We start from the raw sequence: 72,089 nt of genomic DNA, 5'->3' as shown, positions 1-72,089 counted from the left end.
TTTGAGTTCTATCTAAAGTTTTAAGGTCAACCTAACACCAAAATTTCAAGCTGTTTTCTCAAGTTTTAGATAAAACGGCCATACTTCTTACTTAGAATGAGTTTTCTTAGAGTTTTTAAGTCCTAGAGTATAAGGATAACTATAACACATATGTTTATATTTCCTTGGAGCTAGATAATCATATTCATTATGATCTATGGCCTTAAATGTAATTTTAGTGAATGCTGATGGCAAGGGAAAAATCGATCTTTTATAAATTCTTTGACATGTCTAACAAGTTCCAAACTCAACCATACTTAGTACATGTCTTCAATACGATATTATGTGGTAGTGTGAGGTTTTTAGGGGACCTAATGTCATGTAGAACACCAAATTCAAATCGCATATTAATTATTCCTTGTGCTGTAATTCACGCTAAATTTAAGATAGACGGGTTAAAGGATATCATAAGAACCTTAATATGCTTAAAATTATACTTATAGAGTGCCTCTAATCATGAATGAGCGATACCAATTAAAAAAATTTATATGCAGAACACTTATATACATGATAATTCAAAACTATAAAAGTGAGATTGCGAAACCTGTTTTGGTAGTTGATATTAGGAGCACTTAATTTCTTTTAGTTTTAGCCTTTATTATGATTTGGTAACTTTACCTTATAATATAATATTGTTATAGCTAAGATATAACGCTTTGTGGCTATTATGTAGAGTATAAAAATATGTTTATTTATGAAATGCGACTTATAATGCAAGTTGCTAGACTAACCACTCTTGTTAATTGATAAATTAATCTTGACAAAATGATTTTTAAGCAAAGTTTTGGTCACTCTTTGATGTTTGATATACTTATAAACACTTTGTGAAAAATGCTATCTCCTTGAAATCAATTTTATTTTTAGGCATACTAGATAAAGTTTCAAATCTAAGTATTGTTTGAGTGAACGACCGTGTTACTGTACATTTGTGAGCCTTTTGTAATCACATGTAATAGTTTTTTGTGCTCTTTATATTTTTATATAATAGTGCTATGAGTCTACCTTGAGCTCAAGAGAGGAAATCACCAAAAAACACATCTACAACAAGTTGTGATTTTTTTGCCAAAACCTCAAAAGGACACTTTTATGTCCTGTTATGCTACCAAACTAGTGTTAAGTCCAGGCCGGCCTAGTAAACTATCCCAAAGCTCAATCACAAACAACCACTAGGCTAGTTTAGGCAACCACTGACCTGCGTTCTATCAAGAAATGACACAAGTAAACTATCCCAAAGCTCAATACAAGCAACCATCGGGATGGTTTAGGCAACCACTGACCTGCATTGTATCAAGCATGTGTATGATGTGCTCATCAAACATCTTGCATCCCATCTGCTTTCTACAGATGTCCTTGTTATTTGGAGAAACTCTCAAGAGATGCACAAAGAGTGGAAGCAATGCCTGATCATCCTGATCCGAGTAGTCTATGGGCTTCAACAGAACGCAAGAAAAGGAGAGACAGCCTAAGTGCAGAAGTCGGTGCAATAGTGGTGATGTTTTGGCATGAAAATACAAGGTGTTGGTAGGGTTTTCACTCTATGAACTTTAGAGTGCAGGCTAAAGCTTGTGAAGATTCGAGAATGGTTGCTACCACCAATCGTGACATCACAGCTCGTTTTCCTCGCTCTGATGGCAATGATCGAATGTGTGCATGTGCAACAACTGCTTCCTAATGTTGCTACTCTGCAAGGAGTCTTCTGTTCCTTGTACCTTGACCAAGCTTTACAGTTTTTCTATCTCGCAACCTTTGTTTGCTTCTCTTGTAAGCCATGGCAAACTGCATGTTGCTATGGTGACGATCAATGAAAGACGATAATGCCAAACCAAAACAGAGAGAAGCTAGCTTGTGAGGCAAGCAAAGAATAGAAGACAACTTACCCGAAAGAAGACAATGGCAAACCAAATTTTGCGCAAGGTCACATTGAGGTGCATGCGGGTTGCAGGACGTTTACAAGGCGGGGACAGGTTGCAGTACTTAATCTTCCAAGATTTGATGGGTAGGAGGTGTGAAAATTTGAAATTTGTGGGAGTAGCAAAATTTCAACCACCATTTTTCCCCCCTCTTGCGATACATGTTAGCAGAATTGGATATCCCAAACAAGTGCAATGTGGCCTAAAATGCTTCAAAACACAAATAGGCCAAAGGGCATGCTATCGGATTTGATGCTATGTATTATTAAATGCAATGACCTTTGGCATGCTTATGAGCCATATAGAAAGCAAGTACATGAAAAAGAAACAATTCAAAATTGTAAATAGTGTTGGATTTTTTAAAATATCTTTTCACATGCACAAATTGGACTTTTCCAACTTCTTCCATTTTAGGGTGAATCTAGATACCAATACCAACAACTATCAACGTTTTAAGACCACCATGCACTAGTCCCAATAGTTTGGATTCCAAAATTTCAATCCGTTTTGGTTTTCAACAAATAAAAAAAAAGTTATGGAGCGTGCCCTCAAATGGGTATGCATCACTTTAGCACAACATTGGAGGCTCGTTAACCCATGCATAATTATCTCATCTAGGTGTGCCCTTGGGTTGAGGAGAAACTAATGTAGTGTACTTTTCCTAGACATAGCCCAGAGAGTCCAAAGAGCGAGGAGACCACGTCCCCCACCGTAGTGCAAGATAGCTCGACAGATGCAGATACAAGACATCTTCGCAGCCCACTAGAGAGCCATCACTGTACCAGGCTTCAGTTTCGCCCCAAGGCCTAGATAGATTGATTGATATGGCCCACTCTACAGTTCTTTCGCCATTTTTTTGGGCATTCGATGAAGCCTTTGAAGGGGCAAAAAATTTCCCAAATAGCACTCCCAGGAGGCCATGACATCGCGGCCTCCCTCAAGCCCCCTTTTGCCATTTTTTTGGGCATTTAGCAAAGCCTTTGAAGGGGCAAAACAAACGCCCAAACAGCACTCCTAGGAGGCCATGACATCACGGCCTTCTTCAAGCCCCCTTTCACCAAATTTTTTGGCATTTGCCACAGCCCTTGAAGGGGCAAAAAAACACCCAAAGAGCACTCCCAGGAGGTTGCGATGTCCCGGCCTCCTTCAAGAGCACTTTCTCCATTTTTTCTTGACATTTGGTGTGGCCTTTGAAGGGGGAAAAAAATAACCATACAAAACTCCCAGGAGGCCGCAACATCGCGACCTTTTTCAATCCCCCCTTTTCCATTTTGTGGGCATGTTGCTCAGCCTTTGAATGGGCAGAAAAAATAGCCAAACACCATTCTCAAGAGGCCATGACATCACGGTCTCCCTGGAGGCCTATTTGCCCCACTTTTTGGCCCATTCTAAGGCACTCTTTATATCTTCCCAAAGCCCCCCCTTCTCATTTCCATTTAAAAAATGATCAAAATAGTGTGAATTGTATATAAATCGGCTTGATGCAATACTATCAATCTGAGACAATGCACTCTTGCACTTTTCGGTTGTGCTACCTGCAGAGATTTGCTCCCAAACTCGAAAAAGGAAAGCAACACTGATCCTCTTACCAAGACACTGCGAACTTGGTTTGCTTCCTTGAGCTCTTACCCCGAACCAGGCTCTGATACCATGTTAAGATAGTGGGAGAGAAGGAAGGAGTCTCACTTGCGGCTTTCTCACATACACAATGGGGGAATACACACAAAGGTGGAGGCTAAAAACAGTTTTCCTCTTCTTAGTTGTGAAAGCCAAAAGAACTCTAGTACAAAGAAATAGAAGAACCCTATATGTGGGTCTCAAACCAAACTCAGCTAACTAAGGTGGCATACTAACTGAGCCTCAAACTAGAGTACATAAGGATAGCTGTCATCCAGCTATTATTCATGGGCGGTGTACCAACTGCATCTGCAGCTAACAAGTCGTTGACATAAATGCACAATGGTCACCCTGGCATATCATGAGTGGAGCTCGATATCTCAACACACCGATGTGAATGCCAATGGATGTGAGTGTTCATCATGCCCATGGGGGTGGTCTGCTACTCTAATTTCTTGAAAAATGAGGAACCTATGAACCACCAATGTGTATTCCAATGAATGCAATTATAAGAGCAAAGTCTTGAGTTTGAGTGATCATAGTACTTTTGATCTAGGTTAGGTTGCTCGAGATTTGGTTCTTTTTTCTTCAAGTGTGGTTGATAGGAAAAGCTGGAAAATCTCATGTCATGTTTTTTTGACTATACCTAATTCTTTAATACATTTATGTATTTGTGGGCTTAGTGCCTCTATGGCTCTTAACATCAAAGAATTAGTGATGTTATTCATCTCTTGAAGCTAAGGTGAAAATTGAGGAGACATATGCAATTGCATATCCCACACTTTGTGGTGGAGCATTTCCCCTACATGGGAATGTAATCCCTCAATGCCCTCGGCGCCCACCATGATTTTTGCCAGACTGCACCTCTCCTAGTGCCTACTACTCCACTGCCTTGCCCACAACCTATGGCCAGAGTACCCCATTTCTGCAAACCCTACATGTAAAGCCTCCCCTTGCACAATTCTAGCTTATCAAAGGCGAGTCATAGCCCTTGCACTAGGCACTCTCATATCCCTTGCACTAGCCACTCACAGGCACCTTCGCTCATCTGACATCAACTAAACAGTAAGCACAAACCACACTAGCAGTAACATAGTGAAGAGACTCAACAAGACTCCTGTAGTACACTGTACTACTACAGACCTATACCCAATTTTAGTACCACATTGAAGAGACTTGACAAGACACCTATATAGCTATGAGAAATTGTAGCTATGGGTGGCTTCTTAAGCCATTGTGGATGGAAATTCCACAATGGAGAGCATTTGCATGGCAGTTTTGATGCTTAGATGGCCACTATTCGCAGAGCAAAACACAAACTACAAGATGGTGCTGGAGGAATGTATGGATTTTGAGAAGCATATGGTGTAGTGGTGGACAGGTGTGAGGTGGAAAGGGTGATTAAGAATGTCATTCAAGAAGGACCAAAAGCCATGGAATTGAGGACAAGGGAAAGTCAACCTAGAGATGTTGCAAGGAGGGCCTTATCCACCCACAAAGGATCCTCATAAACAAACTTGGAGAGTTTGATGAGAAGTATGGAGATTTGTTCATAAAAGGATAGAAGTTCACGAGCATTTTACTTATAATTAGTTTACGTGTTGAATTATTTTGGAAAGCATCACTCTTTGGCATATATTTTAGGGTTATATTGAGTGTACGTCTCTGGTTGAATTGTTTTGGAAAACATTTCTCTTTAGCATACCTTATAGTGTCATGTTTAGTATACATCTCTCTCACATCAATAACACTTCTCACAAACAGCACTTGACATATCAATTCTTAAATTCTTAAAATTTTATAACTAGATTATGAAGTGTAAATTGCACACTTTTGTGATGCACACAAAAGGTGCTGATGACATTCCTAGGAAATAAATATTAAATCAAATTTGAAAGCTTCCCATTCATGCTTTTTGTAAGAAATTGTATGTGGGAATTCTTTTAGGGTAATCTGGTATGTACATTTACTAGTATGTCCCCCTACTCGATCAAAATCTACACTAAGTTTTCCATATAGTAGTAACAACATTGGCCTTTTTTTAATTATTTCAAAATAAATCCAAAAATAGCCTCGCCCCTGAGTAATGACACAAAGATAAGAAATTATTTATTTCTTACTACTGCAAGGGGCTGAAGTCCCAAGGGGTAAAGAGGGGAGGAGGTAAATAAATTGGTGAGTAGGAGGAGGAGGTGGGCTAATGATTGGGAGGCCCCCTCAACCTATTTACAAGGTTGAGTATATGTTGCCCCTTAATCTCATGACCTTGCTTTCCAGCCTAACAATAAGGCTTCATAAGTAGTTTTCTTGGAGTTCATAAGTTCAATTTTCCTTCTTCTTTTATGGCGCAATCTCCAAAATAGAGAGCATCTTAAGATTTTTTAATTTGATCATGTTCATAGCTCCCATCGACCACCAGATGTGGGTTATAGAGCAAAGATAAACTATGATATCAATTGTGCAAGGTACGAGCGGAATGACTAATTGTTCATTATACCCATGGGGTGGTTCAATACTCTAATTGCAGTTGCAGTAGAGACATGAAGCATATCTTAGTTATGCAATGTAGAGGGGGTGACTGAGTGTTAGTTAGAGTCATGGAGGTGGTCCGCTACTTTTTGGTGCAACATTTACAATCAAAGGAAACATTGTAGCATTACAAAGTTTCTCAATAACCCCATGTAGTAAATATAATGAATGTGTTATATATCTCACTTGACCCATGTACAAGTATAAGGTACTATATAGCTAAATTGACCCCATGTAGCAATATAATGTGCTATTTATCACATTATCTTTTCTATATAGAACTTTTATCTATGTCGTAGCATAGTTAAACACATAGATTGTGACAAATAGCACATACCTTTAGTACATTGCATAACCTATGCTAAAGTACATTATCCATGCTATATAACACATAATCTTAGCTACAAGACTATGATACATGTTGTTCAATACATGTTGTACAAAGCGACTTCCCTAGGGCTAATTCTTTCTTGGTCTTTGGGGTATATCCTTGGCTTGGATACTTTCTGCACCAATTCTAGGTGTGGGGATTTTCCAAGATTTGGATATAGTTATTTTAGTTTTTTGAATTTTGTATAGATTTTCAATTACAGGTTCTAGACTCCCCTAACACCAAATTTTGTGCCCTTCCTAGGTCCTGGAACACTCATTATAGATCACATTGTTTTTGTCCACAATTCTTTAGGAAGAGGTAGGAGTTCTTATTGTTGGCATTTTGGAACACTCATTATAGATCACATTATTTTTGTCCACAATTCTTTAGGAAGAGGTAGGAGTTCTTATTGTTGGCATTTTGCAACAATAATGGGACCCCATGATGTTGAAATGGATGGTACTCTCTTCTAAGTCATGTTGTCTTGTTATATGAATGATATTTGGCAAATAATTTATGACAAGGGCTATTGGGTGAAGGTCTACCTATATGTAATGAATGGGCACATCCATTATAACATCCCCATAGAGGACACCATGCAAACATGCAAAATGGGTGATTTCTCATTGTATGGTGATATTCAAATGTTTTCTTCAAGAAATTATACTTACTTGTAACATCTTATTCCAATCATATGACTTTAGACCACTTAATCTATGGTAAAAGCACCCTTCAAAGAATGCATGTACCGTATTTGGGTTTTCATGCTTGCAATTACACTTTTGATGTACCTTCCATTGGAGTTAAAACCCATGGTACCATTGTTAAATTTCACCTTCCCATTCAACCTCTATTGGCCACATGCTCCTGTTTATTCCAATGACCCTCATATCCTCTCATTGCTTTTATCTCCTATCATATGCTTCCATAGACTTTAAAAAACACTTTTGAACATGTGCATCAAATCCAAAAGTTTGCTAAGCTTTAAAGTAAGGGTGTAAAATAGAAATCCCTTCTATGCCATGTGTAAGTGTTCATGATGCCTCTATGAGATCTCTTGGCAATGGCATTCTTTGGAATCTCTGATAGTTAAGATCTAAGGCCTTCAGTAGGATCAAGATCACCAAGTCATCATTTGGATGTGTTTGTAGATTCACAATTGGTTTTTTGACAACTCCATGGGCCGTGGAATGTCCAAAGTGGGATCATTGCAACCTCTACACAATCAAGCTACTCAAAATAGTTTCTCATCTTGGAAATATCTCTAAACAAAATTATGGATGAGCTAGTGAAAAGTGTTTTTGTTCAACATGAAGAATGTCTAAGCTCCAATATTTTGATGAACCACTTGAAGAAGAGTAATATAATTGCCCTATAATGTGAAGAGTGTGTTGCTCATGACCATCAATAATGTCAACTATTTTCTTCAAAGGAAGCATCTATACTAACTGATCTCTATTATCCTCGAATGTTTTAAGACATCTAGAATACCCAATGCACTCCCTTGGATGAAATCATTGTACAAAGTAAACTGTATCATCCTCCAACACCTAAAGAGGGAAAAATTCACCTAACATACTTGCTTGGAATAAATAGCCTAAAGCCTTCATGATATTGACGATGCAAAAACAAGATTCTCAAGAATTGTAACTTGTCTCTCTCATTCTAACTCACTTGTCTTCTCCTCTAGAGATATTATTGGCTAAAATATGTGTGCAACAATAATTCAAGGGTGGCTTTCTCCTTGCAAATTATACATAGAGAATGTACACTATTTGCTAAACATTGATTGGGTTGATGTATCTTATCTCTTTTAGTGCATTCTCTTTCTTTAAGTTTCTAACCCCTTTTGATTTTGATATTTTGAAGATACTATGTGCACTTATAGTAGTAAGGAATATGAATGTGAAATATGCTAGGAATCTATTATGGCCTATTTAAGGTACATGTAAGGAAATCTAATCCATTTTGTACATGGTGGAGGAAAAAGATTGAATAGTTGGAGGATGTTCTAGTTTGCTGATGATGGTCTTTTTGTACACTTAATCTAATGCAAAGTGATGTGTGAACTTGAAGGGGTGAATCTTGGAGGTCCATGGGTGGGCTAGTCAAGCAACAACATGGCTTCTTGGTCAGTAATCCATAATGTTGATGCAAGACATAATTTGAAAGAGTAGGCTAGATAAATATTTACAGATATATTCTATCACTTCTTTGCATCCATAATCTTTGCACGATCTTCTCCGTTTTTAGTTTTCGGACATGATCTTCATCCCAAATATTAGTTTCTCTTCAGAAGTGGGAGATTGAGTTTATTTGATCTCTAGTTCTTACTTATTGAAAGCACCACATCCTAATCACCACACTGATTATCTCTTTGAATGGATGGAGGGCCAAATAGGTTTTGAAATATATGTGCTTCATTTTGGTGCCCTCCATGAGGTTATCACCAATCAAGGCACACATTTTGTGAATGGTATGATTGAGAAATTACTATAGTGACTCTTCATAAAGCATCAACATAGCATAAGTCTATGTGGAGAGGATCATTGGCATGCCCTACTTGTTCGTTTGAAAGATAAGAGCTGGGAATCTAAAGAGCTGTAAGTTGTTTGCTATCCTTGGACTCTAAATTTATAGCAAGTAATTCTCATTCTCCATGAGATGGTTCATGGCACAATACCCCTAGATTGCATGTACAAGTTTGACCTAAATCATAAATGGGACCCCTGTGTAGATGAAACTAAGGGTCTTACAAGTGCCTTAGCTAGAATAGACTTGAGAGATGATTCATTAGTTGATGGAGAAGATCTAATAAAATACAAAGACATTTTTTACCTATAGCTATAGAAGTCAAAAAGTCCACCATGAGCACACTCCTACTCTTTGAACCTAAGACAAGGCTCTAGTTGTTTGGAGATAGGAAGATATCGTGTTAGAAGGCAGACATGTGAAATCTATAATACATGCTAGTTGAAGCCTTTTGTTTCCTCCAAATGAATGAATGCACTTGAATCCAAACCAATTTTTTGTTAGTTGTAGAAACATGCACACTTTTTTTTGTCTTCAAATGTGTCTTGTGTGTACAAGTGTTATGAACATTAGGATAATAATAGAGGTGCAACCCTCATTACCTAGTCCTTAACATGTATTTGCTTCAACAAGATGTGGTCTGAATGTTGCAAATATATGAGGCTAAAACTAATCCCTTGTAAGATGTTGGATACTTATAATAATAGGCAAGGTGAAGGATACTTGTAATAATAGTAGGCACACTTAAGGGCAAGCTAGGAGCCACATAGATCCAACACCATATTATCCTCCATGTAGGCCATACATATGCCCACATGGGAGTACCACCATCCAGCTCAAAGACTCCTCATATCCCCATGTCAATCACAAATGAGATATCTAGGCCTAACTATTCAATGCCACATTGATATTCCTTCCATTCGTGTAATTGGCCAGAGGAATCCTTTGTAAGATGAAGCACATTTAAGGGCAAGGTGAGAGTGTTACGTCAACTATAATACCGTGACCACGGTATAAGGTGGGAAACCAAGAGGGCTTGACAGCACTTGCAATTAGTGAGGCTTCGAGGGATTGGATCTAGGTTTATTAGTAGGCCTAGGAATTAATGTAGAGGTGCAAAGGGGAGCCCATGAGAGGGCTAGAAAGGTAATGTCCCTTGTGGGACACATGGCACTAATGAAAGAAGCCATTTGTCAAGTGTTGGGTTCAGGGGAGGATTCTAGAGGGAGATCAAAAAAGGAAGGAGGTTAAGACCTCATGGAAGAGAGTAAAAGAGATGAGCTCATGTACGAATCCGAGGCTGGGTGGTAAAGAGAACAGAGCCCTCTTATTCAGCTTGTGTAATAGAGAGCCATGTAGATGTGCCAACATCGTAATATCCTCCACATAGGCTAGATATGTCCCACATGATAGTACCACAAATGTTAATGCAAAGAAATTTGGCATTAACATGGAAGTCAAAGGAACCTGAATGGCAAAGGATGAGTGTTGATTTTAAGGGGAAGAAGACACCGATGGAAGATCGATGACCCCCGAAACATCTAGACAAAAAAAGGCCAATAAGAGAAACAAATCCAAATCCAAGAGATTAGAGGCAAAGGCAGAAGATAGCACACCAAGGCGAAAGGGCAAAGGCAGAGAAATAAAGAAAGAACCACCAGCAATAGAGGCAAAAAACGACGGCAAAGGACATAAGAAACTAGCAAAGATGGAAGGCCAAAGCACCAACCAATGAAGTAGGAAGGCCAAAAGAGTAGGCATCCCAAGGAGGCAACAAAAATGACAGCGTGCAACACACTAACAAGGGGCATAGAGCACGATAGCCAAGATGGGGTTGATGATGGTAGCAAAGAGATGTTAGGATAAGGATGGCCAATGAAATCAAACTGCAAGGTGAAAGTGGGTGAGGGAATCTATGTGAACATCACGGCTAAAAAGCTATAAAAGGGGAATCCCTTCTTCATTTGGGGGCTATTGGAAGAGGTTCATGAGATAGTTAGGAAGCTAGATGGAGGCTGATGTAAAGACTGCAGTTTTGGTCCTACACATGTGTCATCATAGTCAAAGGCAAAAGCCTTCTACTCACTGAGTGGTGCAGCTCGAGTTTATGAAATCCCAAATTTTGTCAATGGAATTTGGGATTCCAAAATCCACTTGGATTCGTTTTTCCGTCACTGGAATGTTTTGACGAATTTTTTTCCTAGATGCTTAAAAAGGAAAAAAATAAAAGAAAAGTGGAATCCAACAGTGTAGAAATGCTTAAATTGCAAACTATAGAGTCTTATGTATGGATTTGAGTTAAAATGTTTTGGATATTTAAGCACCAAGAAACAACTAATATTTTAAAGTAAAAGGTCCAGGGACTTTCTCAGTTGAATAGAATGGTTTCTTCTCCTTTGTAATTTGTCATGTTTTCCAAATTATTGGGTTAGAACACTTTTTCCAATTCATAATATTGGACGTTTTTGAATAAGATGCAAGTAATGTTTTTTTTTCATAAAAGAAGCTATTTTAAAAAGATGTTTGACACAAAATTGTTTATTTTGTCTCCATAGTTTGGAAAAAGGTAATTAAAATTTTTATTTAAAAAAAGGAGTTGCGCTGTTGTTTGCATGATTTTGTTGTCATTTTTTATGACTCCCTATTGTGAAAGGAAGAGAAGGAAGATAAAGTAAATGGAACCAAAAGAAGCAAACAAGCACAAAAGCCACTGCACAGATGCCAAATTTTAGTAGTTATTCAATCGAGATGGTCTTAGAGGACCAAAAGAAAAGAAAACTAATAGAAGACACGAGGATCCCTAGAAGAAGGGAGAAAAAAGAACCCCAAGTAGTAAAGGAACAAAAAGGAATGAAGTTGGAGGAGTAGGCAGATGCATTCAAGGTGCAAGAGCAACAAATCAAAGGATAGAGCAACAAATTATAAAGGAATATCCCTGCATGTATGGTATAGTAGCTAGATTAAGATTTAGCAACAAAAACCAAGGATGGAACCCCGCTAGATGGAGCAAAGGACAAGGAAAGGTCCAAGAAATGGGGAAAACGAAGGTCGCGGTTGAAGGTGGAGGATGACAGAGTGGGAAAAGATGAAGGGTGAAGTAGCCAAGAATCACAACCATAGGGAAGGCAAGGAAAATAAGTGGGGCAAGCAAGCATGAAGAGGGGATGGGCTATTTGAGATCAAAAGGCTAACATCAACGAGCTTTGAGTAATGCAGCCCCATGTCAACAAAAAGGGAGATGGCAAGGATACATCAAAGAATTCTAAAGCAAGGGAGTGATGATGCATGAGGACCACCTCCAAAGGATGCACCCCCAAACAAAGCATGCCAAGGAGACCAACCTTGCAGAGCTGAGACCATTTCTGAGCTCACAGCAGATGGGGGGGCCAAAGACTTTGCAATCGCATGTCATGGAAGGTAATGAGGGAAGAACAAAAATTTCTAAAAGATGCAAAGTTCTGGATTTTGGGAGCACCCAAGAGAGAGCATCTAATTGAGGAGGGAAATGGAGGCAAGTTGAACGAACTCACCAAATCGCATGAGCCAAAAAGGAAGCCGATAGCCTAATGGAGTGCCAAATCCATATGTCCATGAGCAAAAGGTACCAAGGAGGGGCCGCAAAAGAATAGGCCACAAGAAAAGTCCAGGTTGGATCTCAAGGACATCCAACAAAAGACCAAAACCGAATCAAAACAAAGAGAACAAAATGCGGGTCAAAAAGAAGCAGACCAAGCTAGGCACAGGACAGTCAAAGCAACCGACCCTAAAATGGAGCGAGAAGAGCACAAATGTGCATCCATGAAATGTGCAAGACTACAATAAGGCTGGCAATAGAACATGCATGCCGTATGTTTTAAGTTAGGATGTCAGAGACAAAGAAGCTGAGTAGGAAAGCAAAGATAACACTAATCCCAGAGTGGCAATCAATAGACTAGAACAAGAATGAAGAACAAAGACCAAAGCTGATAGGAGGCAGGAAAGGAGTGAATGAGACCATCGTCATGGGTCGTCACCCAAGCTACATCCCAATGGAGCAACCAAAGAAGGGTCAAAGATAGAGAGAAGGAGAACATGGATCTAGACAAGACAAAGGGAGGCAACTGGCATGAAGGAGCTATGCACTCCAAGGGATGCAACTTCCAAAACAAAACATGGTGCCTTACCACATCAATGAAGGGTACCCTAACTGCGCAAGACCAAGAGAAGGTTGGTAGCAGGGATACAAACAAATGGTCTTTACAAAGGAAGGGTCATAAAGAAAAGCGCAACTTTGATGTCGAAGAAATTTGGCATTAAGACCAAAGTTGAAGGAAGCCGAATGGCAAAGGATGAGCATTGATGTCAACGGGAAGAAGATGGCGATAGAGCTTTGACAAAGATTGACAAAAGGTGAAGAAAAAAAGGACCTCCAAAACCTCTAGACAAAGATGAACAAGCCAAGAAGGGGAACAGCTCTAGATCCAAGTGACCAGAGACAAAGGCAGAAAACAATGGATGAACGTGGAAGGGTGAAGGCAAAGAAAGGAAGAAAGAACCACCAGCAACGAAGGCAAATGATGATGGGAAACGGTCAGAAGCAACCATCAAAGACAAAAGGCCAAAGCATCAACCTACAAAGCAAGAAGGCCAAAAAAGCAAGCATCTCAAGGTGGTGGCAAAAATGACGGTGTGCTGCACAGCAAACTGACAAGCACCACAAAGCATGACAGTCAAGATTGGGTGATTTGATGGTGATGTAGAGATGTTAGGATAAGGATGGCTGATGAAATCCATGCACAAGATGTAAGTGGGCGAGGGAATCCAGGTGGATGTCATGGTCCAAAAGCTATTAAACGGAAGCCCTCCTTCATTGTGGGGACCAGAAGAGGGTCATGAGATAGTTAGGAAGCTTGATGGAGGATGATGTAAAGATCACAATTTTGGTGTGTACCTAGGAGAGTTGAAGACAAAAGCCTCGTACTCGCTCAATGGTGCAACCCAGAGTTATGAGAGTGCCACTTTCCTTTGGGGAAAGAATATAAGTTCCTCCACAACTCAAGTGCCCAACACATACTTTTGAACTATTGAGAGTAGCAGTAGGAAATTGTCAACAGATAACCCCAAATTCTTTTTGTGAACATAGCAATGGTCTCTCACTTGCACACACTGCTCCTCTACCTTAGGAATGCAATGCCCACCCATGAATTGGAAACATGGGTAATGAAGGAAAGTAGGAGGCCAAAATCGTGGTGAACACCATCCACCTCAAAGATGCCTCCATGTCACCATCTTAGTCACCAGATGAGATATTTAGGCTTGATTGTCCAATGCAATGTTGGTATTCCTTCTAATTCCTATAAAAGAAGGGGTCACACTCTAGCTTTCACATCAAGATATTCCATCACATACAAGCTTCTCTCCCACATTGAAACTCTACTCTCATGAGAATCATGCCCCTTACTCTTGAGGAGCCTTTGCCTCCCACCACCACCCCACCTCTCATGATGGCTACCCCCTCTAACAAATTCTCTCCTCTTCACCCTCTAGAAAGCTTTGTCTTGCTCTCTTGGAGCTTCCCCTGTCATCCTCAACATCACCTCTCCTCTCCTTGACCTTTCAAAGGGCTTAGCGACAGATTTGATATTTAGTTACTGTGAGTGGCAATCAAGAGACCAAAACAAGAATGAAGAATGAGAACCAGAGCTGATGGGAGGCGGGAAGGGAGTGAATGAGACCAGCATCATGAGTCACCACCCAAGCTACATCCCAATGGAGCAACCAAAGAAGGGTCAAAGATAGAGAGAAGGGGAACATGGAACTAGACAAGCACAAAGGGAGGCAACTAGCATGAAGGAGATATGAACTCCAAGGGATTCAACTTCCAAAACAAAACATGGTGCCTTAAAGCATCAATGAAGGGTACGCTAACTGTGCAAGTCCAAGATAAGGTTGGTCGCAGGGATACAAACATAAGGTCTTTACACAGGAAGGGTCATAAAGAAAAGCGCACCATACAGGGTCCATGAGGACATGGACGATGCAAAAGAGGGAGGATAAATCTTGATGTCGAAGAAATTTGGCATTAAGACCAAAGTTGAAGGAAGCCGAATGACAAAGGATGAGCATTGATGTCAACGGGAAGAAGTTGGCGACAAAGATTTGAAGAAGATTGACAAAAGGCAAAGAAAAAGAGGACCCCCAAAACCTCTAGACAAAGATGAACGAGCCAAGAAGGGAAACAACTCTAGATCCAAGTGACTAGAGACAAAGGTGGAAGACAGTGGATGAAGGTGGGCGAAGGCAAAGTAAGGAAGAAAGAACCACCATCAATGAAGGCAAATGAGGACGGGCAAAGGACAGAAGCAACCAATGAAGACGAAAGGCCAAAGCATCAACCTACAAAGCAAGAAGGCAAAAAAAGCAAGCATCTCGAGGTGGTGGCAAAAATGATGGTGGTGTGCTGCATAGCAAACTGACAAGCACCACAAAGCACGACAGTCAAGATTGGGTGATTTGATGGTGATATAGAGATGTTAGGATAAGGATGGTTGATGAAATCCAGGCACAAGATGTAAGTGGGCAAGGGAATCCAGGTGGACGTCATGGTCCAAAAGCTATTAAACGGAAGCCCTCCTGCATTATGGGGACCAGAAGAGGGTCATGAGATAGTTAGCAAGCTAGATGGAGGCTGATATAAAGATCACAATTTTGGCCTTGCATGTGTGTACCTAGGAGAGTCGAAGACAAAAGCCTTGTACTCACTTGATGGACACAGACTAGTAGCTTCTTTTGGCACTTTTCCAATTCAGCCCAACGACAAGCATCAAGCTCTCTTTGATCTACCCTCATTTGCAACCAGCTTGTTGCTCCTGAGCACGCATTCTAAAATTAATGACAAACATCAAGCTCTCTTGGAAGGGCTTAGCGATGGGCTTGATATTTAGTTATTGCAAGTGTTGGTCTTATGTGCATGGAAAATTTATAAAATCTTTGGGCTTGTGCATCCAAATATGTGCTTGATAGTATTAGCATGCATGCCCTTCTATTTTCCATTTCAATAGTTGTTGGGTCATATGTGTGTGAATTAGGGATGAGAGTGGGTGTTTGCATGTTGGTTTTGGTGGGATGGTGACTTTGAAATGCCCTCTTCATTGTTGAAAGAGCAAATGAAAATGGCAACCAAGTTCTTGATGATTGCTACATTTGCACCATGCTCTCACATATTACTTAAATACCCATCCTAAAACTATAAAAAGTAGTCAATGACCAAGGGAACCCCTCATTAAATGTGGCACAAAACCATGAAGCCATTACAAAGGGCAGGAAGGGTAAGGAAGTAGTTGATGAGTACATGATAGAAAAACTGGCCTTAGGTTGTAGAGTGTGGGATGAGGTGGGGGGAGAGGCGAGGAGGGGGATGATTTCTTGATCATTTTTGAAAGGTTATTCCAAAACACTTTCTAGATTTATCCCTTGCATGACATAATCTTGTTATCCTAAGCAAATGCTAGAAGAGTCTTGCCTTTGTATCGTAGCATTCTTAAAAGGTAGCTATTTTAAAGAGGGCCTTATTGGACCTATTTTATGACTCCTTTGTGAAGACGAATATCTGTTTCGCTCAACCAGAGATAGTGATAGGCTTAGGCAAAGTATTCTCTTAAGTTAGACCAGTGACTTTGAGGTCTTTAAGAATTTGAGAGAGACGTAGGACATGTTAGGACAATGGCTCCCAGCGCCCCTCCCGTCCCCCTTTCCTCTTCCCCTCCCTTCGTCTCTTAGCTCTCTCTCTCTGTCTCTGCTCCCACTCCTCTCCTGTCCCCCTACGTTCCATCTCTCCCCCTTACTCCCCTTCTCTTCCTCCTTGTCCTTGGGAGGCGTTCACAGCCCCCCTTCTCTGCCTGCAATCTATTGCCCCCCCCTCCTCCTTTTATACTCTAGGGTGGATGTGGAGGCTTTCGGAAGAAGCCTGTGCCACCGCCATTTGTTCATCGCTGAGGAGGCCTGTCTCCTTGGGTTTTGGAGACACTAATTGCACCACCCCACCTTACGTTGATCGCCTTCTCTTATGTTAATTTTTGTCCCACTCCCCCCACCATTAGAACTAATTAATTAACTAGGGCCCAATTTCGGCCCTATTCACCAATGGAAAGCTTCTGGGCAAGATCTCTCCTTTCAGTAGGAGGAGTCCAATACTGGGCAGGAAGCTGGAAAGCAGACAAAGCTCATCCAACAGACCAGCGCTAGAGAAAACCGTGTCGAGCAGAGTGACGAAGCAGGGGGCTACAAAAAATGCTCCCTATGAGCGCAACACGTGCCACGCTGGAAGACGCGGGGGGAGGCGCTCTAAAACCTGGAAGAGCAAACCCCCCACAAAGGTTGGACTCTGCAGTTTGAAAAGCTGACTTTGGGGCACAAGAAGAGGAGAGAGGTTCAAAACACCTACTATATAAACAACAAAAAAAACAACTCAGAAACTAGCAGCTTCTTTTGGCACTTTTGCAGCTGCAGCCCCCAACGCATTTGCAACCAGCTTGTTGCTCCTCAGCTCGCAGCCTCGCCCCCTTCGATTTTCTGGTTCGTTCTTTCCCCCTTTCGTCTCTTTACCTTCCCTTTTGTCAGCATTTTTTTCTGATTTTCGACTACACTTGCCATCTTTCCCCCTCACAACCTCCCCTTGCCATTTGTCCAGCTCTTCGCGCTTTCGAAACCGCACTCCTACTCGCGGAGGCAAGTTGTCATTTGGGGAATTTTAGAACCGCTCCGCAGTGTTAGCTTGCCAAGCGAACTATAAATGTAATTTGCCACCGCTTCCATCAAAGAAATAAATTGTAATGGGAGCATGACGTCGTACACCCGCCTTCCGGACTTGAAGATCAAATACTTGTAGTACGTTTCATAGGAAGAAAACAAATGCATCTCTCCTTATTCCACAATTTTTTCTTTCGTTAACGAGCATGCTCGGTTTTAAGCGTTCGGATTGGAGTAATGGAGTTTTTGTCCACCATGTCATTTGTTGGCAGGGTAATGAGAAAGAATCTGAGCGAACGACGATCTTCGTTGCCTATAGTTCAAATTATTGTCGAAAAGAATGGACGTCCAAAAGGATCAATGGGGTAAGATGGGTAATACAGGGCTCTGTACGGAGCGATGGGCCCAAGAAAACGCCATCATGCTGGATTATGGAGCAGAAATCCTCTCGTTCATGCCAAAAATTCATAATTCAGGATACTTCATTGAACCTGGACTGCAACAATTGGCTGCTAGGGAGTACGCAGAACCAGGTTATTGCAGCCGAGTAGATGAATTTAGGGTGGGACGCAAAGAATATGGGTCGATAACGTTTTTGGGTGAGACAGATGTAAGATGGCTTGATCTAGGGAGCATTATATCAATCGGGATGTGTGAAGTGATTGTCTATGGTGATGAAGACAAGAAACCTCCACTTGGCCATGGTCTTAACAAACCTGCAGAGGTCACTCTTTATAATGTCAAGTGCCGGAACAAAAATACTGGTGAGCTCGTGTGTGACGGGCCAGAATTGGTACACTTTGAGAAGAGACTGAAGACGACTACGGAAAAACAGGGTGCTGATTTTATCTCGTATGTTGTCTCTAAACAAGAATGGAAGTTTCGGGTTAGGCACTTCAGCAGATTTGGCTTGGATGATTCTGAAGATGAAGAAGAACCCGCTCAAGATACTCATAGGGCTCTCATCGACATGAATGGGGATATGTTGGAAGATGTAGAACCAGCAGATATGGAAGAAACCACAGCAAAGGTCGCTATTTGGCAACCCGAAAGGTCCGATGTTGGCTCAGAAGAGATTGAAGCAGAAGGCTCCCCAATGCAGGATATTCAAGCCAATATGGCTCATACTACTTTGGCTCATTCACTTCCTTTACACCTAAGACTTGATCCTTTGAAGATGCAACAGATGAGGATGCTTTTCTTTGCTTCAGGAGAGGAAGCTGAAGATATAGCTTTACCTAGGATCATGGAGAAGTTTCCCCCACGTTCTTTGAAGAAGGTTGCGAGTCCTACGGTTGCAGACAATATTGTTGTGCAAAGCAGTCCTGACCATCTAAGGGATCACCATCCCATCACTGAGGAGCCTCCAAGGAGGCAGACTTTTTCAAAGCACTTAATGAAAGTAAGTCCACAGTCTTCTTGGAAGCGTTCACATAATTACTCTCCTAGTCTTTTGAGTAGACAGGTGAATATGGATTTTGAGCAGGAGAGGTCACCTGCCAAACAGTGCAGAGTATTGCTTTCTGCGGAGGGAAAAACTGAACATTTTGTTTCAAAAAAGTCCAGGATTGGGTTCAAAAACGAGCTGAGTTCTGAGTCTTGTACGATTGGGCGCTCTAATAATGTTGTTGATGCAGCATTGTTTTTGGGGAGGTCTTTCCGTGTTGGATGGGGTCCTTATGGGCTGCTGGCACATTCAGGAAACCCTGTCAGAGGAGGAGGTGGCCTGACCAATTGCATTTCTTCTTCAGTTCATTTGGAGAAGGTTGCCCTTGATGCTTCTGTAAGGGATGAGCAAGGAAAGGCCAGGGATGATCTGATTGAGTTGCAGTTTGTATCCCCTCTCAACCTCCATTTTTCGACGAGTAGGATTATAGATGGAATGGATGAGCATCCATCCAATGTAAGATTACGTTATGTGCTTTGTGATCAAGTGGAACTCCCAACTGTTTGCGGCAACTATGAAGATCTAATCGTCAAGCAGCATGCTGTTGAAGGGTTGTCTGCTTTGCAACGCCTTGTTTTACGGCATCAGGTCATGATATGGCACCTATTGAATGTACTCTTCTCGGAAAAGCTAAGTATGCAGCAACCTGAAATTCAGGAAGAGGAAGACCTAGACAAAGCAGAGGAGATCAATCCCAACCTTGAGTCAGAGGTGAAAGCTTTAGTTAGAAGAGCTGAGTTTAGTAGCTGGCTTCAAGACAGTGTTAGAAATGGCATACAAGAGGAGTTAATGAATTCAGAGGTCAAAGATCAGTTGAAGGAGATTTTTTCTTTTTTAACAGGTAGGCAGCTCGATGAGGCTGTTCAAATAGCTGCAGCAAGAGGGGATGTTCGTCTGGCTTGCTTAATAAGCCAAGCAGGAGGTTCAATGGATACCAGGAACGACATTGCATGCCAGCTTGAGATTTGGACAGAGGAGGGATTGGATTTTAGTTTGATAGAGAAGGATAGGGTGCAGCTTTATAAATTGCTTTCTGGTGATATTCAAGGAGCATTGGTAGATCGTGAAATTGACTGGAAACGTTTTTTGGGATTGCATATGTGGTACCATCTTGCTCCAGACACTCAGCTTCCCAATATCATCGAAGCTTACAGTCTTCTTGTAGAAAACCATTCTGCACCTCAACCTATTCCCTTGTATGTGGAGGAAGGTGCATTGCATGGATTTTCTGGACTTAATGAACAAGGAATTTATGACACAGCATATTATCTCATGCTTTTACATGCAAACCAAGGACTGAATGTAGTTGATGTTCGAAAAATGTTTTCCTCTTTTTCATCAACATACGATCCACTGGATCATAGAATGGCTTGGCTTCAATATGGTCTTCTCCAATCGGTTGGTGTTTTAAGTCCTTTACAGTTGCATGTTTTGGACATGAACTTTGTATCACAGCTTCTTGCGGTGGGTCAATGTCACTGGGCTATTTATGTTGCTCTCCACATGCCGCCAAATCTCAACTATCCAGGCTTGCACGAGAAGGTTATCAAGGAAATTTTGAACCAGTATTGTGAAGTATGGAGTACGAGTGATCTTCAACAAGCCTTTCTTGAGGACGAGCTAGGCATACCGACGGAGTGGCTACATGAGGCATTGGTTGTTTTCTCTCTTGCGGCAATCCAGCTAGAGTCTCTTTTCTTAAAAATGTCAATGTGTTGCGTTTGCCCTTTTTAACAGGCTGGTTATATTACTGACCATGTTCTTTTGATAAAACTATGAGTTTGTGGCAGGGTGAGGGTTGTCAGCTGCAGAGATAACAATGACTTAAAATAAATTGTTATCATGGAATTGTTCAAACTGTATATTTTACAGGAAACTGCAGGCTTACTTTTGCATACGTCCAGCTGTATTTACTGTGATTGCAGGAGTTATGTTTTGTTGTTTAGGGTCTTGCATTTAGCCCTGGACAATTACTGGGATTTGCAGACTGTTGATTCTCTTAGAGAGTCTGATGTATCTATGAGGCTGATGCAATGCCATGGACTTAAAAGTGCACGGGAAACTGTAGCCCAGTTGTCATGTGCACGGATTGGTATCTGACATGTACTGGGGTACACAAGACTAGCTAGGTAGCTTGGGGAGGCTTAGGGCCAGGCAGGCTTGATTCTCGGGTTGAGTGGCAAGGGTACGACCAGTTAGAGGTCTTCGCTATTTTTGGCGCATTGGGCTCGAGTCTATATAAGGGGTCCAGAGGTTCAGTTCTCAGAGAGCCGAGGGAAGCAAGTCTAGTTCCCTAGTGCTAGGTCTGATCTTGGATTGAGTCGCAGATGCACGCCTGCATCTTAGCGTAGCCCAAGGCCTAGCAGCAAATCCAAGGCCTCTAGGTGCCACTTGGTGGTATGGGACACCAGGCTGGTCAAGATCTGGTTGGGAGTTCGTGCCAGTACCTCAGCTCATGGCTTGGAAGGGACATCTCCTGATTCGGGATCGTACCCCGTAGGTGTCATGGTTGGGTGGTGAGCAGCCTGCTCAGATTCGTCACGTTTGGTGTGTTCTTGTGTTTGCTTGCAAGTCAGAGGTTTCAGGAGTGCTGGGGTCGTGTCACCAGTGCTGATTTTCCTCACTGCTTCAGTGTGATCCTTCACCTGTGGATACTCCAGCCTGAGTGTTCACTGTTCCTTTGTGGTAGGTTGTTGTCTAGCATCACTCCCAAAAAATACGGTATGCACTAATCAGAGATGTTATTGGAGGGTTTGATCCAAAGATTTTTCTTGTGTATTCGTGTATTCGGATGGAGATCATTAGGATGAGTCTCTGTCTTGAGAAGTTATTCAAGGTTGGAGATTGTGGTGTCTACTTTCTTTTACATGCATCCACCCTAGCCATGCAATGGACATGCATCATGACTGAGCTGCTTCAATGCGCGTATGTGAAGGAGAAAAGGCCCACTTTGTGAGTTAGTTCTCTCACCAGGAGAGGAAAGAGGTTGTATCTAAGTTAAAATTAGTATAACGGCAGGGCCAGGCAGCATTCAAGGCAGCCTACAAGCAAGCACATGCCACAGAATAAGGTCAACTCCCATTCGTAAATTCTAGCCCCCAAATGAGGACAGCATGGGGGGGGGGGGGGTCAGAAGAGGGAGAGTGTCTGCCATGTGGGCAGGAAGAGGGGAGAGAGGCTGCCATCTGGGCAGCACACAGGCCGCCACATGGGCAGCTCATAGAGTTCCTTCTTGTATTCAATGGAGATCCACCCTTTAGGGAATGATCTGTCCTGGAAGAGACAGCCATGGTGTTTGCCATCCATTGGGCCACACATGGACCCTGTTTTAGGGCAAGCTGCAGCCTATTTTAGACCCCATTGAAGGTGCACAACCTGCTGCTGTTGGCCAAGACAGTGGGCAGAAGTCCTAGGGTTTTTACGTGTTCCCAAAGGCTGCCCGGATGTTGGCCAGTTCATGGACTATGTTGGTCAGATTTACAAATCAGTCGGTCTTTTACCGACTGGGTCAGCCAGGCTGTGGGGGCATTTCAGCCCCTATAAAAGGCTCCTATTGGGGGGGCACATATTCCTTCCAAGAGAGTCCTCTGCCGACTGCAGGACAGCCCCCCAGAAGTGCACAGTAGGTACTAGAAGAGGCAGTGAAGGGCAGCAGCAGCAAGGCAGGGATTGCAGTTTAGCCGTCCTTGTGTATTAGAGTACCACAAAAGGCGGAGACGGATGCGTCAGCAGCGTGCAGCGAAGGCGCTGGTGGATCCAGCAGCCCTTAGCCATTGTGAAGAGCTCAATTAGTGAGCAGATCACATAGGGCAGACACGGTGCTGATAGATTGACTGTTTTGGGCTTCTCTCATGGCCACTGAAGGCCTTATTCTGTGAGCAGTGGATTAGGGCAACATTTTTGGCCTAAGTTCCAGTGGGCAGCACCCTGCCGTCTACATAGAGTGGTTTGTGTGTGCACCTTTTGCAATACATTTTGGGTCCTCCCTTTGGACATTCTTATTCAGTTATTGTCTTGTGTAGCTTCGCTTTGGATTCTCAGCCTTGTTATTTCGCCCACACCTTCTCCTGGGGTACTTCATTTGTGCCCACACTTTCTCTTGGGATACTTTATGAATGCTTTCTTTAAATCTACTAAACAGCAGTAGAGCGTGTTGTTTCCCCTTCTTGTGATCAGGTGGTTAACTATGGAGTGATTTGGCCTGAACACTACTAGTTTCACCCATTCGCTGACTTTTGTTCTATAATTTTGTCATATATCGATTAGGCTGCTCACCATTGTTCTGTAAATTTTTGCATCTTTGTTGTTTCCTCCTTTAAACAGGGATTATTCTGTTAGTTTGCCACTCCTTTGGTGCCCCCTAAAGAGAGGACTTGCATTTTTTGATGAATTTTCTCAAAGGTAGAGGAGAGGGACATATCATGAGATGTAAGATATTGATATAGGGTAGATACAATGGTTCAACACTAATCTCTTCATTGCCATATTGTCTTGAGGGAGACATTATCCATCTTTATTTTAAACCTCTCTAGAAACCAGATATCTAGTTTGCCTTTTTAAGGGAAAGGACTGAGGCATCTCGCCATTCACACACACTTAGTCTCTAACATTCTGAGCAACATTTGATATAAGGAACAAAGATTGCCTCTAATCCGATGTTGTAGTGTTTGAGCAAGGAGACCCTCTGGAGTCCAGTGCCTTTCCATTGGCTGGTTTCTTCAGCTCATTCTCAGCTCAAGTGCTGTAAATTTTTTTTCTATTGCTAGGTTCTTGTCTAGCCTCCCATGTTCCATACGTTGTGTCAACAAGTGGTCATCTGGTACCGTTGCCCTTGGTCTTGTCCGTTACCATCTTTTATGTATGCTACTTTGCCATCCTTATTTGCAATCACTACTATCTCAACGTTTGTACTATGAGATGTCTAGATTTACACCAAACCTCTCCCTCCCTTCTCCCCCTTTTCCCATCATAAAGGGCATTTTGCCATTGAGGCTCAGATACACGCATGGTATTGTGAAGAATTATTAAGGGTCTCATCTAGGATCTCCTTTTCCTTTATGCATAATGCTATCTCATCCATCTTCGAGTTCACCAAGTTGTCCAACGTTGAAAAAATTGCAGACTAGGGTAAGCAATGAAGCAATGGATTATGGAGGTGGAAGCAATGGAGCAAACCGTACAGCTGTAATGTATTGCAGGAATGAATGAAAAGTAGAAAGTACACCCAATATAACAAAAGCCTAGGACAGGTTGTCCTAGTAGTACCAAGTGTACTAATTGCTACATGTACTAAGTGTACCATATGTCCTAACTGCCTATATCTAGGCCTACAAGGCACATACCAAGGAATAGAAGGCACCAATGGGTAGCCCATGGGAAGGCTTACAAACCCCCCTCCATGGTATGGGCTGAATTATCCTAGACATGTCTCAGAATACCTGAAGAACTAATGTCATGTATGGATATAGCAACCTATGGCTGTACAGAGCATAACAGATCAAGTTACAAAAGGTAGTAAGTTCAAAGCTTGCCGGAAAGCTTCAAACTTAGGTGGAGGAAGAGCTTACATAAAAAGATCTGCCAAGTTGTCTTCAATGGGAACATAAGACAACTGGATATCACCTGCTAACAATCTCTCTCTGACATAGTAATAATGAACCTCAATTAGCTTTGTGCGGGCATGGAAAACTGGATTTTGTGAAACAGCCAAAGCACTTTGACTATCCATGAAGATGACACTAGGAGCTGTTTGACAGACGTGAAGATTTGCAAGTTACTGTAGCGGTAAAAGCTGCTCTGTACTCAGCCTCACAGCTAGAAGTAGCAATCGTAGTGTGCTTCTTGCTTAACTATAAGAGATGCATGAAGTACCAAGCATGAAACAGTTGCCACTATGTGACGCACGGTCAGAACAATCAGCGCAATCACTATCAGTGAATCCATGGATGACAAGTGAAGAATTAGCCTTGTAGAGAAGACCCAAATGCTAAGTGCCTTTGAGATATCTGAAGACACGCTTCACGGCCTGCTAATGGTATGTAGAGTGGTATGAAGACAGCATACTGAAAATCTGGCCTGGTATGGCATAAATATATCAAACAACCAACTGTCTACTGATAGAGAGTGATGTCACATGCACCACTGCCATCCTCAGAGGAGAAATGAAAACCAGGGTTTAACAGTTTGGATATTGACTTGCAACCCTCAAACTGAAAATGTTGCAAAAGCTGTCCAATGTACTTGGATTGTGACATCAAAATTACCCCCCCACTGCTATCAAATTGAATGCCCAGATAATAATGCAAAGGACCAAGATCTGACATAGCAAATGTCTTCTGCAAGTCAAGTCTAATGCTCAACGTGTGTCCCTATAACAAGCATGTCATCCACATAGAGTACTAAAATCAGCAAATCTGTCCCTCTTATGGATGTAGAGAGTGGCCTCTGTAGGGCTGTTTTGAAAGCTAAGACTTAGTAAATGAGCATGTATCCTTGAATGCCAAGCCCGGGGCATACCTTCTTCAGAACCTCCAACCTCAAAGCCAGGAGGATGGGTAACATAAACTTCCGCTTGTAAGTGCCCATGAAGAAATGATGTTTTAATATCAAGCTGATGTGCTCACGTACCAAGATCCAAAGCCCCCACCTCCCAATAAAAGTGGGCAGCAAAGGCAATAGTGGTGATCCTAGAAGTGGGGGCAAAAGTTTCTTCAAAGTCAATGCCTTGTTGCTATGCATAGCCCTTTGCAACAAGACGGGCTTTGTAACGGTAACGGTCCACAGAACCATCAACTTTCCGTTTAACCTTGTATACCCACTTAGTTCCAATGGCGTTCTTGCAAGAGGCAAGTCACACAATTCCCAAGGGATTGAATCCAATTCAGCTTGCATGGCCTGCAACCAACAATCATTTTCAAAGGCATCCTCTTGGTATAATGGCTATTCATTGCGTGCTGTAGCAATCAATGCAGAAGCAACCAAATTAGCATGTTCTTTTCTAACAGCTTCTCTAGTATGGGCTGGTAGAAGAGCATCTTGTTTGCTGTCTTTGAGAGTGTCAAACGACCGATAGGGAAGTCTTTTGGGCTCCTGATTTTCAGCTATCTCTTGGTCAATTGCCATGTGCATAATATCCTAATCAATCGGAGGCGTATCAGGCTTGAAATGTTGCTGATTTTCAGACTGCACAAGTGGCTGATGGCCATTAGAAGGAGGAACCTCAGATGTAGCATCATCATGTGGGTCTGACTAAAACAAAGGCATCAAGCTGTCAAAGAGATCTGATGCATCAACTATGGGCTGTTTTTGACGGGTCCAGCAAAGGCATGGATGATAACTCATCAAAACAACATCTCTACTTACAAAAACTTTGCCCTTGCGGGGCTGGTAGAGCTTGTAACCCTTGCTCTCTGAGCTGTACCCAATAAAAATGCATTTGGCAGCTTTGTCATCCAACTTCGCCCGTGTCTGTGAAGGCACATGTGCGTATGCCAAGCAAGCAAAAGTCCTCATGTGAGAAATCTTGGGCTTATGGCTTGTCCAAGCCTCATAAGGGGTGATGGTTTTCAATGCCTTGGTTGGGCATCTATTCAAAATATAATTTGCACACATGATTGCATCCAACCACAATTTGTTAGGTGAGTGCATCCCTTTGAGCATACACCTGGCCATCTCCTTGACTGATCTATTCTTCCTTTCAGCCACGGGATTCCGTTGAGTGTAAGGCACGGTGCATTGATGATTTATGCCTCGCGAGGCCAAATAATCAGCAAATTATTTTTACATGTATTCACCCCCCCTGTCTGTATTTATGTTGGCAATTCTCGGCTCAATTTCATTCTCTACCAAGGCAGTGAAATGTCAGAAACATGCAAAAACTTCAGATTTGGATTTCAAAGCAAAAATCCAAGTGTATCTGGTAAAGTCATCAATGAAAGAGACAAAATAGTAAAATCCTCCATGCAACCATCGTTACGCTAAAACGCGTTTCAGGGCCTACTTGGACCCTGGAACGCGTTTCAAGAAAGGCTCCGACTAGAAATGGCGTTTCGGGGCTATAAGTTTCAGACCCTTGAAATGGTTGGCTGAAATGCGTTTTAGAGGGCTGAAACAGGCCGTTTCAAGTAATACCTCCCTTCCTCTATTTCACGATTTTCGCCAGCGGACATTTTCTTTGTCTACGTTTTGGTTTTCGCCTCCTCTAGCAATCTTTCACTCCCTCCACCCCTTCAGCCTCACACTCTTGGAATTTTGAGGGTTTTCTAGCCCTCCTTGAGCCCAATTCACTCGCTTGGAGTCCTTTCTCTCTACTGAGCTATGTGTATGTACAGATTGTTGTATGTACTATGCACTATGTTTTAAGTTACAAGTTGGTAGGCTGTAGCATTTCTAAATCTGTATGTGCTCAGATCAAAATCCCCCTTGATGATGTAGGGTTTCCCAGTTTCAGCCCTCCTAGAAACCCTGAAACGTTTATGTTTTCGTTTCCGTTTCCCGTTTTCTCGTTTTCGTTTCCCCTAACTATGGCTGCAACTTGCATGGGGCCACAAACATCATTGTGAATTGAATGCACCAACTCTCGCATCCTTGGGAAATGCAAAATGGTGCATTTTTCCAAGTAGACATGCTTCACAGACATGCTTTGGAGGCATATGCATCTTAGGAAGATCAACAACCATATCTTCTTTATGCAACTTTACCAAAGCTTCGAAGTTGAGGTATCCAAACCTCTCATGCCATAAATGAGTATTTGCCATGATAGAAGCATCAACAACATAAGTATCTACATCTGCAAGTCGAGCATCATCCAGCATCTGTCATATGCATCAAGTCTGTAAAGTCCTCTAAGCATGTGCTAGTCAACACCATGGTAAAGGCATGTCTAACATCATAGACTACACCTAACACCATAAAAAAGAACTTGATATCCACAAGTAGCTATGGCTGAAATGGATATGAGGTTTTTGCGGATGCTTGGTACATATAGTACATTGTCTAGAGTGACTAGACCACTAGATACTGACTTGCCCAATGCCTTTTATTATTGAATAAGATGCATTATTTACACATGTAACTGTCCCCCCCTTGGGGCATCTACAAGTGAGTTGAATAACTTCCGGTAGGATGTGATGTGCTTACTAGCAGGCATCAAAAGCATCAGAAATTGTCATGCATGCATCGTGAATAGAAGGATTGTACTGACAAGTAACAAGAAAAGCCCAATGATGATCATGTGCAAAGTTGGCTGTCTCTTGCCTGTCATCTGCTCTAGGAGCACGAGAAATTGCAAGACCTGACTCCTTCTTTTCATATGCGATTCTCTTTTTGCACTCAGTGATGTCATGCCCAGGTTTCCTGCAATAGTTACATCTCTTTTTCTTTTTCTTCTGTCTAAAAGAAGATGCATAAGAGGAATGACCAGCATGTGTATTAGGGGGCTTACCATTTGAAACTTTACCCTTGCCCTTGTTTCTATGCTGTGTGGCAAAGGCTTGATCACTAGCCATAGAAGCATTTCTATTCACGCGGCTTTGTTCTTCCTATAACAAAAGGGCAACCAACTAGCTAAAAGTGTAGTGGTTGGCATTACCCATGGCAACCAACCGCAAAGTAGTGGCAAAGCCTTGGTATGAATCATGCAATCCATCAAGTGTCATGGATACAAGCTAAGAATTTGGGACTACCTCATCAATGTTTGCCAAGTGCTCTTTCAAATCTTTTAACACTGGTAAGATAGGCATCCATATTACCACCCTCTAGCCAGAGGTGAACTCTCAGCCGAGGTGCAGAACTAGCAAGGACAGCAAGGCGGCTGACCTAGGGCACCTTGAATTGCAGCAGCAGGCCACAAATGTGAAAGTCCACTGGTCTAGGACTCCAAAATGCAAGAGCAGGCCATAAATGTGCAAGTCGGCTGATTGGGGGCGGAAGAGATGGCGGGGGGAGGAGATGGTGGTAGGAGGCGGAGGGGATGGTGGGGGGAGGCCGAGGAGAAGGCGGGGGGGGCGGAAGAGATGGCGGGGGGGAGGAGATGGCCGGGGGAGGAGATGACAGGGGGGAGGCAGAGGAGGGCGGGGGGGAGGTGGAGGAGGCTGCGGGAGGGAAGAGATGGCGAGGGGGCAGCTGGATCAACCAGGGGCAGCAGCTCACGCGGGAGCTTGAGAGCTCCTCCTCACCGTACATGCTGTTCCATTGTGGTCAGGTCACATAAGGTTGTTCATACAACAGTATCTGCATTCTCTTCAAAATTTGACAATTTTGTGTGGCATTAATGACCATTTTTTGTCTTGGTGTGCTGCATGCTCTTTGGCTATAATATTTGCTGGGCAACTACATTTGCAACCATGGGTTTCATGCTGGAGTCCAAAATCCAAATGAATAATTTATGCCTGTATGACTGCAGTGTAGATTAATTTATGCCTGTATGACTGCACCAACAGGGCACACGACTGTCAAGAAGCGTGCCAGCAGAAATGTGACCTTTGCAGTGAAATTGAAATTACGCTGCCGCGTTGTGTATGAGTTCCAAATGTGGAAAATGAGTTGAGTGACCCATAGTTCCCAGAAACTCCATTTCAGAAGGCCTGAAATGGTACAGCGTTTTTGAGCCATTTCCAAAGGGTTATTTTTCTTCCTCTAATTTTTCATGTGCGACATTCGACAAACCATTTTCTTGCATCGCTGAATCACGATTTCTGCCCTTGCCGGGAACAAACAGGCTGCCATGTGGGCAGCACAACAAAGGTCATACCTGGCATGTCAGTGAAGGTACGAAACGAAGAGAGAGAGAGAGTGCAGGTACAAGACGAGTCGATAGAGCAGGCACGTCAAATCTTAGATAAAATGAAGAAAACACAAATACAAAGTACTTGTACCTAGACCTAGGACTAAGTGTCCTATGTGGCCTAGAAGGCACTAACACTATAAGTGCCTACACTAATGCCTACAAGGCACATACCATGGCCTATAGGGCATCACTAGAACCACCAGAAGATGGCCTACAAACCCCCCTCCATGGGATGGGCTGAAGTACTCTGGAAACATCTCAGAATACCTGGTAGTTTCTGGTCATGGTGGCACATGTTCATCCAAAAGGATATAGCCACCTATGAATGTACAAGGAATGTCAGATCATGTAACAAAGGGAACCAAGTGTAAAGCCTGTCGGAAGACTTCGAACTTGGGACGAGGAAGTGCCTTTGTAAACATATCTGCGATGTTGTCCTCTGTGGGAAGATAGGACAACTCTATGTCTCCTGCTGACAACCGCTCCCGAACATAATGATAGTGAACTTCAATATGCTTGGTACGCGCATGAAACACTGGGTTACGCGCAATGGCCAAAGCACTCTGGCTGTCAGTGTAGACAATAGTGGAGGATGTCTGGCAAATACCAAGATCTGTAAGTAACTGTCGAAGCCAAACACACTCTACTGTAGCGGTGAAAGCTGCCCTGTACTCAGCCTCACAGCTAGACGTGGCAACTGTCGGTTGCTTCTTGCTGAGCCAAGAAATACATGAATTGCCAAGCAAAAAACAATTGCCAGTATGTGACACTCTGGTGTCGAAACATCCTGCCCAGTCACTATCCGTGTAAGCATGCATGATAAGTGAACCCTGATCACCGTAGAAGAGGGCTAAATCTTGAGTGCCTCTGAGATATCTGAAGACTCTCTTCAGTGCCTGCCAATGCTGTGAACTGGGCATGTGCATGAATCTGCTGAGCTGAGATACTGCATACTGCAAGTCAGGTCTGGTATGACATAAATAGTGATTCCATGAGTGCTATTCAGCTAGCACGGAATCCGGTCTTTCATGCAAAGATCAAACACATTGAGGTCAGGTACCATTTTATCAGGGAGGTACTTGAGGACAAGCGCATAGAGCTTGTCAAGGTTCATACAGATGATAACCCTGCAGATATGTTGACGAAGAGTCTACCTAGTCAGCGGTTTGAGTATTGTCGTGTATTGATGGGCATTGGATAGTATGCTCACTGGTTGTTCTCCCTTAAAGGCACATTGTCCTTTAAGTGGGAGGTTGTGGAGGTTAAAGGTCACTGTGCTTTTACCCCGGTTATGTACAATACTCAAACACATATATAAATGAATGAAAGAGAAGATTAGGGTGTTTTGCACCCACCAAAACTTGTGTGGCTCTCTGTTTCTCTCTCTCCCTCTTCCGTTCTTGCTTTCGTTGAGAGCACTCTCACAAGGTTCTATAAAAATATGCTAGTTAGATAGGGGAACTAGGACAAGGGCCCATTTAAAAAGTGCAAACCTCATAAGCATAGGGTGGCTACTCAATGAATGGGTAGGAAAACCTACAGCCTCTTAGACACAATATGCAAGGGTAGGGAGATACCCACAACCCTTTAAGAATAGTATGTCATAATATGCAAGAAGGGAAGGGGGGGTCCATAGACCTAGGTTGTTTGTATAACCTTGAAGGCTGCAATTTGCTGAGTATCTGGGCCCGTGATAAGCATATCATCCACATATAAAATCAGCACTAAAAAATCAGATCCACTCCCACGGAAATAAAGAGTGGGTTCTGTGGGACTATTCTGAAAACCAAGGGATAGTAAGTGTGCATGAATTTTGGCATACCATGCCCTGGGTGCCTACTTCAAACCATAAAGGGCTTTTCTAAGCCGGCATACCTTATTTTCAGAATTAACAACCTCAAAGCCAGGAGGTTGTGTGACATAAACTTCTTCCTGCAGATCCCCATGAAGAAAAGCGGTCTTGATGTCAAGTTGGTGCACTTGCCAATGATGATGGGCTGCAATGGCAATGACACATCGAATGGTAGTAATCCTGGATGTGGGAGCAAATGTCTCCTCAAAGTCAATGCCTTGTTGTTGGGCATACCCTTTTGCAACAAGACGAGCTTTGTATCGATCTATGCTGCCATCAGATTTCCTTTTTAATTTGTAGACCCACCGCGTTCCAATGGCATGCTTGCCAGGTGGGAGATCTACTAATTCCCATGTGTCATTTTTGGCAATAGATTGTAACTCAGCTTTCATTGCATCCATCCACTCTTTGCTGTCAAAAGCATCTTTATGGCACAAAGGCTCTTCATTGCAAGCTGTAGCAAGGAGTGCAAACTCAAGAAAGTGACCATGCTGTCTATTCCCTGATCTTGTCTGGGCAGCAAAAGGCTGATCTTGTTTGCTGTCCCTCAATGTATCCAGCATCTGGGAACTTGCCTTTGCTGTCTATTGACAGCTCTTTCTTCAATGACTGCATCATGAGTAATGGGATCATTCTGTGCCGGAAGAGTAACCTGCAAATCAGCATGAGGGTGTGGCTGATTATTGCTTAGTGGAGGGCCTGCAGGAGGCTCATGTTGCTGCTCAAAATCCTCTTCTGTTGATGGCAGAGGTAACCAAGATTCAAAGGCATCAAACATGTCAATATCTGGCTTTGCTTTGCAGTCCACAAGAGGAGAAGCTGAATGTTCAGCAAAGATCACATCTCTACTGACAATAATCTTCCCAGTATTTGGTTGATATAACCGATACCCTCTGCTCTCTTGGCTGTAACCAATGAATATGCATTTGATTGCCTTGTCATCAAGCGTATGTCTCAGCTGAGATGGTACATGAACATATGCAAGAGACCCAAAAACTTTCATGTGTGAAAGTGAAGGCTTCCTGCCTTTCCATGCTTCATAAGGTGTGATAGTCTTTAATGCCCGTGTAGGTAATCTATTCAGCACATAGTTGGCACACATTACTGCATCAAGCCAAAATTTATTGGGCAAAGACTTGGCCTTAAGCATGCATCTGGCCATCTCCATTGTGGACCTGTTTTTTCTTTCAGAAACAGGATTCTGCTGAGGAGTGTAAGGAGTAGTGCATGAGTGAATAATGCCCCGTGAGGATAGAAATGCATCAAACTCCTTTGACATATATTCACCCCCCCTATCTGTGTCGAGGGTGACAAGCTTGCATCCTGATTCATTCTCAACCATATTCAGCCATCTCTGAAAGCATAAGAAAACTTCAGATTTGGCCTTTAAAGGATATACCCAACAATACCTTGTGAAATCATCAATGAGAGTCATGAAATACTTGTATCCTCCAATGGCATTTGTCCTCATTGGGCCACAAACATCACTGTGTACTAGCTGCAATTTCCTTTGTGAGAGTTTTGGACAATTCTTTTGAAAAGGAAATCGATGCATCTTACCCAAAAGACAACCCTCACACACATGTTTGGAAATTGTGTGAGTTTGAGGTACATCATTTGCCATTTGCTGTGAATGTAGCTTTGCAAGAGCTCTATAATTGAGATGGCCCATTCTCTCATGCCAAAGATGAGTTTCAGCAAGCTGTGAATCTGAAATAGCCAATGCTTCAATAGAAAGTGCAGCTGAATGATGATCAAGATGATAAAGCCCTTTTTGCAAAGTGCCAGTGAGAACTATGGCATTGTCATCACGAAGATCATATACTAGGCATCTGTAGCCATCAAAAATTACTCTAAATCCTGAAGTAGCAATTGCTGAAATTGAAATCAAGTTGACTTCAATGCCAGGCACAAAAAGAACATTTGTCAGAGTGACTGGATGGCTGGAAATGGATGTGAGCTGCACATCTCCAATTCCTTTTACAGCATATGAAGCATTATTAGCACATGTAACAGTCCCCCCTCGAGGTGCATCAGCCAGAGAATGAAACAACTGTCTGCAAGATGTGACATGCTTGGAAGCACCACTATCAAAGTACCAGGACTGAGCATCATTAGCAGTAAAGAGTGCATCAGCTTTGGAGGGGTCAAATGAGCAATGGACAGCCCATGCCCAATCATCCTGAAGAGCATGTGCATGTGAAGCATCTGTTGGCTCATGGGATTCAATGGCATGTGAGGCATTAACTGTCAATCCTACTTTCTTTTTCTCCGAAGCAATGCGCTTCCTGCATTCTGAAATGTCATGTCTAGGCTTGCGACAATAGTTGCATCTTTTCTTCTTTCCCTTATTTGCTGTATTTTTAGATGCATGGGAGGAATTGCAGCTGCTATGCATAGAGGAATTGCAGCTGCTATGCGCAGATTTTGGCTTGCCCATAGGCTTGGAAGCCTTGCCTCTTCCTGTCTGCTGTGAAGCAAATGCATGATCAGGAATAATGGCTTGTCTGTTAGCTCTACTTTGCTCTTCTTGCAAAAGCAAAGTAACTAGCTGGTCAAAAGAATAGTGGTCTGGATTACCCATGGCCACTAATCGAAGGGTTATAGCAAACCCTTGATATGTATCTGGTAGTCCATTCAATGTGGTACTGACAAGCTGTGAATTTGGCACCACCTCATCAATGTTGGCAAGCTGTTCCATGAGGTCTTTGACCTTTGTCAAATATGCATCCATTGACTCACCTTCATTCATATTCACTTCCTGTAATTGCCTTCTCAAATATTATCCCAAGCATCCTTTGCTGTCCTGCAAGACCGGATGTGTGGAATAATGATTGTCTTGCATGATAAAGCAATGCATGAATGTGCATTTGCATCTCTTGCATCCCATCTTGACTGTTCTTGAGTTGGAAGAGCAGCAGCAGGAGTGCGAGGAAGAGGCATCAGGAGGAGTACCACCTGCAGAAGGACCAGCAGTAGAAACAACCACTGTAGCATTGGCTGGCCTCAGATCAGCCCCAGAAATAATATTCCATAAATGCTTTGCAACAAGAATATGTTTCATGAGATAAGACCACATCGGATAGTTGGTGCCATCCAACTTATCATCTTCACGAAGAACTCCAAATAAATCTTGATTGTTCCCAGCCATAGCAACTGTGATAACCTGTAAAAGACCTGAAAAACCAAAAGCCTCAAGGCTATCACTGCAAAAAAAGCTGGCTGTCCCAAAAAATGACAGCAAATATCTGCAAATTTCTGACCCAAATGTGACTGTGACAGGCAATGTTCACTGCAAAAACAGCAAATTTGGCAAAAGCCCCAAATTTATTGAGGGCAAATAGGCCAAAAAGAGGGAAAATGTAGAAAAGCCCTAAATTTTGCTGAAATTTTGCAAATGTGACCCAATGGATGATAATCTGACCCAATGTCCTGCAAATCTGACTCAATATCCTGCAAAAATGACTCAATGTCCTGCAATCTCTGTAGATCTCACATGTAAGAAAGTGAGACTGTACTGTTTGCACGGCGTACGGATGTACGGCTGTACAGCACCCAACGTACGGTTGTACGGCAGCCAATGTATGGCTGTACATCAGCCAATGTACGATTGTACGGCAGACAATGTACGGCTGTACATCAGCCAATGTACGACCTGTACGGATATACGGTGTAGGAAGTACAGGACACGCAGTACCACTGAAGGTACGATTGCAGGTATGGTGTACGGATGCAAGTGATTGTATCCAACGTACGGTACAGGTACAAGTGACGACGCAGGGTACGCAGTAGAGCTGTACGGTTGTACATCATAGGTACAAGTGACGACGCCGAGTACGGAGCAGAGCCGTACGGTTGTACGGCACAGGTACACTGAAGGTACGTTTGTACGGAGCAGGTGCGACGGGTAGAAAGGAATCTGTACGAAAGTCCGTACAATCGTACGGATTGTACGGATGGAGCGCAGACTCTTGAAATCTGTGCGTGATGCAGATCCGGAGGCAAGGGAACAGGTCCAGTAGCGCTCTGATACCACTGAAGGTACGAAACGAAGAGAGAGAGTGCAGGTACAAGACGAGTCGATAGAGCAATCACGTCAAATCTTAGATAAAATGAAGAAAACACAAGTACAAAGTACTTGTACCTAGACCTAGGACTAAGTGTCCTAGGTGTCACATAGGACTAAGTGTCCTATGTGGCCTAGAAGGCACTAACACTATAAGTGCCTACACTTATGCCTACAAGGCACATACCATGGCCTATAGGGCATCACTAGAACCACCAGAAGATGGCCTACAGTCAGAGTCTCTCTGGAGGACTGGATCAGAGGTGAGATGATTGCTGGACATATGCGACCGTTTGCAGCAGGTAATAGAGCAGATCGGGGGCACAAAAGAGCCCCGTGTGGGCTTACAACATCACCCATAAAACATATACAGGTCACACTCCTTTTGAGTTGGTGTATGGTACTGAGGCAGTTTTACCACTAGAGATAGAGATTCCGGCCTTGAGATTGGCACGAGAATAGAGGATGACAGAAGATGAACATGTAGAGGCCAAGTTGGTACAACTTGAGAAGTTAGATGAAACTCGATGCCTTGCACTACATCAAGGGACAGGTGCGAACTGTAAATGGCTGGTTCAGACGCTGTATGGAGCAAGCGGAGAGGCTTCAGACCTGGCAATCACCAGAACAGCTATGGATTGCAGGCGCCTATGAGCAGACTATATTGCGCAGGCTTTTGGGGCAGACATGGGACTCGACTAAGGCTGGAGATGCCTGGTCCAATGGCTGCCTACCATGTGGACAGGCAAGGCCAACAAAGCCCAACTATAGGGCTGGTAAGGCAGCCAAGCAGGCTGACTATCTGGTCGGCTGGTTAGGGCTGCTGGTCGGTCAGTGGGGGGGCTGCTGAGTTGGCAAGTAGACCCCTACTTGTCCGTTTTGTTGGAAGGGGATTTCCTCTATATAAAGGGGCCTTTGGGGCCTCATAACTTACTCACTAGGAGTCATCTGAGGAGCAGATTGGAGCTGTAGGGAGCCTGCCTCAAGGACCAGGACATGTACAAAGGAGGTGGCGATCAGCAGCAGACAGAGTTCATGAGGATGAAGACCCTTGGCTGTCTTTCAGGGCAGCAAGGAGACTGGGAGTCAGGAGAGCCATTTAGGCATTTAGTGTGGCAGCTTCAAGGGAGCAGATTGGAGCAGTACACAGCCAGCCATAAGGCCTTCTACAAGTCCGAGGAAGGTGGCAAGGACCTGCAGACAAAGAGCTCTAGGAAGGGTTGCACCCTTGGCTGTCATCTAGGACAACAAGGTACATGGATTAGGAGAAGCTTGGGCCTCACCATTGGCTACACATCAGGGCAGCAAGGAGGTCAAGTCTTCCAGGCGTTCACTGCCTCATAGAGTAGTCGTCTGGAAGGATAGCTCGGAGGTGTGTTTGTCGGCACATGTGATTGAGTCTATAGAAGCTCAAGAATCTAGAAGTGCCAAGGAGGTAGTAGGACAACTTTTGGTAGGGACAGAGGATCACGGTTTGGTGGGACTCTGGTTGTGGACAAAAATACATTTTTGTTGGTTCTATTTACTAGTTTGTAGACATGTATGTTTGATTACACATAAGTAAAGAAGTTTTGGATTTAGTAGTTAAACAATTCCACATGTAATTCTTGGAACGCTCGATTAGTCTTCCGTTGTGGGATACCCTCTGTTGAGATCATTCCTTAGATGGTATTAGAGCCACCCTCTATTATGAGAACTTTTAACATGGTATTAGAGCCCTGATTGAAAGTTCACGGGAAGTGGAGCCTAAAGGTAAGGACCTTGCTGAAGGACGACCTTGATTCAAAACTTAGGGGAATCTACCTCGAGGTCTGAAGGATTGTCCCCTTGCGACAAGGAGGGTGGCTCAGGTTCAAATAGGTGTACGAGAATTGTTATTTGGTCACAGACCTTGCTAGATGGAGGACGGGTTGAAACAGAGACTGAGAGCATGGTGCTTGGAGGATCTCATGTTGGTCACCCATGATGAGGGGGACAGTCGAAGGAAAGCTAGTACGTGGATTGCTCGAGTTCAAAGGCGGAAATGTGATTGAAGGTGGTGGTGCCATTAGATGCTACCAAGGATGAACATGTGTACCATGGTGGTTTGCTTGGACGGGATGGGACCTGGCAGAGCAAGAGCCACTGGATGAAAAGCCAGGAATCAAGATCGACACTAGACTGTGCCAGAGGGTTTCGAGATGGAAGCCAATGGAGCGTCTTCATCCCGAGATCGGGACGAGATGTGTCAGTGAGAGGGGGTATTGGAAAAGTCACCTCCCCATCTGTAAGCCCCCATATGAGGAGAGCATGGGGGAGGTCGACTTAGGGTTAGGGTTGCCACATGGGCAACACTTTGGTTGCCATGTGGGCAGCACACCCACTGGGAAAAGTCTAAAGAGGGGGCTGCCACATGGGCAGCACCTCACACCAAGAAAACAAAGAGATTTGGGGCTGTCACATGGGAGGCTGCCATGTGGGCAGCACAACAAAGGTCATACCCGGCATGTCAGAGTCTCTCTGGGGGACTGGATCAGCAGGGATCAGAGGCGAGATGATTGCTGGACATATGCGACTGTTTGCAGCAGGTAATAGAGCAGATCGGGGGCAGAAAAGAGCCCAGACAGAGGGTGGGACAGGGGTGAACTTTCCGGGGCTGGTTCAGAGGGTGTACGGAGCAAGTGGGGAGGCTCCAGCACCTGGCAATCACCAGAACAGAGGCGGATTGCAGGCGCCTATGAGCAGACTCTATTGCACAGGGTTTTTGGCAGAAATGGCCCCGACTTAGGCTGGAGCTGCCTGGTCCACTGGCTGCACTGCCATGTGGACAGGCGGGGCCAGCAAAAGCCCAACTATAGGGGTGGTAAGGCAGCCAACCAGGCTGACTATCTGGTAGGTTGGTTAGGGCTGCTGGTTGGCCAGTGGGGGGGGCTGCTGGGTCAGCCTGTAGATCCCTACTGGGATTTCCCCTATATAAAAGGGCCTTTGGGACCTCACAACTTACTCACCAGGAGTCCATCTAAGGAGTAGGCTGGACCTGCAGGGAGCTTGCCTCAAGGACCAGGACAGACAAAGGAGGTGGCCATAAGCAGTAGACAAATAGCTCATGAGGATGAGGACCCTTGGCTGTCCTCCAGGGCAGCAAGGAGATTGGGAATCAGGAGAGCCATTTTTAGGCATTTAGTGTGGTACCTCCAGGGAGCAGATTGGAGCAGTACACAGGGGTCAAGAGGGCCTCTACAAGACCAAGGAAGGTGGCAAGGACCTGCAGACAAAGAGCTCTAGGAAGGGTTGCACCCTTGGCTGTCATCTAGGACAGCAAGGTACTGGGATTAGGAGAAGCTTGGGCGTCACCATTGGCTGGACACATCAGGACAGCAAGGAGGTCAAGTGTTTTAGGAATTCACTGCCTCACAGATAGTTGACTGGAAGGTTAGCTTGGAGGTGTGTTTGTCGGCACATGTGACTAAGTCTACAAAAGCTCAGGAAGGAGCACATGGGCTCAGGGATCTAGAAGTGCCAAGGAGGTAGTAGGACAACTTTTGGTAGGGACAAAGGATCACGGTTTGGTGGGACTCTGGGCCTCTTTTGTATTGTGTCTGGTTGTGGACGGGAAATATATTTTGTTGGTTCCAAATCTCTAGAGCTTTCTATTTACTAGTCTGCACATATGTATGTTTGAGTACACAGAAGTAAATAAGTTTTGGATTCCGTAGTTAAACACTTCCGCGTGTAATTCATGGGACGCTCTATTGGTCTTCCGCCCTTTGTGGGATCATTTCTAACATGCTATTCCTTCATCTAGCAGCTGTTTGTTTTCCCTCTCTCAAATCTCCACCTTCCTTCCAAGTTTTTTGACTTCTTGAATCCTCAACTTGATATGACTTATTCCATTGCATATGACTTGTCTTATAAGTCATTTTGAACTTGATCAAAGATGTATCTTTCAAGCTTTTGTAACGTTTTAATTAATGATATATGTATCTATAATATACATACATTATTAACCTTAAAAACCGAAACTCCATTTCCGCCGTTTCTTCTGGCGGCCGGAACTTTGAAACACCATTTTCCGCCATGTTCTGTATCACCGTTTCCGAAACTCTTGGGAACTATGCTTGAGTCTGCTGTAGAGGTCTGGTTGTGTGAGGTGTGCTGGTCGTGTTCTTTGAATTGGCAACTTTAGCCTTTGAAACAGCTTGTTGTGAATGCAAAGACCTGTTGAAAATGCTTTTTGACAACCCATCAAGTTGTGTGGTCGTTAAAATGTTTGCTGAATGGAGGGTCCACACCAAGTGTGGACAAACTAAATGTTAGCCCAACAAGTGTGATAGGGCTGGAAGCATGAGGTAGGGCTTATGTACCTTGTAAATGAGGCTTTATGTGGATAATAAGTCCTAATCACACTAACCAAATTGAGACTAATGTAATTATTATCTCTTTGACAAGCAACTTGTATCTTGAATTACATTAAAACAGCTGAAGTCTCTTATGGAAGCACGATTTGTTTTTTAAAAGTGTGTTTTCAGACTCTCTTTTCGACAATTCAAATGAATGAGAGTTTGAGAACTCATTTTATATGTTCCTTGGACAGGGCACGTATTGGCAAAGTAGAGGCGATTTACAAAAGGCAATTAAACACCTCCTCAAAAGCATGCAATGGCATAAAGCTCATTCAGTTTTTATGATCTCAGTGGCAGCCTCTCTTTTTGTGACTGGTTTGTTCACTTTGAATTTCATTCCTGAACATGTGTGAATATGGACTTAGTTTTTGGAGTATTCTGTATAAGCTGAATTCATCATATTTTTCCTTAGAATACACCTTGCTTCATCCAGCTTGTTTTCTTATGAAGTGTTTGCTTTTGTCTTTTATATTGAGCATTGATAGGCTTACAACATTGTGACATTCAAGTGGAGAAAGGTGTTCTTTTGAGTGATTGGGTTTCATGCTGTTGTTAATTTTAGGTCAGCATGAAGAGCTCTTGGAAGTCTTGACTCATATGAAGAGAAACAAAACAGAGCTTGACAATTGGGATTTGAGTGGAGGCATTTATGCGGATTATTTTGTGTTGAAGAACTCGTTTCAAAACGATGACTTTACAGAGGACTTGGTGAGTACGCAATGGATGTAGCATTTGTTGTCATGGTTTGTTGCCTTCAAAATACTCCATCAAGGAAAATTAGGTGCTCTCTATACTAGAGTTTTCACATTTCAGATGTGCATATGCTCCTTATTATTCTTTCTTTTTAACATGATATCTGCTTGAAAGTTTCAAATGAAAATGAATTATCAAAATGCCTTTGCAAAGTTGAGGATATCAGTGCCATCTCCTCCCATCTTCTAAAAGGAAAAGGTTGTAGAAGATGAAGATTGCATCATACCATGGAAGGTATTTCAAGATCTTGTACATCAAGGCCATAACTCTTGGAAAACAAGGTGAAAAAATTATCTGTATCATAGCAAGTTGCTTCTTTCAAATCATTAGGGGTTTCAATCTCCTCTCAAAGCTCTAGAGAAGCATATACATCAAACCTAGTAAATATGATAGTTTTTTGTTAAGGTGAAAGCTTTTGCTATATATTTAATGGAAAGTCTAGAACCAAATGCCACATAAGTTTGGCATAGGGATCTAAGAATATAGATGTTGAAAGAGGTCTCACCTTTGGGTTGTAAGAGCCTTTCAACATGACAAGAAGTGATTGTTGCGACTTTTATTGAGGTAATCATATATATATATAGCATATCTTTGATAGCACATGTGAACAACTTGAAATTGTAATGTGACATCATCCTAAGAGGTTTGAGCATATTTTAAATGGCTTATGACTTCCATATGCTCTTTTAAGCCTTTAGAGGAGCATCCATAGCAAACCTAGTGCGTCTATAAGTACTCGTTGACTGTGCTACCTATGATTGGGAAATTCCAATGCAATAGTTCCATAAGTGGCTGAGTGGAAAAAGCATATTGTGATATGCAACTGCTTGAGGGTACCAACTACATACACAACCAATTGAAACACGGATTTTTTGTACTTGAGCATCTTAAATTTTTTTCCCATGAAAAAGACTTCTATTAAGTATGAAAAATAACCTGCAGAGCAAGCTCGAAGCGGAAGTACCTCTTGCATGACATGAACAAAAAGACCACCCAAAATGGGTCAACAGAGAACCTCAGTACAAACTTGAAAGAAAACAAGGTAGAGGCTGAAAGTGCCACCTCAATCATGTTAGACTTACAGAAGAAGTCAGTCCTATCCCTCTTGGTAGAGCTGCCTGGGGAAGAGGAACCATGCATGGTTGCCTAACTGGGCATCAAAGTGTGTATGATATCAACCCAAATACTGGCCAAGGTGTGAGAGGGATGGACGTAAGATCCATCCAATGACTCTACGCATTTGGCTCTAACTGGCCATCAAAGTGTGTATGATATCAGCCCAAATACTGGCCAAGGTGTGAGAGAGATGGACGTAAGTTCCATCCAATGCCTCTATGCATCTGGCTCTCTAGATATGCCATGGCTCACGTTGCAACATTTGCCAGTATGTCCCAAGAGGTATCCACAGAAGCATGCACTGGTCTGAAAGGGGAGAAGGGAACATCATCAAGAGAGCAATACTCAACTAACCAAGTTAGCCCAAGAAGAGTCTTGCCTCTCAAAGAAGACCTAAGGCTTTGAAAGACAGAGCCAAGCCATTGAGCCTTAGGTTATATAGAAACGGGACGGAGCAAAGGTCCTAAGGACCTTGGCAATCCCCTTCAAATGACCCTCGCGTGTTTGAAGCTCCATAAGCAATGATGAATCGACTCCACTACAAATATGCAAAGAGGATAAGTAGATTTCTTTGCAAAAAGATTCTGCCCTGAATCTGGACCTCCATAGGTTCACTGCAATCCCTCCATGAGCATATAGCCAAAAGTCTGCAAGTCAATGAAAATATGGAAGTTCTCCCAATGAGGGGACCTAGAGGAGCCTCTAGCCTCTACAACTGATCTGAAATTTCCTGGCATTGCTTACTGTATATCAAAGGAAGGGGAGATGATTCTCTTAGTGTCTTGCATCAATCGACTCCCATTCTTTGGGATCCCGTTGCAAAACTTTAATGGGGTCATCTCCATAGAGCCAAATCCTCCATGAACCCAAGAGAGTAAGACGTGGGTTGGGATCTAGGTGGCACTCTGAATCCTTGCCATGCTCCACATAACCTATGATATTGACAAGTTGAAAGGGAATGCCCCAAGAGAATATCATCCAAAGATCTAGATAGTCTGCCATCTGATTGAACAGCAAAGACTAAGGCATCCTCGTGTGCGCCCTTTGGAATGAGGTGGATGAGGCCCTCTGTGAGTGAGTCAGGCATAGCAGAAGGGTCCCAAAGATCGTGCAGGGCTGAGCTAATGTGATCCCCAATCTCATCCCAACGGGCAATAAAAAAAGATGGTGAAAGCCCATCCGAACTTGGGCACTTGCCCCTTATGAAAGCAAGAAGTGCAGTTCTGAATTCCATATTGGTGAAAGGTGCATCAAGTGAGACCCTTATACGTGGTCTCACCAATAGTAGAATATGCTGTCAAATATGAAACCTGGCATCATCTCTAGTTAGTGTATCCGGATCTGCTGAGAGAAGGGAGGCATAAAAAATACTAGCTATATGCAATACAGCATTGGGTTCTGTCAGCAATACCCCGTTTGAGTCAATAAAGCTGTGTGACACTCTCTATATGTCTTGGGCCATGAGCAGAGAAAAAATGATTATTGACTCTACCCACTATCTGTTTGGTGCAGGGAGCAATGGAATGGAGATGGAATGCAAGGGAGCAAACAACAAGCTGAGGAAACGAGAGTACTTGCAAATAGATAATGAGAAAAGTACAAGTGTGGCCACTATATGGTCCCAAAGTCAACTAGTTGACCAAGACTAGGACAAAATGTCCTAACTAGCCTACGAGGCCATACCAGGGCTAAGCACTAACAAAACCCCCTCCATGGCTGAAGTATCTTGGATACATCTCAGGTATACATGGAAACTATATCATGGTTGCACATATTTGTCTAAGATGGATATAGCAGACTATGATAGTAGAGGGAGATCAGCATCACGTAATAAAATGGTGCCAAGTGTAAGGCATATCGAAAAGCCTCAAACTTGGGTCGTGGTAGAGCCTTCGTGAAGAGATCTGCTAAGTTATTCTCCGTGGGAATGTAGGACAATTGTATTTCTCCGGTTGGCAGGCGCTCTCGAACATAATGAAATGTATCTCAATTTGCTTTGTTCGCGCATGAAACACTAGATTACACGCAACTGCTAAAGCACTCTAGCTGTCAGTGTAAATGATAGTAGAAGTGTCCTGGCTGACATGAAGATTTGAGAGTAGCTTACATAGCCAAACCACTCTGCTATAGCTATGAAGGCTGCCCTGTACTCAATTTCACAACTAAAATTGGCAACTGTAAGGTTGCTTCTTGCCAAACCAAGAGATGCCTGTAGAGCCAAGCATGAAACAATTGCCACTATGTGACACGTGGGTGTCATAACAATCTCCCCAAACACTGTCCGTGAATGCATGCAAATTTTTTTGACGACCCTGCTACTCCTGTAATAGTAGGGAAACAAGTTGATTGAAGCTATAGTGGTTGCCACGTGTGAATCTGGCACAATCTCATCAACGGTGATTGAGCTGCTCTCTAAAATTGTCAATTTTGGTGAGATAGGCATCCATGCTGTCCCCTTCGTTTGTCTTAACATTATACAGCTGCTTGTGTAAATAGGCAACCCGGGCCTCATTGTGAATCTGATAAAGAATGGCTAAAGTATCCCATGCATCCTTAGCTGTCTTGCAAGATCGAATGTGAGCTATAACCTCCCTCTTGCTATTCATAGCAATCACTGCATGTGCCTATGCATCTCTTTGATCCCAACGAATCTCTTTGGGTGTTGGAGGGTCTATGGCAAGCACTATGGGAGTAGCGGTAGATGAACCAGAAGTGGCAAAAGTAGTTTCAGTGGCAGCAGGTGCCTGTGGTGTAGAGTCTCTGATCCATTTACAATACCCCAAAAGTTCTGGGATACCAACAAGTCGCACACCAAGTATGACCACATGGGGTATTGGTACCATCAAGGTTGTCTTCATGGGCAAGCATTCCAAGAGAGTGATGGTGAGTCATTGCTTCAAAAGAAAATGACCTACAAATGTCAAAGCCTCAGGGCTACATTTCAATGATCTGGCTGTTCCAAAGCTGAAAATTTGAACCCAAAAATGACAGCAAAAGCTTTGCAAATGTAAATGCCAAGAAGGTTGCTCAAACACTAAGCAAAATGCACAATCTATCCTCAAAAATGACCTGCAAACAAAAAAAATAATCAAACGACTCCCCTGCAAATAGCAGTCTTGCAAATGACTAGCCGAAATCAAAGGGCAAAAGTCTGCAAATCAGTCAAAGGAAAATCTGAGTACAATGTGCCCGCAAATAGTGGCTAAATGTCCTTGCAAAGCAACTTCCGCAGTACGAGAGTCAAATGGAGTGCACAAGAGGCAAAAGCCCCCAATTTTAAAGGCAAGTACCGAAATCAAAGGGCAAATGCAAATCAAACCCAAATTTGGTTGTATCAAGAAAAAGTCACTGCAAACGTCACGAGGGCGTGATTCTTGGTGCATGCATGTTGACCTGCATCTGGGCAAGACCTTGGGAAAACAAAGAGCGAGGTCCTAGGCTCCTAGGTGTGCTAGAACCCCTAGCATTTGTGCCTTGGGGGCAAATGAAAGGTTAAGGTCCAAGAGGGGCCCGAAGTACCTTAAAATAAAAGTTTGGTCATTGGTGGGGCTTTAAAAAAGACCCCACTAGAGTGGGCCTAGGGGCAAATGAGGCCCTTGGGAGCAACCCAAGGCATGGGCTGCCACGTGGCAAGCCCATGCATACCTTTTTGGTAAGGAAGGCCTTAGAGCAAGAGGGCGGTGACGGGATCTTCACGTAAAAGGAGGTTGACGCCGAAAATGAACCGGGGGGCTGGAATCCGGAGAAGGGACGGAAGTTTTCAAGAAGCCGGGTGCAGCCGCGAGCACGGAAGGGCCTTGAAGGGGTGAGTTCAGAGGTTTGGAAGAGGGATACCGTATGGCGAGCCAGGGAATGCTTATGCACCACGCAGGGGGTTGTGTGGGGGCAATACGATTGTACGGGATTGAACATTTGTGCTCACAACTAGTTGTGCTGGCTGGTACAGCTTTTGTACAGATTACATGAAGGCTGTGTATGGCCTTCGTACGAATGGAGTACGGACTGTACGAGAGAGTGCTTCGGATTGCGTATGAAGAGCTTACGCGCTGTGTACAAACTAGGTACGGAAGACTTTGCTGCTGTGTACGGTAACGTACGGGTGTGTACAGATTACTTTCAGGCTACCTGTGCAAACATATAGATTGATGTACGGCTGGAGCTACACTTGCATACGGAGAATTGCACGGGGTGCTTCAGTACGAACAATTGTACGGAAGGTTGGGTGCAACGGGTACACATGATGCTATGTTTGCTGCAGCTTGGGACTTCTCGTGTCGATGGCTTGATGCTCTGGGAGCTCGGGCCAACAAAGGGCTGTGAAGTAGATGGTCTTCCTATTTGCCCAAGTTATCTTTTTCAAGATACTAGCTGTGTGTCCATGCTTTGCCTTTGTTTTGAGCAGGTGCATGGCTAAATTGACACTTGGGTCAGCTATGAAGGTTTGTGTGACCACACATTGGTTACTAGCAACAAACCTAGGCTGAGTATAAGCCTTTTGGAACTGAAATGGATGCTCTTTTGCTAGGCTTGATGGAGAACACTTTTATGCTTTGGTTTTCCTCAAGAGATAGTTACATATAGACATGGTTGCTAGGCAGAGGGCACACAGTTGGTACATCCTTGTGGACTGAATAGACAGGGGTCAGGAATCCATGCTTAAGACGGGAAGTATCCCTGGAACCCCGAGAGGGATGGTACAGGTGTGACTGCCATAGTGTTTGCCAGTTCTCTTATGGGAAACAAGTTGTTATATCAGGATATGTGCGGCCCATAGGGTGAGAGACCATTAGTCTTTGCAGTCCTGGTCAGAGGAGAAAGCTTGTGTATGCTTTCCCTCTCTGCTTTGAGCAGATGGATGACTATTTGGGCACTAGTGACAGCTGTGGGGAACTAAGTGGCTGAGTGGGCTGCTAGTAACAGTTCTGGGCTGTGTGCAAGCTTCCTGGACTAGGGATGGAGATCTACTGCCAGGAGTGGTTAGAGCAGTGAACAGTAAAGGCTATGCAGGGTATGTGGATGCCCAATGGGATGTGGAATGCCCTAGTTGTGTATCCTTTATGTAGCCTGGATTTCAGGGTCTCACTTAATTAAAGAAATACCGAAAGGGGCGCCAATTTGTAAAACTACCTCTGTGAGGTCCTCCTCTTCATAGAAGGCATCTGGAATCCTGATACAGGCATAGAAATCTCTCCTATGAGGCTTAGACATCATCAAAAGCACTGGAAAGTGGTCTGAGGTAGAAATGTATACCGATCCACCTCTATCCAAGGCTGATTCGTCAACATAAAATCTGTCAATGCGTGCACTTTGAGTATCCCTCTTGGGGGTGAGGAAAAAGAGGACAGCTATGGAACTGGAGTTCTTGACACCTCCCTCATCCTGCATTAGGGTCTGAAATGCTGATTCCCATGTGTATCCACATAATAGTGGCAGATGGAACTGATGATTATCGGGCAGACAGACATCCGTGTGTGTCGTGTGTGAGAAAACTCCCTGGTAGGGTACAATTGCAGGTTGCCGTTTGGATGCTTTTTTGGAAACAGGTCTTGGATTTGCTATTGTCCTTCCTCCCTGTAGACAGCCTATTTTCCATACCTTCAATTTCTTGTCTCGACTCTCATGCTTTGTAGAAGCGGCTGACAAATGGGTGCCCTTGTCAGTGTCAACCCAATCCACTGAGTCTTATCGACCTAGTGGCCTACCTCGCCAAGAGTGGTGGCTACAAAAATGATGGCTCTCTCTTGGTTCCTCTAAACTTGATGTTCCTATTTTTGAAGCTGCTTGGACGTCCTTTTTCCAAGGTTGCTGATACAGTATCCCACATTGGGACAATTTTTTATGTTCTTTCTGCAACCTTCACTCTAGTTGATGTCTCCTTGGTGTGGGTTGACCTGGTGTCATTTATCTGTTACCTACCTGCTTTAAAGATGACAGCTTCTGTATTTCAACCTACCTGCTTTGTCATTTCTGCTTTGAGAAATGACAGCGGCTGCTTGTTTTATATGGTCTAGCTTGAGTCAGGTCAGATCAGTGACAACTTTTCTCATTTTCTGCATTGAGAACAAGCATAAAACTTGGACCTCTTCCTCCTGCACATTCTTTCTGGGCAGAGAGGATATCCAACTGGTCCTGTTCAAGTTTTCGATCCCTCAGTAGTAAAGTGGTTAGTATGGCTCTGTGTGTGTGTGAGAGAGAGAGAGAGAGAGAGAGAGAGAGAGAGGGAGAGAGAGGCTGTATTGTTGTATGCTGGTGTAGTGTGCCATAAGTTGCACCAAACAGTGGTCAAGTTCTATCTTCATAGTCCTTTTGCCTATGCAGGGGAGTTTCGAAAATAAGGCAAGTGCTTGTAAGAACTTCTTTCTGCGGCTGAAGGAATCACAAAGCTTATGGCAAAGCCGGTGGTCAGCTGAGAACAGGTAAAGGAAAGTTATGCAATCGCACTGTAGTCAAACCCTTAACATAAATACATCTATTCCATTCTAAGAAATTTCACCTTGCAGGGTTGCATATTCGAGGATGGCTGATGCTCTGGCTACATCACTGCTAGCTGAGAGAAAGGACAAGATGCTCTACAATGAAGCAGAAGAGTTGAAGCTGTATAATATTGTGATGGATGCACCGGTTCCAGAAGATAATCATTTTTGCCGTCTGCAAGGTGCAGCAACAGCCTTCACGTCATGGCTTTTGGCGACTGCATCAAGGTAGATCATACAATTTAAGTATTGAGCATATGAATCATCTTTACTTGAGCACTGAGAAGGGCTTATTCATGACGGAGGGTCACACATGAAGGTGTTTGTCCATATTCACTGTGAGGGTTGATAACAAAATATTGGAATTTCATGCGCTGGTGGCGAATCCTTGCTCTCCTTGATGCAGTCCATTGAATCAGTGGTTGTGCTCGGACCAGAACAGATGCTTATGGTTATATTTAGGTTGGAAGGCATGACAATGTTCAACCGATGGTGATATGCAGACTAATGCACAAATTTTTCTAGGTCAAGACAATGCTCAAGTAAAGACAATTTGGAGACTGATAACAAAACAGTTGCTGTTTGAACTCTGTACATTCTCTTAATGGTTGGTGTTTTGATTAACCTCCTGCAATAAAATCATCACACCAGTTCATGCTGCCCTTGGCCCTACTGTTTATTATTGAGCTCTCTTTCAGACTACATATAGAAATGCAATTCCCTGCAGGGAGCTTTAATCCAAGAGGGACATACCCTATTAGAAGCGGAAGTATGTGACTTTCTTCTGTTCACACTTGGAATTTGCTGTGACTTTGTTCTGTTCACACTTGGAATTTGCAAAATAAAATGAAGTGCCCCCCCAGTCATAGATAATTTGTCATATAAAATCTTTTTACGAGATCAATTACATTTTTTAAACAAATATAGGCTGGATTTTGCCTTAGAGCGGGATTCTCTGCTTATGCACTTGTGAAAAGATTTAGCACATTCTTTTCTGGTGATTTTGAATGGCATTAAAACCTTCCGATTCTGGTGGGCTGTTTTAAGAAGCATACAGTTGATCAAAAGAAGAGGCAACCTGCTTTCCTTTTGTTCGTCTCTCTCTCTCTCTCTCTCTCTCTCTGGTTGTTGTCTGTCGCTCACGCTGGTCGCTGTAGCGTCCGTCGTCTGCTGAATCTCACTCACGCTGTCCGTTGTCCGTCGTTGGTCGCTGGCTGCTACCCCTATGTCACTGCTCCGTTGCTGTTCGTTCCTCCATTGCTGCTCCGCTGCCAGCAACGCCTGTCGCCACACTCACGCTGCTCCCCAACCCCTCACGCCGCTTGCTGCCTCGCCAGCCCCTCACACCCCTCCTCTTACTCACGCCCCTCCTGCTTTCTCTCCGCCCCTCTTGCCCGCCGTTTCATTTGCCTGCTTATTCGCCTAGCCGTCTGCCCCCCCTTCCCTTTTGGTACTCCGTCAACCCCGTATGCCCCTCCCGTCTACTTCGTCTACCTCCTCTGGGCACACGCCTACGCCGTCTGTGCCCGGCCCTTCACCGCAGCCCCCCCCGTTTGCTGCCCCTTCCGTTTACTCCTGCTCCTCCACCCGCCACCTTGCAAGCCACAGCCACCTAGCAACAGGCCACGTTACAGCCCCGCCACCTTGCAGGCCACAACCATCACCTAGTCCATCATGGGGGGTTTCCCTCATATGGCTTGGCCCACATAGGTGGCCGATTTCACCTGCAAAGGAAACAACAAATGGGGAAAACAGAGAGAGAGAAGGACAATGACAAAGACAAAGATAGAATCAAGAAAGAAGAAAAACCTCAACGGGTACAGTTAAAACTCGAGGATGTCAATAAGCGCTTCAATCGGAGTGGATAGCAGAGCGGTCCATAAGAGCTCCACAGCGACGGGATCTACCTCAACTACAGCCACATCTATATCTACATCGATAGGGTTTACTTCAGCATCAGCTACATCTACATCGACGGGATTAACCTCAGCCACTACCACATCTACAGCTACAGTTACGTCCACCCATGACAGTGGGCCTTTCATTGATATCTTCTTCCTCTTTTGCTACAGATGCTCAATCTGATTCATCACTTATGTCACCATCACCGGAGATGAGAGACACACAGACCTTTTTCTCATCCCTCCCTCTCAGCTAGCCATCTCTCCCACATCCTACTGGTATCACCTTATCCATGCCTCAGCCATCAACATATCTTACCCAGCTCGTGGAGTCACTGCTTACCATTCTGCCCCCCCCTTCCACTTTTATATCCCAACCTTTTCACTTTCAGTTGGGGCGTGGACTAGTTGACCCACCAGACACTTAGGAGGCCCTACTCATATAGGTGCATAGTATACGGGCACGAGAGGTGGAGTTGACTCGCTTCGCACAGGAGCAAGCCCTCTATACTTAGGAGATGGCTTGTGTGATACATGGGCAGACCTGCGTCATTAGGAGTAGATTGGTCTCATCCAAGGGCTTAGACAGGACGTTTTGTAGCTCCGGGAGGATTCCACTACCATCCCCATAGTCCGAGGGAGTATACCAGTTGTTGAGGCATAGATTGTGAGCATGTCATTGAGGAGACATCTAGATGGGTGGATGTGGCCAAACGAGAATCTGCGAAGGCAATTGTTTTTGCTACTCTCATGGAGCAGCAGCAACAGAGAATCAGTAAGGCTCTCAACATCAGAGTACATGGCATCCAAAGCATCGAGAGCTCACCGATGAGTGATGCAGCTATATTTGTGGCCACTACTCTAGGGATAGCAGAGCATGGGATCGAGAGGGCTTGGCGAGTGGGGAGAGACCCCAATTGAGAGGAATCCCTCATCATACAATTTCATGATGCACAGGTGCGGCTTGTAGCTTTACGACATCAATTAGCTCCACGAAACCATCCATCGATCTCCATGGATGAGGATCTTACCTCCCTATAGGTAGAGGAGATACGCACTCTGATGCAGCAATGAGATCAAGTCCGAGAGGACGAGAAAGGGACGGTGGTATGAGACGGGCGACTCCTTAAAGGTCCCCGTCGAGCACATGGTCTCTCCACCTAGGGGGATGGGGTCTATGGGACTTAGACATCCGAGACCTTGTCTTGTACCATTTGGAACTGTAATGGTCCTTATGGTTAGAGCCAGGAATACTTCTCAGAATCATATACAGGGCATGATAGTCTTCTATACAAAGACACATCAGGGCCCAGACCGTTCTCTACCAGTTGTTAGCGGTTATATTTGGGAGGTTGCTTACAGAGATGAGACAAGAAACACAGGAGGAGTACGAGGGTCTCAACCAGTAGGAATTCTGTACAGGCCTTCTCTTTTGGGAGCCATCTCAGTAGAGAAGGAAGACCCACACTCTAGGTTTCTCTGGATCCAAATTCGACACACAGAGAGCCAAGATTGGTTCATAGTAGTATGCTACTTCCCCCCTGAGACTTCACACTTTTCTCGAGAGATTCGAGAGGAGGCTGAGACCACCAGATGCAGCTCTCTATCAAGACAACGTTGATTTCTCCAGCTGTGGGGAAGCTCTCCTGGTTGGGGACTTCAACGCAAGGACAGGGACGCATCAGGTACCACTCCTCGACTTCAGGGATGATTCTATCATGCTACCAGACATTGACCTAGAGGATGCAAGTTTGCTATGAGCCTCAACTGACAGGCAGGCCTCGATTACATCTTATGGGCAGGCATTGTTGGATCTGGCCAGGTTGCATGATCTCATCATCCATAATGGTCTTGATAGATGGCCTTCCTCGGTGTACTTGCTTCCCACATGGAGGAGGCTCTAGCGTTGTTGATTACATCATGGGATCCCCTGCCTTTGCTCTCGTATTACTGACTTTATTGTAGCCCCACTTCCCCTTGGAGCCGACCACACATCTCTTCTTTCGTATCTCCACACCTTGCCTCATAGTACCCTTTACTTCACCGATCACCCATAGCACCTAGCATGACATACACTTCGATCGTAGTCTCTCACCTAGGTACTCAACATGCCTTTATACGCTTCTCCAATATATTGATTTCATACCCTTACTAGAGAATCACGTATGGACAGGCCATATTCCGACATGATCAATGGACCATGGATCACATTCTCACACTTAGGTGTATCATTGAGGAGGTGAGGGCACGAGAATAGAGGGTTTATTGTTGCTTTGTGGACTTCTGCAAATCCTTTAATACAATTCCGAGAGCCCGCCTCATCGGGTGCTTGTAGGATTTGGGTTGCGATCACAAGATCATTTGGGCTGTCATGGCACTTTACGAAAGAGTGTCAGGCAGGGTTTTGACAGGATCTGGATGGACATATGAGATTTTGAGTACCATTGGGGTCAAACAAGGGTGTCCTCCATCACCAACCTTGTTTGCCCTCTACATTGATGAGCTTGAGACAATTATGCAGACACTAGGGGGGATTGGTTGCTCTCTTGCTGGCACTTTGATTTAGATCGTGCTCAACAGAGGGCCTCCAAAGGCACTTAGATGTGTTATAGTCTTTTTGTGAGTCGCATGACTTGAAGGTCAACCTTCACAAAACCAAGGTTATTATCTTCAATACATCTCGGGTCACTATGCATTAGGAGCGGTTTACCTTTGATGGGTCACCGGTTGAGATTGTCTCGTCATACACATATATAGGGGTTATCTTCTTCGGACCTATTTTCACCATGACACCGGCAACACAAGCTTGCTTGAGCAGAGGGCATGCCTCATTGGCCAGACTAGAAAGCTAGTGTTTTCACTCACACTTTTAGGAACCCCGTACCAACTGCTTACTTTTTGACTCCTTGGTCCAACCAGCGGGGATGTATGGCAGCCCTTGTTGAGGGCCAAATCTTTTAGATACAAAGTGGGCTTGTGTGAAGTGCCTATAGGTACTCATGTATCACAGATGATTCACAAAAAGCTGTTAGTTCCTCACCAGATTGTCCAGGCTAAGTTTGGTTCATCTTCATTGCAGCTTGATGTAGCATTTCAGGTCATCACCTACCTATACCGAGTTAGAGCATATGGAGATCACACCTTGAGAGGTTGTTGGATATGGCATACCTCCCATGTTCTGTGGCCAAGTAGAAAATGACGGAACTTTGGATGTAGGGGTCTTAGTTATGGACCTTCTGGATTACTTCTTTGTCCACTATGTTCTAGCATTTGAAAATCCTTAGGGAGTCTAGGGACAAATTCATCCCTATATGACTGGCTTTCATCAAAGGATGGATATGGTGGTATTTCATTGCCAATAGATACAATGGGACTTGTTTCCCTAAATATTGCTTTTGACATCGATGATTGGGATGACACATGAGGTTCTACCGGCACTCTATTCTACCTAGCAAATAGGTTCATCATGTCTATTCGTTCAGTTAGTCCAAGCTGCCCATCATGTTAGAGAAGGTTTCCCTTAATCTAGCTATTGTAGAAGGGGTAGGAGACATGGGATCATTAAAGCTAGTGCTTGGAGCCACTGAGTCTCTAACATTGGAGGGTTCTCCCATATCTCTGTCCAAGCTCATGGACTCTTCCGAGCTAGATAGGTCACCTTGTGGTGGTTCGTGTAAAGCATAAGAACCGACTTTCAAGCTTGCTAACCCTAAGAATGTTAGGTCTAGGTGTGTAGGCCGACAAGAGGATATTTGAGGCACTATCCTTAGGCTCAAGGTTAGCTCCTAGGACTCTTCTTGATCTCAAGCACATGTGTCGGTTAGTGTAGTTGAGGCCCCAATTCTAATTTGATTCCGCTTCAATGCAGGGTCAAGGGGCAGTAGCCCATTGTGGCTTCCCTAATTTCATCATTATTTTTCTAAATCTGCAGCTGGCCAATTGGCAATATTTTGTCACTGTGTTAATGCTGATGCAGGGAGTTGCTAGCGCAACAAGTTGGATACGTAGTGGGTTCATAATGCGGCGTATAACGTGACGACTTGATAATGCAACGGGATGGGAGTCATTGCTTTAGCACTAACACGACGACTTGATAACATGGCGACTTGATTAACACGATGACTTGATTAGCGCAGCGGGCTGAGAGTCGTTGCTTTAGCACTAACGCTACAGGTTGACTTTTTAATCTGACAACTACAATGCATTTAATGACATGTGGCAGACGGTAGGTGAACTGTCAGTGGTAGGTGGTTCCAGCATTTAATGCAACGGGTCATTGCATTAATAACGTAGCAACTAGTGTAAATAATGCAAGGATCGGTGTTAATAACACGACAACTTGATAACTCACTATGTTTTTTTGTTCAGGACTTTTTGTGTGTGGGGAGTGCTAATCTACCTATTCTATCTACTCAATGCAAAAACAACAAGAAAGATCAAAATTTTAAGGACAAGTGAGGTGTTTTGCAGAAAATGATAATTTTATACTTTCAAACCAATTTTAAAATCACTCCTAGCATCATTTCTTAGTGTTTTTGTTGGATCATACACACCTTAGCAATCACCTAAACTACCTTCCTACAAACTTTGAACACAAAAAAAATACCAAAACCACTTCAAAGTCGCTCCAAATGACTTTCCACACGTCTTTCACTCACATCTTCCTATACACAATAAACCAATAACTTTTCTCTACAAATACTTAGTGTTGGGCAATGGGTGGGTAACAAGAGAAGAAAATGCAATGCAAAAGCACACCTAGAACTCCCCAAAAATGGTGCCAAAAATGTGTAGTCCGATAGTGACTCATGTATTGTGGGGATCTTGCAAGAATGGCGATGGAGTACTCCAAGCTACTTTGGGTTGAGCGCAATGCATGCCATTTCCATCCACTAGTGTCACTCTAGCAACTACGGGTGTTGTGATCATGAATACATAAGGTGAAAAAGAGGAAGGGGAGAGGGAAGCAAAGAAGGGAGAGGAGGAGAAGAAGAAGGGAAGAGGAGAAGAAAACATGGCAGTCACAAAAGGCACTATGATCTAAGATGAATTTCCTTGGAGTATAATGATTTATGCTTTAGTTTGATCGATCACTATAAGTTTTCAAGCCCATATCATTTCTTTTTCTTACCTACCCCTTGCGATACTCTTTTGTGCATACACAATGGACAAGGATAGCTTGTATTTGCTTCATGTGATCCATTACATTCTACATACATTTAATAATTTTAAAATTAGTAGCTAGATACCACTCTATGCAATAGGATTTGTAGACCTCAACATCAAGCATCTCACCAATGTTATGATCTTTGATCACACTCCGAATTCGTTTGGTCAAATAACCATTTCAAAATTGCATGTGATTCTTTTGGCACCTGAAAAACAATTCAAATTTTATTTCAAAATATCGTAAGCATTTTTCCATTATAAAATCCAAATTCAAATATTTATGTTACTTCAAATACAGCCAGCCACCACCAAATCTGTAGTTCTAATCGCACACTAAATTGACTTGCATTGTCGAGGTCAAGTCCAAGGTTCAATATTCTATTTATCAATGTCAAGATGAATCTTTCAAAATTTTGACCTTAAACCACCTTACTTTCATCAAGTTTTAGGAAAATCTTTAGTTGACCATTGCATTTGGCCACAAGGATGTTGTAAAGCATGCCCATGGCTTGCACAAGTCTTTGAACATCCATCACAAGTTTGTTTACTATGAGTTTCAATTCTTTACACTCTCTAACCTTCCCTTTCATAGTTACTGTACCTTGTACATGATGAGGGACTAAATCAAGTACACCTTAATTGGGAGCATGACGAACGTTATCGACATCAGTTCCTTAGGCCTTAACTTTTTCTCCCACAAAAAGGCATACTTTTTAAGCTCTTAAATATGAGGCAAAATTCCCTCGTACTTTTGCATGTAGTATGAAAGATTCCATGTGCATTAATTGCATTAAATTATTTACAATTTTCTTCATTGACTCAAATATTATCCCTAATTTATTGTTTTGAATTTATAATGTCTGTAAAGAAAATTCCAACTTTTTTTTCATAAACGCTTCCCCCATAGTGCAAGGGTGTTCATCATGGATAGACATGAGTTTTGTAATAATCCTACAAGCTCTCAACGCTTTCAGAGGCCACTTTTTTTGTACATTCAGTTTTCTCTTATAAAGTCTTGGACCTATCAGAGAATTTCTTATGAATGCTAATGTTTTTTACAATTTTCTAGCCTCATCATTCATATGTGTGTTTTACATCTGTAAGTTAACAACATTTATAGTGGTCTCTCTCAAATGAGCATCTAATGTTCAAAATTTTACGAGTAATTTTTTGTTTTTCTTCTCTATGCTAGCATACTATGTCTCTTTCTCGACCATCTAAATATTTGTAGCTTGTATTAGATGACACCAAATGTTGATTCCAAGCCTCTAATATTACAACTCCAACCTGGGGGGTCCAACTCAGGGGCGTACCCCCACCCCTCATTAGGGATGTATCCATCGCCTCCACCTCAAATGTATGGTCCTCCCTTAGATGCTTACCCTCAATAAGGTGTATATCCTCACCCTCCACCTGGAAGATTTCCCTAGCCTCGCCCACGAGCCCCCCTCCTTCCTACTCCCCCGGCCCCTCCTGCTAAAGAACCCGGAGTCAATGACCTAGCCAAGGCCCTGAATGATCTTCGGCTTGAGATGTTGGGCATCAGAAATCAAGCCAATCGCCCTCCAAGAGAACGTGCCAATGTTGTGTGCTACGAGTGCCACCAAAAGGGTCATTATCGCACGGAATGTCCCAATATTCCAAGGGTGAATCTTCTAAGTGAATCAGGCATCGAGGATTCTGATGTAGAGATCCTTGCGGATGATTAAAGGAGAAGCGAACGCTACTGAGAATTCTGGAAAACTCTTCCTCCCTCCATGGGTCATGACCATTGATCACAAAGATGGACTACTCCCACGTGGTCCTCTTGAGTGCGGGCATTGCTGAGAAGGAAGCTCTATCGTGCTTGTCCTCCTTGAGCTCTAAATTGCTACCTCCAATAATCTGACTCGACATCAAGGAGGCTCTTGATAAGACCACCTCTAGAAAGAATGTTTGCAAAAGTAGGGGCATACACGTTAAGGATTCTGATCCTAGGGTCACTCGTAAACCAATCCACAGTGTCTACCCTGTAATAAGCTCACATTGTTGAACACCGCTAGGGCCAGTGGTTAAAGACTCGCAAACCATCTCCCATGTCCAAGAATACCACCATCTTTGATCTCCCTCGGCCCGCTAATGTCATGGATCGGATAGAACTAGCAACCACGATAACCTACGCCTACCTGAGATTATGTAATTAAAATCTTTAACTCAATGGGGATGTGTGATAATCTAGAAGGCTACATCAAGATTAAGGAAGGAAACTCCGACCTTGGTCAAAGGGAGCTAGTGTGGGACAAGAGGTTTACTGCAGATCATCCGAGTGAGCCGAAAAATGCAGAGCCTATCTACGTGAGCCTAATCCATCTCTGATAGGTTGAGTGACCAATTAATAGTGCCATACATACCAACTAGGTGACTAGAGATTTGAAGAGAAGAAACTTTGTCCTAGGATTCTAAAGTGAGCGGAAGCCTTAGCCCTCAAGCCTGAAAAAGGACAACATAACCCCTACTCAATTGGCCCTTACAATCTTCGATATGTATAGGACACAATAATCTCTACTCTTAACCCATTCAAAATTAAATTTCTTTCTATGCATGGATATTTGTTAGACCCCAATAGTGATCCTGACCTATTAAATCCATCAAAGCATTGTTTGAACCATGCATGCTGCCTAAGTAATCTCCTAACCGTATCCTAGATCTTGTACACGTCTGATGAGGCAGACCGAAAACACTATGTCAAAAGCCTTGCCAAAATCCACAAAGCTACAATAAAACCTCTATTCCATGCCCTAACTTGCTAAATGGCACCTTGCAATGCAAGGATATGATTCAAGGTCACATGATCAGTACAAAAGCTTGCATATCCAACAACTGAGAGAGAGAGAGAGAGAGAGAGAGAGAGAGAGAGAGAGAGAGAGAGAGAGAGAGAGAGATTTGTCTACATAGTCTTTGTGATTCCTTTAGGCAAAGGAAGAAAAGCTTACAAGCTTGTTACCTCGATTGGAGGCAGCAACTGGTGGAGTACAAAGGAGAATGTAAGAAAGAACCTGGAAGAGGGGGAGCTAGCAAAAGCTACCACACAGAGAGGAAGATGAAAGTGGCACAAGGAAAGGAAAATGACAATGGACCGATATGGTGTGATTGGAGCCTTAAAGAGGATTATAGAGATTGAGCATGCACGCGCACGCACACACATAGATAGAGAAAGTTTATTAAAGTATTCAAAAGATCGATGGGTCTATGACACTGTGAAAAACCTGGTACAAGCAAGCTGAAAGGGTGGAGCTACTAACAAGCATCAACTACCCATATAGGAAAACAAAAGATAAATGCTGCATAGACATATCAGACTAATAGTCATCTCCATCATCACTAACATCATAAAACAGCATCAGATAGTCTGTCATCCGAACAAAAAGTGAGATATGCACCAAAGTCACAATTGTGGTCCACTCTATCCCCCTCATCAAGGGTGCCGGAGTGAAAGCAAAAGTCTAGAGATAGAATGATGTTGGCTGCCTGTGGGTGTAGTCCTGTGCTATCTCTTGGTTACATCTCTACATCTAACAAGTGCGACCATGACCCCTAATGGTCACACTCCTACTGTGAACAATGAGGGATTGTCACATCATCTGTGTGGCAACATTTTGTCTGAACTATCATGTCCCTAGAGACTTGGAACTCGACCTATTGAGTGGGAGCCTATATGATCCGGTTGGAAGAACTCGGTGATCCTACTCTAAGAAGAGTCTACCAGGGTATGCTCCTCGTGCCTTTGTGATCAAAGTAGGTGCTCACAATATTTCACTACCTCATGGATGAATGCAACTAAGCATTGTTGATTTGGAAAGGAGAGGAATCGGGATAACAATCCGGAGCTATCTCTGAATAGATAGTAGAAGTGCCCTTAGATCTCCTAGTAAATCGGGCGTCAAAAAATGAAATGCTCCTTAGACTCAATCTCCTATAGACTACATAATGTGCATATATGTCTCTCCCTAGGTAAACCCTCTGCTTAACCACTCTCAATACAGAGTCTATGTGGAAAGACCCAAAACCGCCCAATAGAGATCCTCGGTGAGTGGGGTATTTGAATCCACGTATATCCCGATGGGTCAATAAACCCCTCATCTGAGATATGTAAATAGTGATCTTTGTAGAATCTGAGCTTCATTGAGAGCTCACTTGGTTTCCAACCAGGTCCGAAATATATGTGGCTGCAAGATCCTATGCCTCCAATATTTATGGGGAGAGATCAAAATCCTTTTAGAAGTAAACCCATCACGATCTCCAAGTTAATCACCAACTTCATAAGGGAAGGAGACCCAATCTCCCATGTTGAGCATTTTGAACACATCTGTGGTGATGTCAGAGATCTAGACAAGGTCACTGCATTTGAGGTGAGCCTGGATGGTAAGGCAAGCCAGTGGTATAGAGCTCTAGACCCTAAAGAGAAAACTAGCTCGAATACTCTCCAAAAGTCATTCATAGTGGGGTTTTCCCCTAGTGGCCCTAGGTGGAGCCCCATCAACCAACTGCAAGCCTCACAAGAGGATGAGTGATGAGTGGTTATTACTACCATGCTTTCTCATCGGACTATGGGATTCAAAGCTTTGTGAGCATCTTTTTACCATGAATCCCATGTCATTTAAGTTGCACAACAAGACTGCTGTGTGCTTAGATGACAAGATGAAAGAAAATCCCTTAGTGGAAAAGCCCACACTAGTAAAACCGTTAGTGTGAGTGAAGCCAAGGAGGCAATTCCACTCACCAAAAGTGTAAATATAGATGTGGTGGCAACCAACCTTTTGAATCAGGTGAGCCAACTTAAGGGAGTATAGACGAGAGAAGACCCAACCAATCCTCACCCATTTCTTGGACGAGATAACCTATGGTGTGGTATCTGCACGAGCAACTAATGAGTGCCCCTGCCTTTGTGCAAGGCCTACACTCTTGTGCCCATTGTGCGTAATGGGGGAATCATGAGACATCACAATGTCAATTTCCTAGGACCATCCCCCAGCCAATGTACCAAACAAGGCCACCACTAACATTGCCAGGGCCTCCATTTCCATCCAACTAGGGACAATTAGCAATACAAGGAGCCACTCCTACCATCCAAGGGCAATTTAGGTGCTCAAAATATCCTGTTAGCCCCACCTATAGTGGCCACCTCCATTGCGAATCACTCCTTGAACAAAGTTAGTGTGGAGGAACCACTACGTAGTAATTGGGAAGAATCGGATCATGCCCTTAGTGGGAGTACTCACTCTCAATCTAGTAATACTATAAGTCAGTCCAACTATATAAGTCCTTATGTTATGCAAGACGACCAATATATCTGAATCTACCAAATGGCTTCCGTCTCTGAAAATGCAAGGGATATGAACACCTTAACAAGAAGACCACCGATTCAATGCTATATGTGTCAAGGTCCTCGTAAGACTAATGAGTGTCCGTACAATGAAGAGACTAATATGTCGATCACATCCTTTAAATATTAAGGATCTCATTCCTTAAAAGACTATCCCTACAGGGACACCCCATTCGCACCAGCCACAGCCCCTTCAACAAACACACAAAATCTATCACCAAAAGAAAGGGATCATACTTGGGGGAGGTTGACTTAGACAAAACCTATGACCCCCAAGGGGAAGGGAGAGTATCTAGACCCTGTTATCGAGAAACACCTTATTGAGGCATAGTTGTTGGTATGTGACTGCCAATAAAAATTGGTGTAACGGCTCAAGCCCAATTGGGCAATTGGGGACAAAAACCATCCATCCTAACTACTAGACCTTCAATAGAGCCGCTAAAGCCTCTCCCATGCTCAAAAGAGTGGACGAAGAACTATCACAAGGTTCATTGGTAGGACAATCATTCCTAAGGCATAGAATTTTCAATCCTAAGGCATAAGATGTTTGAGGACGACCCTGCATGGCACCAAGCAAGAGAAGAGGATAATATGTCCTTGTACGGGTTTGAAGAGCCATGATTGGTTAGCAAATCCAAGACACTGGTGATGAATCAACCTACCAAGATGATACCAAATCAACCAAGGTTTAAGCATCGGTATCAACATCTACTTGCACCTTTCAACCTCTACAAGAGCCTCACCAACAAAGACGAAAAAGAAGAAGACAAACCAAGCAAATGTGGGTCTGAAAGGACATACTAGAGGCCCAAGGGTACTTTGAAGGTGAATCATACATTTCGATTCTGATGAAACCTTGACATCAAAAGCTGCCCCATCATGTAAACAACAAACCTCGACATCGAAGAACAAGACAAAACCATCCAACAAGGGAGGTATAATACCATTGGGTTCCCACAAGACTACTAGAGGCCTAGGGATATTACCTTGGAAACACTTATAGGTACCCAAGGTACTAGGTATAACAACATAATCTCCATCACGTTCATGTAGTAGCAACAATGTGCTCAATAAAGAGTAGAAGAAAGGATGGAAGCCAAAGCCTCTAAAATAATTATCATCAACAAATGAGAGGCAACCATCAAATTTAGGCCTATGAATAATCAAGGTACAGATTGGAGAGCAGAACCACAAGAACCTACCTTGAAAAAGGTAGAACCACAAGAACTTGCTTGCAAGGACAAAGGAAAAGCACCAATAAAGGAGGATCCCACACAAGGACCATCCTCTACCTCATATTGGGTAGTTACACAAGAATAGAGAGACAATCACACAAGAATGTACTCGACTACTAGTCTATCCAAACACCGTTGAATTCATTGCATCAATCTTTAAGTTAAATGGTAGTTATACAAGAACCTGTCTCCAAAAAAGAGATAGTAACACAAGAAACTGCCATGAAAAGAGGAATTTACTTAAGCTACACAAGAACCTTTCTTAGTAAGAAATTCAACATCAAGCTTTGTGTGACAGCATGCTAGACACAATGGGAGTCACACAAGAAAGTTTTAATGAGAATGGCGAATTATTTTCACTAGAAACTTTCTTAGAAGCAACTTGGGCTCAACAAAAATAGAAGACCTTCGAGACACTACGGTCCTACCCACATTTGCTCGAGAGGACATATATCACTTATTACGATGAGACAATGGAAGTTGAATAGGCTAGATGATGTAACTGACAAAGGCATAAGAAAGATGGGATTAGGAAGGAGCTACTACAAGCTCAGTGATATTACGATGGCAATGCAGATCTCTAAGCATCATCAACATGGCCTCACACCTTCTCATGCTTTTATCATGGTCAACTTCAATCGTCTAGAGTCACAAAAATTCACGGTCAAATTCACTCCTCGAGCCATAAAAATTCTGGGTGGAGACCCTAAAAGTTTGAGCTTATGACATCGATAACCAAGAATACATCGGTAGTAGCTACACATGAACCTAATCCTAACAATAGAGTAGTTCCACAAGAACTCACTATAACATAACATACCAGAGACCTTAACGAAATGTTGCTACCATGGAAAGAAAATCCTCACCAAAAAAAGTTTACAACCCCCATTATCCTTTTTCTTTCTCCCATTCTTCTCTCTTGGTTTTCTCCCTCCTCCATTCATCAAGGTCTAGGAACCTGTCAAAGACATATCAATCCTCGATGTCCCAAGGCACTCCTCCACATACAGAACAACAAGTGGTTTTATACCAATAGATCCAAAGGATGAGTTTGATTGTAGGGTAAATGACTTCAAAATGGGAATGGATGAGTTTCTTCTGTTCCTCCATGATTTGTTTTCACTTTCATTTACTAACCCCACCCTTCATTAGCTAACTCCAACTCTCCCTCCTCTTTTAATTTCATTTTATTCTTCTTGTTTTTAATGCTTAACCCTAGTACCCACTCAACCATTTGAGTCTCCCAATGTAATATCAGTTTTAATTTAGAGGACTTTCCTAGACCCCAAGATGCTCTAAACCTCTTCAGCCATAGTCCTCATTTTAGGAGTTTGTATGGTGTATTAGCAAACTCCTTTGGATTTGATCTATGAAGCAAAAGGAATGATCTTCAGCAACAACCCCCCAACAACCATGCACTTTCCACAATCTAGGGTACTGGCTCGAGAGCAAGAAGGGGGGCATGTTAACTACATTAGTGCCAGTGTCATTTAATGGATAGTAGCAAGTTCGTAAAGCTAGGATTGTGCAGTGGGGCCAAATTGGCTCAAGATGATTGTAAAGAGTGAGGAAAGGGAGTGGTATAAAGGAAACTGGGTTGACCGTCCCTTCAAAAGGTGGCATGTATAAAAGGCCAAATGGTTGACTTTGGTCTTCACTTGTTGGTTGCACACATTGGAATATAAGCTCTCCTTCTCCTCAATCTCTTGCTCCCTCACAGTGCCTTCCATGAATGCCATGTTCTCTTCTCCTCCCTTCTTCTTCTCCTCCTCTCCCTTCTTCGCTTTCCTTCTCTCCTCCCTCTTCTTATCCTTATGAATTCACAATCATAACAAGTCAGGAGTCGCTAGAGTGACATTAGTGGATGGCATTTGCATGTATTACTCTCAACCTAGTGTAGCTTGGAGGACTACTCCATCGGGGTTCTTGCAAGATCCCCATGACACATGAGTTATCGCCAGATTACATGCACATTGTGCATATAACAAAGCACACAATATGGGGGTGGTAGAATTCAAATGAGTTTGATGGTTCAATTGGTTCAATAGCGATACAAGAATATTGAAATAAGAGTAGATACAACACTAGCATTCAAAAGTCCCTAGTGTCCCATGCATTGCAAGATGTCCATGTTGAATGTAGAAGAACAATATATGCAAGACATAATCATGCAAGGTGGTGTGCAACTCATCATAGAGAAGGTGCACATGGGTGGAGTCGAATGAACTTGATAGTGTGCACTCTTCCAACGCAGATGCCCATGCATAATTTTTAGAATTTATTAATAATTTTGGTGATCTGATCTATAATAAAGTTAGCCTAAAGGCTATGCTTTAGTTTAGTATTCATATAATACAATAGGAAAAAATGATATTATGCATGTTAGTTATAATAAAAACATTTTTGGTAGTACTTTGAATTTTGGGGTTTGTGTAAAGATGTACTTCTAGTTCTTTCCACTTATATGATGTTCATTGGGCAAGAGATGATGAGTCAATTAATGGATATTGCTTTTCTCTCAGTCTACTATTATTTCTTAGAACTAATCTACTATTTCTTTATCTTCAAATGAGGCAAAATAAAAAGCAGTGTTACCTTCACCTAGTGTATCTATGGGGTCTCCATAATAATTTATCAGTACACTATACCTTCACATGAGTAGGCAACTATTAATCATGGTCAGGATCAAAGTTCTATACCTCCTAGAAGTCCTATTTTCCTTAATTGTGAAAATTATATAGAGATTCAACATGTTTTCCATGATTGTACAAAGTATATTGAGATTTAACATCATTTCATTAAAGAACAAATAAAAGTAAGAAATATTGTTCTAGAGATGACAATGTTGTGGGTACTTCCACAAAAGCTCTAATAATGACTTATTTTTTTTCAAAATAATGATACCAATTGTGTTAGACATCAATGCTCCACTCTCGTGTAACTACGCGGGAACCAGCTAACTCTACTTATAAGCCCCCCATATGAGGAGAAGGCATTTGAGTAGCTCAGTTATTTGGTAGGTCCTGGTTTGAACACCAGATGGGGGCCATGTGTGGCCTGATGGCTAGACGGCTTCAGATAGAGTTGGCACACTACCAACTAGGCTACATGCAAGTGCGGGAAGGCATCCCTTGACTGATCACACTAAGGGTAGATGGAGCATTTCCCGGGGTAGCCCACTCTTGAGTTGCGGGGCCCGTTTGAGGTCCCAGATGATCCCGGATGCCGAACGGCAATCGTGGGTCAGTTGCTCTATTTTGTGCACCGGCTCTATTGTGTGGTCGATGGCCTATTTCGGGACCCCGACCCCCAGTCGGCCGATTTAGGCGGACTGGGTCGATCACCAAATTGGGTCTAACCGACTATGACTGGTGGCTATATAAGAGCGAGCCCGTGAAGCCCATTTCATCACTGGCTACAATAACCTTGATTCCTTAGCATCCAGCCTCCGTCCTCTACTGTTTCCATCATGCCATCGAAGCTCCTCTCATAGGAGCGCACAGTTGGGAGGCAGCGCCATCTATTGTATCAATTCTACAGTAATCAAATTTTTTATTCTCCATACTATCTTGTTTTCTCTCTTGCGTACGAGATCTTGTTATCTGTTGAGCACAGACGTATTATTTTCTTACATGGTATTAGAGCCTGGACTCTAGCAAGAAGATTTGGTAGTGTGTTTCTGTTTGCAAGCAGATTGTGAGAGATGGCCCAGCCCACAAGACTGCGTATCCCACCGTTCGGCGAAAGCGAAAGGTTGGATGGCTCTAACTATCCTCTCTGGAAGTTCAAGATGAAGACCATCCTAAGCGCATATGAGCTTTGGGATACTGCTACTGGGGTGGACCTGAAATCGCCGAATCCAGCCAATGCAGCACAACAAATAGTACCAACAGCGGATGAGATTCTTGCATGGACAAGAAGAAATGCAGATGCGCTGTGTTCTATTGTATGCAGTGTAAGTGATTCTGTCATGGTGTTAATTCAACATGTCACCGATTGGTATACCTCTCTATAGCCGGTAGGGAATGACATCTTGGTAGCAGTCAGCAATGATGCAAAATGTCCAGCAAAAGGAAAAGGTACGATTGCTCTCAAGTTAGATGGAGTTGTAAAACAGTTATCCAATGTTCTTTATGTGCTAGAAGGAGGTTTGACTTTTGAGGCAAGGTATTATTATGCTATTGAGGTTGCACATCCTCCTTGCTCACATGAGAGACTCCTTCACCCTCACACTATGCATGTAGGAGGATGCATTTTTAGGAGAGCCCCTCCTCTTTGTTATAAAAGATGGGCTATTTCTTGATGTGACACCCTCATTCTTGTATAGCCACCATGGTCATGTATTTAGCCATATTTCCATTGCTTCTCTTTCCATGTTGTTCTCCCTCCTCTTCCTCCTCCACTCCCAAATGCTCCATGTCCCATTATTTCCATACTATTCCCCTTGCACTTCTCCTTACATTTTTGTTATGCTTTGCCCCTTGATGTTCATAGTATCCCTATTCCTCCTCCTTTCTCTCCTCCCATTTTTCCTTCACCCTTGTCATCATTCTCCTGCCTCTTCCCTCCTTTTGCTTTTAGTTATTATGAGGCATGAAGAAGTGTTGTGCATGATGGCTCATGGTGCTTTCAAAATCCCACAATAGTTTTAGTGTGGCTACTGGGTGAAGTTATGGGTTATGCAGATCATGTCACCACCAAAAGCTCCTTTTTGGCTCATGTGTATATGTCGATCTCGTCGCTCATTTACCTTATTTGGAGTTATCTTGAAAAAATAAATATTTATCTTCTCTCTCTCTCTCTCTCTCTCCTATACTCCTCTCTCACTCCTCCTCTCTCTCTAGTCTCCCACTCCTCCTCCTCTCTCTCTCTCTCTTTGTCATCTCTCTCCCCCTAATTTCTCTGCTCTCACCTCGCCCTCTCTCTCCTCACCCACCTCCTCCCTCCCTTTTCTCTCTCTAATTGTCTCTCTCTTCTTCTCTACCATGTGTCCACCACCGTTGAATGCCAAGTGGCCTCCCTATGCAACTACCATGTGTCCTTTCCAACACCACCATGTGTCACTCACTCTGCTAATGTGTCATCCTACTGACATGGCATGCTGATGTTTTACCTTATTGATGTGGATGGCATGTTGATGTACATACATGCATCTGCACACTTTCACGCACATGCACATACTCCTACACACACATGCACATATTCATATGCACATGCATGCATACCCGCAAACATATGTGCATGCACACATATCATCTCTCAAAAAAAGTAACAATAATAATAATAACATGAGTGCACATGAGCATGCGTACACGTGAAAATATGTGCATGTATGTTTGCAATTTAAGACTTGAAATTGCCAAGGAGCCTCTCAGTCATTCAAGAAAAACAATCAAATTAAATGTATTTGCAACTTTTCTCTAATATACTCTACATTCATGGGGTGTGCTAGACATCTATATTCTCCCTACATGGGATGATGTATTTCAACTTTTAGTCTCATGATTATCTTGTCTTTTATAGATGTTAACTTTTTGCCTACACGGTGCAGTTCGTCACCGAGCATACCTTGATGCTTTATGTCACGTATTGTATTGGATTAGATTGTATCTATTATGATGATGACGATGCTAGTGAGGCTATGACTATGGTGACATTGATGATGATGACATTGACTATATCTTGCACAGTTTTCTAGCATGGGTTAGGATGCTCACTTAATAGCTCCACCCTTTTGTTCATTGTATAAAGTTTTCTATCAGTCGCATGGAGGGGGGTCTAGCGTGGTTGAATATATGCTGGGATCCCCTGCCTTCACATCACACATCAAAGACTTCTCTGTTTCACCACCACCACCACATGGGGCTGATCACACATATCTCTTCTTCAATATCACCATTCCCCACCTTGCTTTACCACTCACCTCACCACCCACCTACACTACCTATCATGACATACACTTTAACTACAACCTCTCACCCATATACTCTGCACGGCTATACACTCTACTCACCTATATTGACCACATACCCCTCCTAGGGGACCGAGCTGCGTTGATTAGCCGATCACTGCACGAAACTTCCCTTCATGCCTTTCCGCACACCACACGTTCTAACCATCCACCACCGTTAGGGTCCATGCCATATAATAGGTGGTATGATGACGAGTGTAAGGCTCTTTGTCGACAACTCCAATTCAAATCCCAACATGGCCTACTGAGTGAACCATACAAGTACTGTCATTTGGTTCGGGAAAAAAAACAAAAATTTATCCGCCAAAACGAGGATGAATTACTGAACATTCTTTTCAACAATAATTCCAAATACTTTTGGCAACAGTTTCTTGAATGGCGGTCCCCCTCACCACTCACAGACACTCAAGCTTGGCACAACTATGCCCGCACACTTTATGACATCCCCAACTAGCCCACACCTGATCTCTTGCACATACCACAACCTACCTCTTGCACTCTTTTCACTAAGGGGGCCATCAAAGATGCAGTCATGAAACTTCATAATGGCCTAGCGAAGAATCATGAGGGATTATGCACCGAGTTTGTTGCATATGGGATTGAAATCCTAATCCCCATCCTTGCAAAGCTATTTAATGAAGCAGTTTGTCTTGGCTTCCCATGCACTTGGACCCTCAACAGTATCACACCTATCCATAAGGCAGGGGATCCCATGGATCCAAGTAACTACAGGACCATTATGATCGGGCATGTCATATCCAAGATATATGCTTCAGTGCTAGATATGGAGGTCAGTTGCTATGCAGAGATGCAGGGACTCAGATCATATGGACATGCAAGCTTTTGACGTGACCGCAAGACCATGGATCACATCCTGACACTTAGGAGTGTCATAGAGGAGGCCAGGACATGGAGATAGAGGGTATATTGCTGCTTTGTGGATTTTTGTAAAGCCTTTGACACAGTGCCTCGAGCACACCTCATCAGGCGACTACAAGAGTTGAGATATGGGCTAGAGATAGTTTGGGCTATTATGGCACTTTATGAGAGGGTTTCTGGCAGGGTGGTTCGAGCAAGGGGCGGATGGACATATGAGATCTTGAGCACCATTGGGGTTAAACAAGGTTGTCCACTCTCATCGACCTTGTTTGGCCTCTACATAGACGAGCTTAAGTCTTTTATGATGAGGACACTAGGAGGAGTTGGTTGCTCTCTTGTGGGTTACTTGCTCCAGATTCTTTTGTATGCTAATGATGTGGTGCTAGTATCCTCGTCTGCTGAGGGGCTCCAGAGACATTTAGATGTACTACTGGCTTTTTGTGAGCCACATGACTTGAAGGTCAACCTGGGTAAAACTAAGGTTAGGGCGACTACACATAGAGAGCAGTTTACTTTTGACGGGGCACCGGTTGAGAAGAGAATGTTATATGAGACAGCTTCAAAGGACGAATGGCAGTACTGACTGAAATGGCTGACGCATTCGAGTAATGACTTGCCATACCAGATGATAGTGCATGCCCAAACCATATTTTGCAACAGCCAAAGAGAAGGATAAAAGAGTGCCATCATCCTTAATAACATCAATGACATTGGAAATCCCTTTTGTATGAAGAAAATAAGAGCGTCGGGGCTCTTGCAAGGCCAAGGAAGGAGAAAAAATCTGTGACCAATGGATGCTCTCAGCTTGATGCTCTCAGCTTGCAAAGAGTTACCCTATAAAGAGTCTCTTCCATTCCATTCCGAGTGTAAAAGAATATGCTTCCAATCTAGAAACATCTGAGAAACCATAGGGCAACCTTTGTTTTTGCCTTCGATGCAGCCCAAAAGAAAATCCCATTACGTAGGTTGCCAAAAACTAAAAGCAAAAGTGGTGATGTGAACAAGTAAGGAGCGCATCATATCAGCCCAAGGATGATCATCTTGAAGAAACTGGAGCCTCAATTTGCCTTTGTGAGCTAAAATGTGCACATGAATATTAAGAATATTCAACCCTCCATGCAATTTGGGTGAGCATAATCTCTGTATTGGAAGTATCCGCAAGCTTTTTTTGCCATGCTTTGACCGCCAAAAAATTTCCATAATGGTGGACATGAAGGAAGATAGATCCCTCTTAGTGAAAAAAATCAATGGCAAATAAAATTAAATATAAGCCACCAAGATAGACTGAACAATGCAAAGACGGACATGCAACTGCCAAGTAGCCAACTTCCAATATTCTTTTTTTTTCTTCAACTTAGCAAGAACCCAATCAATATGTTGACGGCAAGTAATGCTCCAACCCAGAGGATATCCAAGATGACGAATCAACTGAGTTGGTGGAACAATTTTCCCGGACCAGAGCAGTCATTGCCAATCCTTAGAGTGCAATGGCAGTAGACGGGATTTCTAAAAATTAATGTGAAGGCCAGCATGCATTCCAATACAAAGAGAGCCTGGATAAGCAAAAAAAGATCCCTTGGAGTGTTTTTTGGCATGAAGAATGAATCATCTGCATAAGCCTAAGCAACCAATGAGACTTGAAAGAATTTCCAGCCCAAGTAGTATATCTGTCGCCACCAAGTGATCAATATATCGAAGCATTGGATGCATGACTATAGCATATAAGATAGCACTAAGAGGGCAACCTTGTTGGACTGAACATCGAAGCGTCCAAGGATCTAATAAGTCTCCAGACAAAATGCATGCATTTTTGTTATCCTGATAAAGCCAAAAGATGACATGCTGCAATTTTTGACCAAATCCCAAAGCCTGCATAGTCCGAGCTGTAAAATCCCATAAAATGGTGTCAAATGCCTTTGCAATATCCAGCTACAGAATAAACACATCTTACTCTATGTACTTGGCATACTCAATCCCAACCTAAGCATTGGTAATATTATCAATAATATGCTGTCTTGGAATAAAACCATGCTGAGCTGGATGCAAACCATCATGTAAATATTCCTTAATCCGATCAACCACCATTTTGGTGATGATCTTATATATCATCGGCATCAAATTAATAGGCCTCGAATCATCCAATGATTCACAAATGGGCTTCTTGGGAAGAAGTTTGACCAACCCTTTCTTCCAAGAATCCGGCATATATTGATTTTGCCAAGCAATATTGATCATTTGCAGCAAAGGCATTTTCAGCAGATCCCAAAAAGCCAAGAAAAATTCTACCGTTAGACCATCTTAGCCAAGAGATTTGCATCTTCCACATGATTTAACAACATCACTTAACTCTCTTTTAGTGAAAGGAGCTCCCAAATCCAAGGCCTGTATCGGTGAGACAATTGGAGTGACATGCTGTAATAATTTTTCCCTTGGTGAAATGACCTGTGAAGGTAAATCTGCTTTCCCAAATTGAGAAGAAAAATGTCGAACACAAGCTGCAGCAAGTTGTGCCCTAGAAGTAGTCCAAACACCATTCGATAACAAAGCCCTACAAATATTTTGAGAAGATCTTCTGTAATGCAACCCTTTAAAAAATGCTTTGGAGTAGCAGCCTTTATCCAAAAATTCTTTCTGTCGCACACATGTCTCCCATTTGACTATTTTCCTATTGTTATTACATTGCAAATAATATTTTGCATGACATAAAATCTGATTTTCCTAAGAAGAAATATTCCTGAAGTGACTCAACTTTGTCAAAGACTGACACTGAAATTTTTCCTGAGCAACATTGTCCCACAAGGTCTTCATGTAGCTTTTTCCATAATTACGAATGACTGCTATGCATTCCAAGGATACTCCTACCTCCTCTCACGCTAAGAATAAGTCCAATAAACCAACAAATGCAGCAATGCAGCTCAAGATAAGGGGAAAGCTCCTGCTGCATCAAATGCTAATGTTTCTGCCTCGATG

General features: G+C 43.2%; 1 protein-coding gene across 3 annotated transcripts; it reads left to right on the top strand.

Moving 5' to 3' along the window:
• The first annotated feature begins 17,539 nt into the window (after positions 1-17,539).
• SAR3 (SUPPRESSOR OF AUXIN RESISTANCE 3) lies at positions 17,540-49,453 on the top strand. 3 transcript variants are annotated; one of them, XM_087396357.1, is made up of 7 exons: positions 17,541-17,553; positions 17,669-17,772; positions 18,000-20,830; positions 40,452-40,575; positions 40,823-40,968; positions 48,448-48,545; positions 48,630-49,453. In XM_087396357.1, the coding sequence occupies exons 3-7, from the start codon at positions 18,068-18,070 to the stop codon at positions 48,832-48,834; spliced, it is 3,336 nt and encodes a 1,111-aa protein (XP_087252483.1). In that variant the 5' UTR covers positions 17,541-17,553; positions 17,669-17,772; positions 18,000-18,067; the 3' UTR covers positions 48,835-49,453. The 3 variants fall into 3 exon arrangements, with proteins under 3 accessions (XP_087252484.1, XP_087252483.1, XP_087252482.1); XM_087396356.1 differs by having other exon boundaries at positions 17,669-17,865; XM_087396358.1 differs by lacking the exon at positions 17,669-17,772 and having other exon boundaries at positions 17,540-17,553.
• The last annotated feature ends 22,636 nt before the right edge of the window (positions 49,454-72,089 follow it).

This window comes from Dipteris shenzhenensis, chromosome 25, assembly GCF_047967505.1.
Source record: "Dipteris shenzhenensis isolate YYH24624 ecotype China chromosome 25, Dip_SZ_1.0, whole genome shotgun sequence".
In the NCBI taxonomy this organism is placed as follows: domain Eukaryota; kingdom Viridiplantae; phylum Streptophyta; class Polypodiopsida; order Gleicheniales; family Dipteridaceae; genus Dipteris; species Dipteris shenzhenensis.
This window is presented reverse-complemented; position numbering and strand designations above follow the sequence as displayed.

Bases quoted from the DNA above. Each gene is read 5' to 3' on its own strand.
- SAR3 (XM_087396358.1), top strand. From the start codon at position 18,068: ATGGACGTCCAAAAGGATCAATGGGGTAAGATGGGTAATACAGGGCTC. The intron at 20,831-40,451 runs GTTGTTTTCTCT...TTCCTTGGACAG, and splicing joins AGTGGCTACATGAGGCATTG to GGCACGTATTGGCAAAGTAG. The intron at 48,546-48,629 runs GTAAAGGAAAGT...TTCACCTTGCAG, and splicing joins CGGTGGTCAGCTGAGAACAG to GGTTGCATATTCGAGGATGG.